Source organism: Cyprinodon tularosa, unplaced genomic scaffold (genome assembly GCF_016077235.1).
Source record: "Cyprinodon tularosa strain WSP-4 unplaced genomic scaffold, ASM1607723v1 ctg279, whole genome shotgun sequence".
NCBI classification, from domain to species: Eukaryota; Metazoa; Chordata; class Actinopteri; order Cyprinodontiformes; family Cyprinodontidae; genus Cyprinodon; species Cyprinodon tularosa.
This window is the reverse complement of record NW_024038984.1, coordinates 209,956-260,955: the sequence shown is the minus strand read 5'-3', so window position 1 is coordinate 260,955 and position 51,000 is coordinate 209,956. Positions and strand designations below refer to the sequence as shown.

General features: G+C 36.6%; 3 protein-coding genes across 4 annotated transcripts; all 3 read left to right on the top strand.

Annotated features, from left to right (window-relative positions):
* The first annotated feature begins 1,537 nt into the window (after nucleotides 1-1,537).
* On the top strand, nucleotides 1,538-12,715 carry hgsnat (heparan-alpha-glucosaminide N-acetyltransferase). 2 transcript variants are annotated; one of them, XM_038290319.1, is made up of 18 exons: nucleotides 1,538-1,761; nucleotides 2,186-2,298; nucleotides 3,698-3,834; nucleotides 4,819-4,937; nucleotides 5,066-5,135; nucleotides 5,252-5,321; nucleotides 5,408-5,508; nucleotides 6,186-6,262; nucleotides 6,372-6,402; nucleotides 6,769-6,929; nucleotides 7,097-7,212; nucleotides 7,623-7,744; nucleotides 8,030-8,156; nucleotides 8,743-8,829; nucleotides 8,949-9,026; nucleotides 10,699-10,769; nucleotides 11,544-11,656; nucleotides 11,816-12,715. In XM_038290319.1, the coding sequence occupies exons 1-18, from the start codon at nucleotides 1,587-1,589 to the stop codon at nucleotides 11,995-11,997; spliced, it is 1,950 nt and encodes a 649-aa protein (XP_038146247.1). In that variant the 5' UTR covers nucleotides 1,538-1,586; the 3' UTR covers nucleotides 11,998-12,715. The 2 variants fall into 2 exon arrangements, with proteins under 2 accessions (XP_038146247.1, XP_038146248.1); XM_038290320.1 differs by lacking the exon at nucleotides 1,538-1,761 and adding an exon at nucleotides 1,772-1,919.
* A 1,419-nt stretch (nucleotides 12,716-14,134) lies between these two features.
* LOC119786779 (recombining binding protein suppressor of hairless-like) lies at nucleotides 14,135-23,617 on the top strand. The gene is made up of 11 exons (XM_038290321.1): nucleotides 14,135-14,364; nucleotides 14,932-14,970; nucleotides 16,597-16,692; nucleotides 16,784-16,949; nucleotides 18,688-18,862; nucleotides 19,108-19,245; nucleotides 19,351-19,463; nucleotides 19,569-19,709; nucleotides 21,283-21,438; nucleotides 21,543-21,646; nucleotides 22,594-23,617. The coding sequence occupies exons 1-11, from the start codon at nucleotides 14,345-14,347 to the stop codon at nucleotides 22,913-22,915; spliced, it is 1,470 nt and encodes a 489-aa protein (XP_038146249.1). The 5' UTR covers nucleotides 14,135-14,344; the 3' UTR covers nucleotides 22,916-23,617.
* A 5,643-nt stretch (nucleotides 23,618-29,260) lies between these two features.
* On the top strand, nucleotides 29,261-42,261 carry LOC119786783 (stromal interaction molecule 2-like). Its single transcript, XM_038290325.1, has 12 exons — nucleotides 29,261-29,940; nucleotides 34,102-34,232; nucleotides 35,291-35,402; nucleotides 35,481-35,592; nucleotides 35,990-36,105; nucleotides 36,268-36,445; nucleotides 36,535-36,712; nucleotides 39,215-39,376; nucleotides 39,531-39,631; nucleotides 39,730-39,983; nucleotides 40,349-40,541; nucleotides 40,695-42,261. Exons 1-12 carry the CDS (start codon nucleotides 29,820-29,822, stop codon nucleotides 42,160-42,162), a joined length of 3,126 nt encoding a protein of 1,041 aa, XP_038146253.1. The 5' UTR covers nucleotides 29,261-29,819; the 3' UTR covers nucleotides 42,163-42,261.
* The last annotated feature ends 8,739 nt before the right edge of the window (nucleotides 42,262-51,000 follow it).

Here is a 51,000-nt window from a genome sequence, read left to right as displayed (position 1 = left end):
AGTTGAATGTGTTGTACGGGTGAACCTCAAATCATATTAAACAATTTCCATAAAGCTATTTATTTTATATAAAATGTCATCTATATTTTACGGTTTTACTTGTTTCATTAAATAAAAATAAATAAAAAAATCAGGCAGTTCAGATTGGTGGGAAATTGTTTTCCATATCTTAATTTTATTTAGAACAGAATTTTAAATCAGAGATGGTCCTTTGCACACCACAAAAAATGATTAGGACTATTTATGTTCACATTTTGTGTTTTTAGCCTATATCTTGTTTGTTTTTTTTTTTTTGTTTTTTTTAATGAATGTCTGTTTGTTTTCACTGTCTGTTGAATGGTTGCTTTAAAGTACAACTATGCATGCAGCGATATTTTTTTTTAACTGATATGGTGTCTTTAAATAGAAGTTTGCTTAAATGCATCCAGGTATTTCATGAAAGGTCTACATCGTGTAAAAATGTACTTGAAAGCACTGCCTTGAGGTGCATTGGCATTTGAATGCAATGTAAAAAAAAAAAAAAGAAATCCAAGTTAATTTCTCCTAAAATAAGAGAATTTTTCCTGAATAAAGCTGGTAATTGAGACACTTTGCAATTGGAATAAGATAATTTACATTTAAATTAATAAAAAAAAAACTGCAGTGTCTTATTTCAAGTTCATAATATCTAATGATCTTATTTTAATGGTTAAAAAAAAAAAACTAATTCCATTGGCATCTTATTTAGCTACTCCAAATAGGGATAAAAGTAAAGTTTTATGAATTTTTAGATTGTTATTTCTAGTGTGGTGTAGCTCAAATGGATAGTAAAGTAGATATTTAAGCGCAAAACAACAGTTTAAAATTCTAATCATAAAAAGAAATTGACAAACCAATCTAAAATTACATTTTCTGTATTTCCCTGAAAAATCACTCTCATGTCGTTAGTCTAATGTTCCAAATGTACAATAAGTATACACGTTTGTAATTAGAGGAGGTAGTGGTGATTGTTTGCCACTCCAAACATCCAATTAAGCCACTACTAAGGCACTGGGGCCAAGTTTCTATATGCAGGAAAAAATAAGTTCCAATGTTCAGTCTTAATGATGGTTTTGGATGGTTTATTTTCTATTTTTGCCAACAATTAAAGAGGACAAACTTTTTATTTTGTCCTACCTCTCTTGCACTGGTAAAAACCATAAGCCCCCAAACCAAAAAAACCCTGCTGGCCCTTTCCCAGGCCCCTACACTTATAGAAAGTGGACTGATCCACATAATTTCCTGTCATACCTCAGAACAAAAAATAAATAAGTAAAAAATATATACATTTAGGAATTAACAAAATTCAAACGGATAAAGAATGAACAGATCCAGTCTGCTGAACATCTTTTTCTATTTATTTTTTTTTAAATTGAAATAAAACATTATTTACATTTTTAAGTAGGAATCGCCACGTTTCTTTCTTACATAAAGAAAAAAGAAGACAACATATATTATCAGCGTGATGAACACCTGCAGAGGCCAGCTTTCTGAACAGCTCAACTAGTTTGTCCCTTCACGCGCCCACTACACAATGAAAACAAGAAGAGCAGGAAGTAGAATCTGTTATGGCAAAAAAGAAAGCAAAGGAAAATCCAAAACACAGATTTTCAGCTGAGGGAGTGAAGCCGGAAAAGACACCAGAAATGAAACCATCTGATCGAACTAGTCTGTTTTTGCCGGCCGCCATCGCTGTTGTGGTTGCAGTTTGCGCAGTGCCACTAACGGCGGAAATATCTGACAGTAAGTATTGAGCAGAAGGGGGGAGAAAAAGTGTGAGCTGCAGACATTTGAACTTCCCTCTTGAGGCAGTTTAGGGATTAATCTAGCATGTGACCAGTGAACTCAGCAGCCATATCCACAGCAGACATCTGACTAAACGCATTTCAGCGATCAAACCGGTAGGAGAAAACTCTCTTTTCTGTTACAGGATCTGAGATTCATCGCTGAGCTCTTTGTTTAATATATAGAAGTTTATTTAAAAGCAAATCTGACCGCTAGCTGCGCATTGAACTTTGATTTGGATTGGGTGAGCTTTAGAAAACTAGGCTGGGACATTTAGCACCAGAACGCTTAAATATAATATAATCTATAATTTATAAAGTAGGAGCGATCATCATCTGACTTTGATTTTTTGTGTTCTTTTGTTTGTTTGTTTTCCCATCAGAGGTCCATCATCCTAAACACATTGCCCTGAAGATGGATGAGGCGCTACTGACCGTCATCAATGACCTGGAGACAGATGTGCTGTTGTCATGGAGATCAGAGCGATGCTACCAGGTATGGGATTAAATTTACCAGTTTCTATGGCTCTGTGGGACACCTGCTTGGCCCCCTATGCAATTGTGGACTAGGAGGTCTCTTTGCAGATGTAACGGTGCAAACAAACCCACCTGATACTAGTTTGACTGACCGGACCTTATTTATACCCCAACAAATGCCAGATTTCAACAGGATGGTAAACCGTGGGTGTAGGTTTGCATAGGGACCATAGAGACATGTCCCTACCAACATTTTGGCCTCACCTACTTGTCCCTACCAATAATTCTATGTGAATAGCATGTTTAGAATTTACAATACAGCTTCCCACAACTTGTATATTGAAGTCAATATTTTAAATGCTGTCAGTTCCTCTTATAGTTCCATGTAAATAAAATAAATCTATTTGCAGTCCCTTGAATATGTTATTTTGCTTTGTTTTACAATACAGAGAATATCAGCATATCAAAAAAAAAAAATAAGAATGGGTTTTACCTCTGTTTACCTCTGCATATTACCTATGGAAAACAGCGGATAAATACAGATACAACAGACATATTTAGACTATATTTGCTTAAAAAGGCACGTATTTACCTTCCATCTTAGTCACTGGTAAGTTCAAATGTTACCCCTTTCAAAGTGTAAGGTTGTCCCAATTTTACATTATTCCGAGCCACTGATGCTTTAAACATTGATAAACAGCATCTAGTGTGTGTAGTCCTTATCAAATTTGTATAAATGTACCAAAGAATGCGATTTTCTCTTTAAGCGAAATGCGCCTTGATGCTTACGTCAAGCATAAAAAAAAATAGGAGCATGCATAATGCGTAGAACCAATGACATCAAACCAATTCAACTTAAGACCAATAGTGTCCCTACCAAAGTTGCGATCAAACCTACGCCCTTGTGGTGAGCTGTTTAAATACGACACCAATAGCAAAGCAGACAGTGGTACTTTTAATTACTATGTTCATAACTGTGTATATTCCATTAGACCGTTAAAAAAAATACACTCATAATATGTTTCAAACCGCAATAAAGATCTTAAAAGAACGATGTATTTGAGTATTTTATTTTTTACACTACTACTTGGAATTATGGGTAATCCATAATTTGTAGATTAAAGCGTAGATTAAACCCATAACCGTTACGTTCAATGTGTTAGCGACGATGGATACCAAAAAGAGATACTTAAGCGGATTCCAGAAAAAAAACTAAGAAAGAAGAGCTGCTGGAAGAACGGAAAAAACTACTCAAAATAAACACGTTCTTTCAGGGGGGATGGGGTTTTCTACTGCATATGGGGCCCACCCAGATAATGTTGCTTCCGGGCCTATTGTTGTGTTGTTACGCCATTGCTTGCATAATAAATAATCCAATCTTTTTTATTTGTGTGTGTTTTTTTTTCTATGTATGTCAGTGTTTGTACCAGAATCTTGGGTTAGTAAAGGCAGGCAGAAGCCCTGGCCAACCCAGTTCAGAAGACTTTAGTGTGAGCACCCAGCATGAAATAAGTTTACAGCTCAACAGCACACCTGAGGTCAAGGAGCTCTGCAAGTAGGTGTATAAAGTCCCTGTTTCCCTTTATGCTCTCGATAAAGGATGCATAATTGTATCTTTAAGATAAGACGTCTCCTGTAGAATTACCAGTTATGTTGCATTTTTAGTCTGATTTGTTTCTCCGATTAATGCTCTCCTTGTCCAGCCTGCCTCACTGTTTCCAATTCTTTCAGATGTTAGATCATACACTGCTCTGCAAATAATTTACAGCTTGTTGCACTTTTTTTAACCATATTCTGCTTTAAACTACCCCACATTATCCCTGACATGTCTACTGTGTTCTTTGGTTTTTATGATGCTGTTTGTTTTAGAATAAACAGCTGGAATATACTTAGATGTATTAGGGTAATGTAAGCGAAATGCAATTGCACTCCACACTTTTCAGTTCTTTATTTCTTTTAAACATTTGTGTTGGTTAATGTCAGAACAAATTTCAATACGATTCGTATCAATTTGTAATTGTAATTAGGGCTGCAACTAACAATTATTTTGCAAATCGATTAATCTGTCGATTTATTTTTTTGGATTTATAATCGGATAGCCAAAGATTCTTTAAAGAAGACTTTTTATGAAATGAAACCAGGTGAAACTAAAACTTGAGGAGATCTGGATAGATCATATAGACAGACAAATACTTCTTTTTTATCCTAAATGCAAAATGTTTTTATATATTTTTTCAAAATGTTGGTATAATTACTGCTCTAAATAGGTTTCTCTGTCAGCTAAAGGCATGTTTTACAGTCTCTATACTCCTGTTAACCATTAATCAATTATTAAATTAGTTGTTGATTATTTGAATAATCAATTAATCACAATTAACCCAATTAATTGTTTCAGCCCTAATTGTAATATCATCAAATGAAAAAGAGGTAAAATTAAGTTTTTAGGCAGAGTATTTACAGAAGCATTGATAAACAACAGTTTAAATCAAAGAATCTGCTTGTTGATTGAATATTATTTGGTTTATTTTTATTTTCCTAGTCTCCAGTTCCACTTTGGGGAGCATGGAAACTACTCTCTGTGGCTGAAGAATCTCAACAACGTCTCTCACACTAACTGCTCCATAATGGTGAATTCCAACCCTGTAAACAGTTATATCCGTGAGTGTCACACACATAAATGCTTAATTATGCTTTGTTCATACAGTCAAAGGTTAACTATTTTTAACCTCTTAATGAGGCGTGTTGAAGTGAATGTATTACGCTAATGTCACACTTTTTCCTTACAGCGATCTTGGTTACTTTTTTCATCTTTGTTGGATTGGCCTTGATGTTTGCAGTTGGAACTAGACTTTTAAGGTAGGGCGGGTCTGTGAAATGTTTCTATTTGTTAAAAGGTTTCTTTAAGACATCTAGTTTTAGGTATTTTCACGTACAATACCTGCAGAATAAACAGGCTGTAATTTCTTGACCAGAATCGGGGCGGTGAGAGGACTTGTCCTCAGGATCAGTGGGTCAATGGAGGCTGAAAGGCTAATTAATTCTGTAAGTGTTTCTAAAAGTCTATTGTGATTTAAGCGCTTTATATAGGTTTGAAAAGTTCACATGTAAATTTTCTCCTGCCGATCCAGGAACTGGGGTCCCCTCGGATGGATGCTCTAGTTACTGACAACATCCTCCCTTCCCCGGCCAGCAGCAGCAGGAGGCTTCGCTCCCTGGACACGTTCAGAGGGTGAGGCCCCGCCCCATATTTTAATCCAGCTCGGCTGAAGGAGAATTAAGTGATTTACAACTTTTGCATGACTTGTCAGCTTTTCTTCGCGTGATTCTCACAGCACATAAATGTCATAGTAGCTGATTTGAACTTATAACGGATGATAGTTTTCCACCACATCAATCATGCTCAGTCTCTTTGTGCTGCGTTATTGTGAAAAAACATGGATGTTAATTGGTCATAATCTATGATGCATAAACAATGAAACTTTAGGGTACAATTTAATGTAGCTCTTAGTGAAGCTCTACTTTCTTTCATATCTAAAAGACCCTTAACCCTGCACTGCTCCCCAGGTGCCGCACGAAGGCAGCCCTCTGCTCCACACGGTGATGGGTTACATGCAGAGAGTTGCTCTGTACTTGTGACAGTGTAATGACAATAAAAGCTGGGGAAAAAACAATACAAATGTGCACATGACATCTCAGGTTTCATTTTTAAAGAATAAAACCATACGTCTTCATTCTCTTTGATGCTTATCTGATTCAAATGACATATGTTGATGTTTTTGGTTAAGCCATTGGTTGTGGGAGTACTTGCTAGTATGCTTACCTGTTGGGTATCTTAAGTTTACCTCTCTGCTCAAGTCAGCTTCCTTCAGTTGATCAAAGTTTCTCCATCCTTGGCATCTCTTTCAGTATATCCTTGGTTATTATGGTGTTTGTGAACTATGGAGGAGGGCGATACTGGTTCTTCAAACATTCAAGCTGGAATGGTGAGCCTAACCTAGATTTGTTCCTTTTTTAGCCTTTTATAATCTTGTCAATTTATCTTTATAAAGACATTTTTTTTTATCCGGATTTCTTTTGCACTTCACGTTACAGGTCTAACAGTTGCAGATCTTGTTTTCCCTTGGTAAGAAAAATCGAATTTTTATTTTACTACAATTATTATGTGCACAATGAGAGATATAAGTTGGTGCATTGTGAAATAAAAAAAAATAAATAAAATCACGGAATTATTATTTCCTGTTTTTCATCCACAATTTCTCCATTGGATTCAAGGGATTTTCTACTCTATTCTATTACTTTAATTACAGCCGGAAGTTCTTAGAATTGAGTAAAAGTTCAAAATGTCCTAAAATTAAATGAAATGATCCGCATCATATAAAATGAATTAAATTAAACGGGAGGATTTCAGCCCACACTTCCTGCCTTTTTTGAGACGCTGGTTCTTCCAGTTTTTTCTCACCCTTGACTGTATGTCTCTGCCCACCACCAGGTTTGTGTTCATTATGGGCACATCTATTGCACTCTCCATCAACTCCATGCTGCGGGGGGGCAAGAGTCGCTCCTCCCTACTCAGGAAAGTCTTATGGAGGAGCATTCAGCTGTTTCTCATTGGCCTCTTCATTGTTAACCCAAACTACTGCCTTGGACCATGTAAGCATAAACCTCCCCTGAATGTCTTTTTGATTTTCAATAAAAAAACACTCACTATTGATGGTTTTCTATGAATTAGTTCTACAAAATGTGCTTCTATACCTTTAGATCAGTTTTTTTGTTTAAGCATGAATCTTTTCTTACAGTTTTGTTCATTTACTCCACAGTATCGTTTAACAACTTAAGGATCCCTGGTGTGCTGCAGCGCCTCGCCTGGTCATACTTGGTGGTTGCTAGTTTGGACTTACTGGTGGCGAGAGGTCATCTGGACATCCTCACAACAGTCAGCCTAAAGCTTTACTCTATCATTAATCTTTTTTTTTTTTTTTTTTTTTTACAAATGTATTTATGATTTTTGACAACATATGACACTGATAAATACAATATGTATTCTTGGCTGTACATTTTATCAAAACCCCAATAAACAAAACAATACCTACATAGATAGACCAAACACATTGCATAAAAAAAAAAAAAAAAAAAGAATTAAACAAAAGTATATAACTAGAATAACATTAGTTAAATAATTACATTAGAGTCGTGGCCGGCATATCTAACTATGTCATGGTGCACATTTGAAAAGTTTCCATATATTTCAAGAATGGCTGCCATGATTTGTTAAATTTAGTCAATAATCATCAATCTTTAATGCTTTATTTTTAAATCTGTGTTGCCTTGTTCCATCCTTTCCAGGATGCTTGGTGGTCTCCTGGCCTTGATGTATTACTGTACTGGCCAGCCTGGCTTTGTGTTGTTGTTCTGGAAATCATTTGGCTCTGCCTCACTTTTCTTCTTCCTGTACCAGACTGCCCAACGTGAGTCAGCTTGTGCTGTTTTGTGAGATGTATCAATTAGATTGATGGGCTTCTTTGTGTGTAATGATAAAAGAAGGACTATATATGTTTTCCCTATATATCCCTATGTTTTACAGTGTTAAATTCCAAAGTATTAAAATTTTGTAAATTATTTATTATCTGTATAAAACACTGAATTACTCAATTCACCCACTGATTCCGGATCATGACACTCCTCTGGCTTTACTCTCTGTAACATTGATATATGTGTCTTTTGCTCTTGTTGTTTCCCTTCTGTTGGTGCAGAGGATACCTGGGTCCAGGTGGGATTGGTGACATGGGTCTTCATGTGAATTGTACTGGTGGAGCAGCTGGTTACATTGACCGTTGGCTTCTGGGAGAGAACCACATTTATCAATCTCCCTCATCAAAGGTATTTTTTATCAACCTAATTAAATATGCATCAATAAATCAGGTGTCAACCAGAATCAGAAGCTCAAAAATCCAAACTTTTCAAACTAGTGAATACACCATACCTAAGCTCTACTACCCCGCACTGACATCAGCACTCTTTGAGGAGGATGCTGTTATTGTGAGAAGACTGAATTTCTTTTTAAATATCAAAGAAGTGTAGGCGAAAAAGCCGTTTTAAAGAAAACTGTATATTTTATGTCATCTGTTGTTTTTCTATATGAAGCAATTCTTTTAACCATTAACTCTATAGTTATGTTACCTTGCTTTATATTTATAGTATGTTTATAAGGTCTTCTTATTTAGATAACCTCCATTGAGGTATGTCTGGGGAATAAATAGTTTGAATGCCATTTTATATATTATATATATTGGCCTTTTTGGGAACTGATGGGAACAGCATTCCGATTGATGCATCTCTATTAAATGTTTCTAACCAAAGGGGTCTGCCTCAGAAGCAATTATAGATTGCTATTGAGATAGGTACAGATTGCAGTTTTAGTATATATTTAACATAAAAACTTTGATTCTGTCTTTGTAATAAACAGGTGATTTATGCAACTCATATGCCATATGATCCAGAAGGTGTTTTGGGAAGCATCAACTCTGTCCTTATGGCTTTTCTTGGATTACAGGTTAGTATTTTTATTTTCTTTCCTGGTGCAGTAATGGTACATTTGATTGAGGATTATAACATTGAGTAATTTGTTATAACTTGCATTTCATTTTTTATTTATTTTTTTTTTTTGCTTAGGCTGGAAAGATACTGTTACACTACAGAGATGTTCCTACACGGGTGATTTCAAGATTTCTAATATGGGGTCTTTTTCTGGTAAGTTAATTTCCTGCAGCAATGCTGGCTAAGATAAGACTAGCAGCTCTGAGAATCTCTAAGCCAAGCTTGGTCATTTTAAAATGAACGTACACCCTCTGTAATTCCCTCTCATGTCGAAATCATGAAACCAAGTCGTTCTTTTAGTTACTGGCTTTAATCACACAAGAAGCATGATAGTGTGCAGTGAGAACTCCTTGGCCGCTTTCCCTTGAGGGAAAAGTAGAACCTTCAGTCCTTTATTGCACTATGCACTTTATCCAATTTCCTTATCGCTGGTGGCTTAGGCAGAGGAATCAGCAAGGTGTCTGCCAGATACTTTGGTCCAGAACCACAGGTGCCGACCCTCAAAGGTAACATTCTGTCAACCTTTTGGTCGCCCCCTTAATTAAGACTCGTTCCCCCATATCAAACAAGCAATATACATGAAATGATGCTTTTTATATTTTACTTTGTTACTAGAATTGTATGTATTTATGAACTCTATATTTTTAACCTTAATATTTATTAATGTATTATTTATTTATTTATTCTGACTTCAATGGCAGCTACACCCTCTGTCAGGTATTGCATTTTGCATATGTGGCCATTTAGTGTAAATCAAAATAGTTAATAGTCAAAATAGTTAATCATATATATATATATATATATATATATATATATATATATATATATATATATATATATATATATATATATATATATGAATATATGTGTGTGTGTGTGTGTGTGTGTGTGTGTGTGTGTGTGTGTGTGTGTGTGTGTGTGTGTGTGTGTGTGTGTGAATAAGAGCTTCTAAATTAGATTTAATTACACATGACCTCCCTTTTTTCATTAGAATATTTGGGTTTGCAGGCAAGCTAGGACTGACTTGGTTAATGAGGTACTGTGGCTGCAGAGCATGTCCGTATCATCACCCCTCCAGCACAGTCCTGATGACACATTAGATTAGTTGGTTTTTGCCATACCTCATAAGCTAACAAGCCTTTAGTTTTAATTAGATTCAAGTTTTATAACCCATAAATAGTCTGAATTATACACAGTTTTTCCCCCACAATTTCTCTGTGAATGTCACAATCTAACCTTAAATCAGTTTTATAGGAAGATCCAAACTATAGAATAGTATTCACCAATAATTGTGTGTTAAATATTACTCTTAAATACGGTAATCTTTCTTTACGCTTCATAGCAGCCCCTTTTCCTTATCTAAGATCTATGCTGATCCCTTCATTCATGGCACTGTTAATGCATCTATATGTTACAGACCTGGAAAACTGTCAAAGATTCTAATTCTATAGATATGGTCCCACTGAATTGCATCACTTGGTTGCAATTAAATACTGTGAAGGCAGCAAGGTCTCATCTAAATTTCCCTCATTTACAATTTTGCTTCTTGGTAAGGAAAGTGGAATTTGTTCATTATTTTCTAAGCTGGAAGTTAGATTTAATTTGTTTAATTAATGATTCTAGTTTAGATTTTTACAGTTATTAAAAACTTATTTCAAACCATTATACATCCTTGCATCAATGTATGAACTCATCTGTCTGGGTGAATAAAAGACGTTTTCACTGTTTCAGTTTCTGAAATGACTTTTTTTTCTGAAAGGAATGTTTTAGGTTAATGTTTTTTCTTCTTTTCTGACTGGATGATGAAATGTTATTCATCCCACAGGGAATCATATCAGCAGTGCTGACTGAGTGCTCCACAGACAAAGGCTTCATCCCCGTTAACAAGAACTTATGGTAAGATTTGTCACAAAATATTTAAGGAGGGAAACTTATATGAGTAGTTAATTTTTGGTATTAATTGAAATACTTGAGGAGATTTTTACAAACAGCTTTCAATATTGAATATTTAACAGTTTTTAAAAGTCTTGATTATTAGTTTTGTTTTTGCTTTATTTATTTTTTTACTGTAAATAAATCTCGTTACTCATTTAGTATTTCCTTTTTTTTTAATAACTCTTATTAAAAGTCCACCTAATATCAGAGTGTGTTATTTCCCACATATTTTTATTCTATTAAAACCATGGAAAATTAGTTTCTGTCTAACTTCTGTCTTAATTTGATCCATAAATGGATTAATGTTGTAATTCCTTTGATTTTACATTGGATTCAAACCTACTGCCTCTATTCAGAAAACAGTTTTAACCCTTGTAAAAATTAATGGAATTGCAGGCCAAACTTTTCAATAAAAGCTGGAAATAGGTTTTAATAAAAAAAAAGTTTGGTTGAAGAATATCAAATTTTATTAGTTTAACTACATTTTATGTACATGCATGAAAATAATGAATAACAGTGCCAAAATGAAGGAGCCGCTGCTTTATTTTAGCTAAATGTTTTAAACCCTTAAGCAATCAGTTAAATTAGTGTAATACTGATAAAGTACTTGACAGTTGGCAGATTGTTGGTGTGAGAACACCTAACCACATTAGAAAAGCAAACAAACAAGGGTGTATGATTTTATCTAGATATGATTTTACATGTTTATGCTGAATGTGTTTTTATCACTCTTAGGTCACTGTCATATGTGACAACATTGGCTTGTTTTGCCTTTGTGTTGCTCTTGCTGGTCTACTACACAATTGATGTTAAGAAATGGTGGTCTGGGGCACCTTTCTACTACCCAGGTGAGCATTTCTGTCAGAAATACAAAGCTAGATCACTAGACTGCTTTCATGTTTTCTTTTATTTTATTTTTATACCTGGTTGAACCTCTGTAACTTTTTGAATTAAGGGGAAGGTTTTTGTGAGAGTTTCCTCAATCTTATCAGATTAACTAATTACAGGTATGAACTCCATCCTGGTGTACGTGGGCCACGAAGTCTTCGAGGGCTACTTCCCCTTCCGCTGGCGCATGGTTAACAGCCAGTCCCACACTGAGCACCTCATCCAGAACGTTTTTGCCACATCTTTGTGGGTTTTTATTTCTTACATCCTTTACAGAAAGAGGATTTTTTGGAAAATCTAGAGGGCAAATAGCTAAATCGCTAATGGTGCATAATATATGCAAACATTGTTTACATCTTTTTTGTTGAAAATAAAATTTATAATCATTTGAAATGGGAGAGCAGGTATTAATTGAGGTTATTAATGTTATGATTGTTTCAAACAGCACCTCACCATTTTTGTCTTTATCTTGCATCTTTTGTTAATGAACATGAGACTGCAGGGACATGAAATATAACATTTTTGGTTAGTGATGAAGTACCAAGTAGTTTTGTTTCTCTTTAAATGGGGTTTTCAGTCTTACAATTACATTTTTTAAATCATCATTATTAGGGTTAATTGAGTGGGGTTGGACTATATAATACTTTTTTGTTTTGTTAGCTCATCATTGCTTACCCATTTTTTTGCTTAAGGAAAAAAAATCATTGTGTACATGGATTTATGTAGAAATTTGATTCCTCCTCAAATGTTTGCAAAGTGCATTTGTTGATTTGTGCCCACATATTTTTTAAAGCGCTTTACTGTTTATTTGTATAAACAGTAGATGATCGCTATGTTTTAGAGCACATTTATGAGGAGTTATATGTAAAACCCATTGATTATTCAAATGCTGTCACATTTGGTATGACTTCTAATCTTGTACTGTCTGAAGTGATTTTGCTGTCCAATTTTAATACATGGTATTTTTATATTTTGTTCATTATTCAAAGATTATTTAATAAAGCTAATTAAGAATTAAACTCATCTTGAGTTTTATTACAGTTTGTCGTACATTGTATGTACTCTTGAGAAAACAAATGGTTATTTTTTTCCTGAAATATTTTTTATAATTTTTTTTTTTATATATATAACATAATAATTTAGATGATGTTTTCATTGCAGCAGTTCTCTTACTCATATTCTTCTAACTTCTATGGCCAATGAATAGCCTGTAATTCTGTCTTAATCCCAGTCCCAAAGTTTATGTACTTCAATTTAATCTGTACACAGATGGTTCAAGTGCATAGGGTGACCCCTCCCTCAGTGCGATCTTTTGCCACCGCCCCCACGTGTCCATGATCCCTGCTTAAGTTAAACATGCATCAAAGCAGATTTCAATGAAGTAAATTTCCCACAATTCATTGCTGCATATCATGTATATAATATATTTATGTATATATCATAAATATAAAATTGGAAATGGGGTAACTGTTAAGCTTCTATCCTTTGTGTTTGATTTTGATAAACATTAAAGACCCTCTGAATCATACACAAATCACAGATAGTTTTTGTGCTCTAAACTGAATTTCAGTCAGTTTCCCCCACAAGTTCCGGTTTAATTGATCGTTGAGAGGATAATTTGCAACAAAATGTGACTTTTCACTAAAGATTGGTGTGTAAGCGAACAGCTTATTTTATTAGATTTTTTTTAGATTACATCTATTTTATTAGATGTAATAAAAAATGCAGTGCCATACCTCAGCCCTTAAATTCAAATAATGAAGACCACTCTGTTTAAAAACATCACATTTTAAATTTTTATTTGATTCTAGCATTTAGATCCAGTTTGTCTTAATACTTCTGTAGAAGCTCTTGTATATCCCAATGTGTTTTTGTATCCTTTCCTAATTTAAGAGTTGTTTTACACATCCAATATTTTGTTTGAATTTTACTAATTTGTTGTGAAAATAAGGTTAAAATGAGTGAACTTGAGCTGAAGAAAACACTTACCAAAAGATAATCCATATTACACTCTATATATGTGAATGCAAAAGTGCTTCTGGTTAAACACATTTTTCAGCAGTAACATGGCAAAGACAGGTGTCGGTCCTGTCACTTTCGATGACCCGTTATGATGCAAGTATTGTTCCAATTCTCCAGATATTTTATTCGCCTGTGACCTGCGCACTCGAACCATAAAGTGCATTCTATGTGCGCACTTTATAGAGGTGCTTAGGTATGGGAGTGTTTAAACGCCACACTTACGGCTCAGTGTGAGTATTGGGACTGTCGTGGGAATCCTGTAACTACATGAAGGCAAAAAAAAATAAAAAATCAACGACGGCTAATTAAGGTGCTTCTCAATCTCGCGATACCAAGTAGGTTCCTAATTTGTGTCAACGGTGAGAGTTTTCCCATTCTCGCGCGGTTTAGGAATTTTCCCACGGTTGTTGTTTTGGCTAATGCTTTCTGTTAGTCACCCCATTTCCACCCTTCCCTTTTACCCCTCCCACCTATCTCACCCTTTTCTTCCATCACACCTCCCTCTGTCACTCTTCTTTCTCAGTATGTTTTTATGAAGCGGATTGGCTATGCACAGAGTTTAGGGGTGGGATCTCGCGATCGTTGGATTTTGTTTCCAAGGGGGAGGGAGGAGGGGAGATTCGAAGATGGCGCCCGTCGTGACGGGGTAAGTAGAAATTTGGTCATAATGTGGTTGAAAATGTCAATTTAACATTTATATGAATAGCCCCGGATTACAGAAATGCTTCTGTTCTGTTCTCTGACGTAAGATTTCCTAAAATGTTAGTTTAGATAAATTAATAATGTCGCCCGGTACAGCTTGTGGTTGCTGTGTCAGTTTTGCAAAACTACTTTTCGTAGCATGCTGCTTCTCTGTTCCTCGTGACATTTTTAAAGATTATTTGAAATTATTGCACACTTCTTATGAGGTAACTTTTATTTTTTTCATTTCAAGACCTTCTTTTCCAGCGCTATTTCCATATCTCTGGCTTTCTTTCGTTGTTTTAGGTTCATTACTTTCACTTTTCTATTCAATCACAACAACATCTAGCTCCATCATCACATGTACATCTCTGCAATATTTTAGTATTTCAGGTAAAATAATCGTGAACGGACGGTTTTGCTATAAATGTGAACTGTTTTGGAATAGTTTCAGGGGCATTAAGTCTGTTTTGTTTCTGCTGTACACTAAAACCTCATGTACAATGCATCAGATCATGTTATTGTCTTGCAGGAAGTTTAGTGAGCCACATCTGCCCCGACGTTTAACGAGGTAAGGATAGAACTTCAGCTGAGTCCTACTTTACATATTTTTCACTACAATTTTTAACAGGTCTGCAGATCTTTATATGCAAGTGCAACTACGTAAACAGACATGACATTGTACTAAATGACCTTAGTGCTGGAATTCTAGAGAGAGACTTATTTCAATCTGAAAAACTCACACAAAGAGAAAAGACAATTAGAAGAAATTTATTGATACAATTACTTTGTCTTTGGTGCTCAGACCTCGGCAGGAAACATAGCACTGAATTTTGATAGATATGCATGGACAGGAGCAAAGAAAAGGGCTGTTTCCCCCCAGGCCTGAAACTGGTGGTTGAGTGGAGATAGATGAAGTTGGTCAGTCTGTAGACTGCTGGTTAGTGAGACGGTATGCTGAGCTTTATGGGGAGATCCAGTGGACTGCGTGAGCCGATGCTAGAGCTTCACTCAGATGGAAGTCCAGTTTGAATAACACAGGTTTAGAGAACCTATTCATGATGAGCAAGCATGAAGTGACAGAGGAGAGGAAAAACTCCGCGTTGGGAAGAAACCTCGGGCAGAACCAGGCTCAACATGGCGGTCTTCTGCCGGACCGGTTGAGATGAGACACGGAATGTAGTAAGAGTCCGGAAGGAATGACATTTTAATGAAGTTTTAACTACGATGGTGGAGGAGATGGGTTGAAACGGGGTCATCTGAATGAAGTCACACGGCGCACCCAGCGGCAGACAGGATGGGATCGGATGCCTTTTAAGAAGAGCTTTGGATGCCAATTGGCTTTTGTGGAGGTGTGGTTCAAAGCTGATGTGTCGTAGGTGGATGTAGGAGAGCAGTTTCTTCAGTTAATCTTCTGCCAAGGCTCCATTTCTGAGAGTGATGTCTTATTATTCTCTCCCCTCTTCAATTGGTAATGTTTTAATCGATAAATTCATTGTATTTAAATAGACTATCTTAGTTGGAGCAGGTTTTGCATTTATTCAATTTTTGGTGCAGCATCCGCTTGCAGATTCAGAAGGAAAGGTCCCGCTAATAGAGGGCTTGGATTCATTCTTATGACTCTCCTCTTCTCTCTGACAATTCTTATTTTCTTCATGGTTTAAGTCAGCATAACCTCCTGGCATGGTACAGTGATACAATAGTCATTAAAGCAGGTGTTCCCACTGGAAAATTGAATTGCTATATCCATAAAGCGTGTCATTGGAATGATGCATTAAATTTCCTGGTAAATGGCAGCTGAACTTGGACTTGATAAAACACATTGGATCCGTAACGGCAACTTTTTATCCAACTTTCCTTTAATATGCTTTTATACTAACCTCTGCAAACAGGCAGCTTTTTGGAAATGCATACAGTTTGAGCTGTAGTTTCTGTAGCTCCTCTACAGGGGGCCAAAAGCATTTGGCCAAACACGTCTCAAGTCAGTATAATTGTGTGCATTTTACTGTACAAAATACAATTTCTGTGTTCAAAAGTAACTGATTAATCTCATGTAAGATTTAGAACTTGTACAGAGCATGGAGTTCATATTTTGAAAAGAATTAAGAAAAAAAAATGACATTCTAGTTCACTAAGGTGGAGTTGTGTAATGCAATTTGCCTATTGTCATTTAACAGATACCCATCTTTTATTTCAGAGAGGCAATGAGGACCTACTTAAAAGAGAAACAGGATCAAACAGTGCTCATACTGCATGCTAAAGTGGCACAAAAGTCTTACGGAAATGAGAAAAGGTCTGCGTGAACCTAACTATTTCAAATAGAGATATTTCCTGATCAAAATGGATATAAGGACCTTTTTTCACTAAAAGTTTGTACCCATTAGGTTTTTCTGTCCTCCGCCATGTGTGTATCTGATGGGAACGGGTTGGCAGAAGAAGGTGAAGGAGTTGGTGAAAGATGGCTGCTCTGAGCAGGAGGCCCAGCCTTATGTCTTTATTGGGATAGGCAGCAGTGAGCAGGACATGCAACAACTTTTTCTGGAAGGAAAGGTGAGTCACAAATTATAATATACGATTCACTAAGAGCTCAAGTGCCTTAGGCAGATACTTTGCTACATTGGTATCCAGAAATTTCTGTTTATTCTATTTGGATTAATATGATAGATAAGAGGTATTTGATATATTTTCCATTCTCTGAACTAGAATAAATAAAAAAAAGATGGATACTTGCATTAAAGAAGGGCACTTGATGGGGAAGCTGTTGTCGACTGACTTTCTCCGGAATGTTGTACTGTTGAGCAGTTGCATTCTGTAGTCGTAAAGACATTGGGGACTTTCTAAAAGCTACAGGCAGTTGGATTTTCCTTCATGTCAGTAATATTTATGGTTGACCTAAAGAAAGTTGTTAGGATCACTGTGGAGAAAGCTAATATAATTTAGAGCCGGGGAAAAATGTTGACATGGAGTTTTGTTCAGCCTATTATCTCTTTTTCACTTTAGCTGACAGGAACTTTTTAATGGGTCCTGTTGGCTTTGTTTTGGTATTGGCATTTATGAAGAGCATTATAGACATAAACCTTCTGCCTTAATACATGTTGAGAACAGCTAGTAGGTAAATGTACAAGCTGAGTGGAAAAGCCTGTATTTAAAGAGATTCACAAAGAATACATGTACTTTTCTAGGCATAGACCTGAATACTAAATAATGTATATTAAGAGATTAGAATTACATGATTAGTTTTTTTCTACACAAAAACAAAATCATAGTTATTCTCATAAACTAACAGGCCAGGCAAGCAGAGCTTTAAACAGATAAGCCAGTAGGCATTTTGTAGCTGGGAAAGCTGCAGAGATCCTCGCTTTAGGTTGGAACATTACTAGGCAGGATCGATTACAAAAGAAATTGAGAAAGTTCGGTTTTTAAGAATAGTGACAAGAAAAGATATTAAGAATGGTTTGGATCAAAACTGTGTTCATACATATAAGAACTGTCCCAGGCATTTTTTTAGATTTAAATAGAAATGAGAGTCCTGGTGAGACTCGGTAGTTTTTGCTTAGACTCTTTACTACCAACCTGTCTGAGCTATTTTACTAAGCATGGGCGGAACTGTTTAACCACCCCCCCCAGTTAGTATTTGTTTAAATCAGATGGACTTAATACAAATTAATTCATGGCCCATTTTCCTGAGTTTTATTTGCTCTTGATTCTTTCCTTTTTCCTACCCCTGACAATCATGCATAACTTTTTTGTTTTACTACCAATACTTAATTAAATAACTACATTGAAGTTAATGAAATTAATTTCACAGCTTGTAGGGAAGCTAATGGAGGATTAACAATTGTTATATTCCCAATAAAAGTTTTTAATCTCTGTTATAGTACCGAAATTTAAGAATTTACCTATAACGACCCGAAATGTATCATGAATCATATGCACTTTTATTACTTATTTTGTAATGTAGAATGTAAGAAAAGCTTGTTCGAGTGGTATTAGTAGAGAATAATAGTCAACAAAAATAGGTATGAGAAAAACTGACCCATGTATTATTAATCAACAGGTTACAGAAACTTTAAACAGAGACAAGAGTATTCCTATCAGAATGCCAACATCAGAGATTGTAGAGATAATCCCATATTAGTTTTTTTGGCTACATTCAGACTGATATCTGATGATAATATTGGATCGGAACACCCCTAACTACACCTATGTTTGCTTTTAAATAACTTGTTCTTTTAAATACACGAAAGATAAAAAGAATCAAATTAATTTTATCCTTTCTCTTCTTCAGAACTTCTGCACAGCTAAAACATTGTATATCAGTGATACAGACAAAAGAAAGCACTTCATGCTGTCGGTGAAGATGTTACATGGAAACAGTGCGGATATTGGAGTTTTTCCAAGCAAGAGGATCAAAGTCATTTCCAAACCCTCCAAGAAGAAGCAGTCCCTTAAAAATGCAGATTGTGAGTGTCACACAACAGAGGTGGGAGATCTGAAGCCATCTGTCATGTATTTGTTCTACCCAACCACTGATCCAGGCAAGTCTGTTTTGCAGATTGGCCTTACCTGGTTGAGTGTCTGGGTAGAACAAATACATGACAGAGATTACTTGATGGCTTCACACCTCTTAGACACAACCACCCTGGCCTGTATTGATGTGATCATGGGGAGAACCTTTGGTTTAAGTCTCCTCTTTGTTTTTCACCAGTGTGCATAGCTTCTGGGACTAAAGTAGCCTTGTTCAACCGCCTGCGTTCCCAAACAGTCAGCACCAGGTATCTTCATGTGGAGGGGGGTAACTTTCATGCCAGCTCCCAGCAGTGGGGGGCCTTTTACATTCACCTGTGTAAGTCACACTTTTTTTTTTGTGGGGAGTTTATCCACTTCTTTTTAAAGGGTGAATAAATGAATGAATGTCTATTCATTCAAAATTCTATCTTAAATTTTTTAGTGGATGACGATGAATCTGAAGGAGAAGAATTCACCGTTAAAGATGGCTACATTCACTACGGTCAGACGGTGAAATTGGTCTGCTCTGTTACTGGCCTGGCTCTGCCCAGACTGGTATGCTTGGCTATTACGAATGTGTCCTGAAACACAACCCTTATTCTTAGTTCGTGTCACTGTTTGCATCACCTATTTTCATGATGGATGTTTTTGCCGCGTCAGATCATTCGCAAAGTGGACAAGCAAGCAGCTCTGTTGGATGCAGATGACCCTGTATCTCAGCTTCACAAGTGTGCCTTCTACCTAAAAGATACAGAGAAGATGTATCTCTGTCTTTCACAGGAGAGGATCATCCAGTACCAGGTGAGGAGATGCATACCTGTGCATACATACAAATGTGTTTTAGAACATGTGTCTGTTTACATATTTATTCAGCTTTAACAACTCCAAGAAATCCATGTGATATAGATGAATTAAAGGGAAGAAAGTACCATCCATCCATCTTCTTGTGCTTATCCTGGGTCTGGTTGCAGGGGTAGCAGCCTGAGTTGGGCATCCCAGACTTCCTTCTCCCCCAGCTACTTGGGCTAGCTCATTCCTGGAAATCCCAAGGCGTTCCCAGGCAAACTAAACAACATAGTCCCTCCAGCTTGTCCTGGGTCTTCCACTGGACAGGAGACATCCTGACCAGTTGCCCAATTTACCTCATCTGACTTTTCTCGATGTGGAGAAGCAAAGGATCTACTCTTGAGTCCTTCCTAGATGACTCTGCTTCTTCTGATTGAGTTCTTTCTTCATCATGACTGACCGATATTCTAGGTCTTGTTCATTGATCAATAAAGACCTGGAAATACTGACACTCCTTCACTTGAAGCAGGACATCCTCCCCATCCAGGAGATGGGGAGGTGTATAAGGGAGATGTCTACCCTTTTCCCGCTCGAGACAACGGAGGCACTGATCCTCATCCTGTCCACTTCACATTCGGCTGTGAACCGCTCCAGTTAGAGTTGTATATCATAGCCTAATGAAGCCTGCTGTACCACATCATCTACAAAAGGTAGAGACGCAATTTCTGGGTTGCTTTTAAAAAAGCCATTTTAATTTAGCCCTAGAAGAACCGTTTCACCATCCTATCTCCAGTATAGACACAGACTAGCAGTCACCCTTACTCCGTGCTCGGCCAAGCTGTCGGACCACAGGCTCCTCTGATTCCCCTCTGTTATTCTTCCACCTACAGCAGTTAGCCTCTAGAGGTTAGCCTTGGCTAGCCTTAGCCTCTCGCTGCTCATTCTCCCTGGCGGGCTGAGCTCAGAATGCTGTCTCACCTTACCTCTGTCTTGGTGATTCGTCCCTGTTTTGGGCACTCTTGACTTAAGCCGGGCATACACTGTACATTATTTTCAATTGTTGCATGCAGCTACAGCTCAAACTGTACAACGAAACTGCAGGGTTTAAAAGTCCAGAGCTCAAGATGCATTTTCTCACACTGTGAGGCCTGATGCTCTGATTCGACCTTACAACGGCCGACTGAATTTTAAACATGTTAGATTTTCTCCCGACCTTACGATTCCTGATCAGGAGGTGGTCATGAGAAGCTGGTCGCCCCTCCCTAGCCCCTATACACCACGCGACGCAGGATCAGGCTAAAAGCCGGCCCAAACTATTCTCGAGTCGTGTGAGAATTGGCCCTAAAAGGGAAAAAAATCGTACAATATATGCCCGGCCTAAAAAAAACCTGGACCTAGCACAAGACAACAATGCGTGTCTGTTCAGAGAAAAACGCATCCACAACACGATAATAATCCACCAATAACAAAAAAAAAACACCTGTCAGAGCAGCTAACAAATGTAACAAACAACTGAATAAATAAGTGCAGATCTTTTTTCTCGCAACTTTAAAAGTGTGCTTTATTAACAATTTCTAATCTGTTCCAGGGTACTACCTGCCCCAAAGATTCTCGCAAGGAAAATATTAACGACGGTGCAGCGTGGACTATCATTAGCACCGACAAAGCAGAGTACACATTTTATGAAGGCATGGGTCCTGTCCCAACACCGGTTAGCCCTGTCCCTGTTGTGGAAAGTCTGCAGGTAAACACAGATCAGACTTTGATTGGCACAGAATTCCAACCTGTAGATTTTGTTCATCATCCAGAGTGTGTGTTTTTTTTTGTTTTTTTTTTTTATCCATTTAGTTAAATGGTGGAGGAGATGTTGCCATGTTGGAAGTGACAGGACAGAACTTCACCCCTAACCTCCGAGTATGGTTTGGAGATGTGGAGGCAGAAACCATGTACAGGTAAAAGTGTTCGCCAGTGTGTAGCAAAGGCTACGTTCACAAATCTTTTTGCCCACATGCGACCTGGATCTGATTTTTTTTTTTTTTTTTTTTTCATGGCAGTCTGAACAACACAGGTCCGATTTTTTTTCCAATCCGACCCAGGCCACTTGGCTATGTGGTCCTGAATCTGATACGCATCTGATCTTTTCAAATGCAACCTGTGTCTGAACGGCCAGGTCGCTTTCATCCTACCTGAACACCATTATTAACTGACATAGCTCACTATTCTGCTTCTTGCTACACAGAAGCGGCAAGAAAAACAAACATGTGGCAGACGAAGATGCGGAGAGCAATATTTTTTTTAACAATCTTGAAAAGTTTGAGGTTTTAAGGTTTGGAAAGATCGCTAGATGCGCTCCAGCACTACATCCATGTTTACTTAAGTAAACACGAAGCACGCTGGCTTGTGACGTCATTGCGTTCTCTACTGTGCATGCAGGACACTGAAGCTGTATGAATGCAGTTTACACAGGAGATCTCATACAAGTCGCATATATTTGGAAATGTGAACGGCAGTGCAAAAAAAATCGGATTTCACAAAAAAACGGAATTGAGCATTTAGACCTGCAGTGTGAATGTAGCCCTAGTATGTGTGTGGCCAAGTATTTGTTACCTTGTGTGGACAGTTTCCCAGTAATACCCTAATATTAATAGTAATAGTCAAATGTTCCCCATGAGGAAAAGTTGTATTATTGGTTGAGTGTTAGGATTAGGTATGAGTTGGTATTTTCAATTCAAAATGTCAGTTAACAAAGCCTTGTTTTGGCTTAGAAAACATGAAAATGTTTACATGCTTTAGTCCCGTTCTTCCGGTTTAATTAGCAAATTAAGGATACATAAATCCTTAATTACACGTGTGCACACCTTTGTTTTTTAATGCAGACTCATTGTGTCTACTCATTCAGGTGTGGGGAAAGCATCCTCTGTGTGGTTCCAGATATCTCTGCCTTCAGGGAAGGTTGGCGCTGGGTTCTGCAGCCAGTTCAGGTTCCCGTCACTCTGGTCCGCAACGATGGGATAATCTATCCCACCGGCCTGACCTTTACCTACACCCCCGAGCCAGGGCCTCGCCCTCACTGCAGTGCCACCGGGATCATTCTTCGATCCAACGGCAATGCTTCCTCATCACCAGCATCTTCCTCTTCACCGTCATCCTCAGTGGGTGGACATGGGGATGGCCACGGAGCGAGCAACAGCAGTGATTCAGGCATATTGGCACTGACGTAGTCAGCAATTGTTTGTGGTTCTGCTCTGAATGACTGTCAGGAAAGGATGTGTAGATTTTCCAAAGAGGTTTTCTTGGAACTGTTAATCTGCACTGAATTCCAGAAGCTCTATATTTTCAGGGCCACTGTGAAAACAAGGAGTACTTAAGAGCTGGAAAAGGACGCGTTCATAGTAAAAGCTCTTAACTGACTTTGGCTTCAGCACCCTCTGGTGGAGAGTTATGGACATGAGCCCCACAGACTGCTATTCCAGATCATCGTCTAAAAGACAGGGATTGTGCCTTCTAACGCTAACAGCTGGATTTGTTAAAATGTGTTTTTTACTCATTTGGGTTTCAAAGATGTCTTCCTTCTGCTTTTTACCATTCAAATCTCACTTTTACTGAACAATCTTTTTAACTATTCTTAGAAAAGAAAGATATGTAAAGGTAACATAGTTGTTACAGTCTATAAAGACTTATGTTATTCAGATTCTATTTTATAAACTCTTAAGGTACATTTGACGTGTTTTTTGTATGATACAATGTTTTTAATTTTGTTACCAAATAATGTGCTGTCTGTTATAATTCCTTCTTCCTGTTTTCTCTCAATGTGTCTGTTTCTTGTATTTCTTTAACCATCTTACTACAACTGAAGTCTCTTTACCTCACTGCTTATTGCATGTTTGCTGTCAATAATAAATATAACAATTTTATCTGGTAAATAATGAGCCTTTTGTGATGTAGTAGACCTGATGCCAGTATAGTGTTGAAGATATTTTCTTAAAATCAGCCCACAGCAGCCAACAGTAGCTTTAACTTTAAAACTGATCATAACTTGTCAGAATTTTAAGTATATTTTTTATAATGCTTCCAGTAAATATGTAGGTATAGTATGTTTATAGTTTTGTGTGCTATGTGAAGCAATATACCAGGCTTAAATATCTTGAATTCCACTGAGCGGTGCATTTACATTTCAGGTTAATTGCGAAATGATGCCATCTCTTATTAAAGTTACATGTGGAGTTAAAGCTACAGTGTGTAATAATTACAGGGATATACAGTCAGAAATGTAATATATTATACATAACTATGTTATTTATCATCATCTACGAGCTCAGCCTCTTAACCTTAATATTTGCGTTGCCTTAGAATTCGTTATTTATAATTACATAGAAGCGGGTCTCGCAGCCATGGAGGCTGACATCTTTGCGCTACGGCAGCGCAGAGCCAACAAACTAGCGATTGCGAGATCGCCCATTACGCTCAAAAGTAACTACGGCAAGTTGAGAGAGATGAACTGAGACGGCACTGAACACACAGACTAATGAAATACTATCTGTAAAAGTATCTATGTAAACAAACCTCATCACTTGAGAAGGTAGGTGATGCGGACGTCGTGGAAGACATTTTGTCCCGTAACGCTCGCCGTACTGTTGGGGGGGAGAAGCTGTGTGGGGGAGATGTTCATGTTGCTGCAGTCTGACCGCTAGATGTCGCTAAAAGTTACACACTGTAGCTTTAAGGTACTAAATTTTTATTTATCCATCGGCATCTTTGTCACTTTCCCTTTTAAACATTCATTCCATTGGAATGAAAAAAAATCAAATTTAACTAACACAAATCTAAAACTTTTTTTTCTCCTTCAGGCAAATGTGTTTTGTTAAGGGGTGTGGTGTGTTTTTTTTTGTTTTTTTTTTTTTCAGACGGCAGAATTCAATGCAAGTCTTTTGCACCAAGAAGCAGCAACACACATGCAGATAATAACAGCATCCTTGTCACATTTAGGCAGTAGGTATGATGCTCTATTTCTAAAATGTCACTATTAAGTCTGGTAGAGAAAAGTTCCACCTCTGTTTTGTTTAGGGTATATTTGGGAAAAAAATATGCTCTTTTCTTACATCAGTTGTTTTTTGGAACTCTTATTTTCCCTGGTATGTTGCTAGGAAGGCTATGCTCCTTTGTAAAGGCTTTCTAGAAACCCAAAGTCTTAAGAGACGGCTTTGTAAACCTTTATAGGTGTCATGACTTTACCAGCATAACATTTTGTTTGGTAAATGATCGGTAATAATTTTTAGCTCTTATATATTATTTTATGTTGACCGACAGATTGAGTTTAACTGGTCTGTTTCCCTGCTTTAGCAGTGATCAGGCGGAATGTGTTGCAGCTGAAATTTAACTTAATTTTCAAAACAACTGGAGTTAATATTTGACACCATTTGTTTACTGTGGTTACTTTTTAAAGTATTAGATTCGATGTAAGTTTTTTTTCTTAAATATCGATTCTTCCTATGAAACTCCGTTTTTATATTAATTTCATATAGCTTTTACATATTTTTAAGAAATATTTTAGAGGACAGAGAAGGCAGAATAATTAATAAAAAAATAATAATAGAAAGCCAGTGGGCATTGAGATGCAGTGTTAGAATAAATAATGATGGCTGATTTTTATTTTGACAATCTGTGTGGAGAAGGATCCTGCTCAGGTTATAATTTTCCACTAAATCCAGTGACAACTGAAACAAGTGAACAATGAAATCATTGGTAATGTAGAAAGCAGCTATTCCAAAGTTGCATTTCTTAGTGAAATGATCAAAGTTAATTGTAGTAATTTGTCAGGATGATAACTATATTTTAGGAAAAAGGGGCAAAAAAATTGTCCTAGTAAATTGGTAATGATAAACAACTAATTAAAAATAAAACACTGTAGATTTATAGAAGAAAATGTTTTATGTGAATGTCATCAATGAATGAATTGAAGAGTACAGAAAACCCACAAATGGGCTATGTGCCTTTTTGCTGAGACTGTTAATTTTTCCAATTCTGAGATATTTTACAGGTTTCTCTATTTAATTGGAAAAATATTTTCAATTTTTTTGTGCCAATTTGAAAAGTAAAAATATTTTCTGTATAACAATTTCTGCTGTTTTACCAACAATCTCTTAAAACCGGATTTCAAGAGAGGCATGTTTAGATCATATATCCATGCTTTCTCTTAAAACATTAATTTTACATTATTTTTAGACAATCCTGTGTGCAGCATGTTTGATTATTTGCACTCCTTATAAAACATTTTTTCAATCAGTTAATTTATGTTTATTGTCAACTACAATTTGCATTGTAATTGAGAAATCAGTTTCAGTACAAACCGTTTATCACATACATGGAGGGGGGGGTTTACTGAGGCCATGCGTGCCAAAGAACGCTCAGTGAAATGGTCACATTTCCTGCTGATTCGTGTCTCATCCATTATTGTGTCCCAGCCATGTTAGGCTAGGATGTTCTGCATGGTTCTGAATACAGCATCGTTCTGGTTTAAAGTATGATAAGTCATGAGATTTAAGCTGAAACAGCCTCACCGTGTCACCAAGCCGGCAGATTTATCCCTCTGGGGTTTATGGAAGAAGAGCCTTCTTCTCGTGTTATGTAGTTTGTGTTCTTTCCCTAAATAGTACCAGAAAACATGTCCTCTGGTTTCTGTGTGGAGCGGTTAGGTTTCCCAGGCAGAGCAATTAACAGATAAGTTATTCTTTGTGCAAGTTTATGTTTATGCATTTAGCAGACGCTTTTATCCAAAGCAACTTACAAAGTAGACACAATGTTACAGTTTTCATCAATATGACAATAAGAAGAAAGGCTAAAGGTTCAATAAGCTAATTCTTTTCAATGTGCTCATGATTGTTCCTACACAAACTAAAGGATTAGATCAAAATTAGTGTTCATTTACTACAATGCAGATTAGCTGATCACCGAGGCTGATAACTAGCCCAAGACTGAGAACTGTAATCTAAAAGAAAAAAATGCAACACCATATTATGAAGCTTAGAAATACATAAAAGGGAATTGCAGGTGTTGCACTAACCTTCCCGTGTTAAATGCCTTCTGTGAAAGAAACGGTTGAATCGTTCCCACCCAGAGTCATTTTCTTATATAAAAGCAAAGTACTGTAAACAGCCGAATTTCTACAGTGATTGCTGTTTAGTGGAATTTCACCTCGCCTTTCTGGAAATTGTTTATGTACAGGATGGATCAGAGGTGTTGCACTTCCTCCAACTTTTTTTCTTGTTTTCTCTGTCAAAGAATATCATCCAGTAAAAACAAAATTTAGGTTAAAAGCTGAATGAAATGGTGCTTGCATTTAACTGCTGTGAGATTTTAGAATAATTGAGTAATGCTTTAGTCTTGGGTATTGCAGGAGTAGCAATGAGCTTCAGCCATCATATAAGCTATAATTATATAAATATATACACACAGTTATACAGAAGATGATTTTTGATATACAGTGATTGCCAGACTTTGGGGACTCTTTGGGACTAAAAACAAATTGAGTCAGAAAACGCAGCATTATGCCTACTTATTTCTTTATTCTACAAGACTTTTAGCAACTTATAAAATCTATCTGAACTCAAGTGCATTAATTTATACACAAAACTCTTGTTAAACGCCTCATGGGCCACTCATAACTTGGACATGCTCCACAGGGTAGAGGTCATATTTGCCTGACTATTTTTAAACTGGGACCTAGATTACTGGAGGTAATGTGACACCTGGTAACTGTGTTGTGTTTGTGTGCTTGTGAAGGCTGCTCTTGTCGTTCACCTTTTTTAATTTTTTTTTATGAAACATCTTATTTGAAATCGACAAATCACATAAATCTGGCTGATCAGACCGATCAAGTTACATTTAAGTGTGATTGGAAATTGCAAGTGACGCATATGAACATCATTAATAGCTCAGTGAACAGCTGTACAAGCGCTTGCTAAGCCTCTAAACATAGGTCGACAGGCTGCAAACAGTACACTGTAAATACTGCTGGGTTATATCTAGAAACTTAAATGATGAGTTAATGCTGTTTGGGAGATTTAATCAAATTGATAAAAAACTGAGAAGAACAACATTTTTATAGAAATGATCAGATCACACAGAACCTTTTGTACAATACGACACAAGAGGATGGAAAAATGATTTACTGTCTAATGATTTTATCAGTTATTTGTGTTAATTTTCTTAGTTAACAAAAGTAGTCACAAGCTATGATAGCTCTGTTCAAACATCAGTGTTGGAATATAGAACAGTAAATAATCAATATATTTTCTTTATTCTTGATTTTTTAACATTTACCATAGGTATCATTTCAAGCATTTCTGATTTTAATCCATAGATGAACTGATATTATCCATTGAAATTCTTTAGTTGGATTCCATTACTGCGTCATAATCCAACCATGTTATAAGGCCAGGTTTAGTCTGTGCACAAAACAAGGGAAAGAATTTGAAATTTGAATGAAATTCGTTCTTTGGACATTTCATCAAAAACACTTTTCAAGAATGAAGAATGAGACGCAAATGATAACTTTATTGCTGTATTTTCTTCTAAGGAAATGTCTGAACACCTCTGCCTTTCCAAATGGAAAACAGCCTCAAACAGCCTTTGTGTTAATCCAGTTATTAGTTGTTAAGAAACAGGTTATATATATATATATACAAATTAGGCTGCAGACCTACCTCATAGGTCAAAACAAACCCTGCTGAGCTAAATAAACACAACTTTAGACTGGTCCATATTTGACCCAGACACAGGTGTAACTTTTTGAAGGACTGGTGTGGACATGTCCCCACCAATGATTTCAATAGACTTTGGCACACAGCAATATTTGGGACAAATTTCTAAATTAGATTTTGCTGCTTTTGAAGGAGGATAATCACTGATGTAGCTAAAAGGGAAAACATCCAATCAATAAAAACCCAATTTTTCTGGATGAACTGATGGATGAATGAATGAAACTGTGTACATACTAGGGAGGCATGATACATTGCTGTTGGCATCAGAATCTGTTATTCATCTTTTTTTATATAAATTAATGTCGCACTACCCATAAATATAAATATCAATGTATTTGAGTTCTTTAGTGTTCTCAACAATAGGAAAGCATTCAATAAATATATGTTTTGGAAAATACAAACCCTATTGAAAGCGTTTGTGTCGAGTAACTCTAGGTCCATCAGCTACCACTCTTAGAGTGACCCCACTAACTTTCATCACAAAGTTACACCCTTGGACCCAGAACTGGATTAAATAACCAAAATCGGGTAGTTATTTCATACGTTTACTTAGCAGGTTTTACAGTTTACATCATTTAGTTGCAGGCCCAGACAGACTATTTCTGGCATGACAGAGCTATTTTGGATATATACTTCCTATACTGGGGTGTTAAAGGGTCTGATTAATCCTACCATTATTGCAGTAAGATGATCAATAATAGATAACCACACATTATGGATGGCAATTGGGATTGGATATTTATCCCAGGATGCTCTGTTGCTGACTGCCAACTCCCTGGAACAACGTCACTGACAGGGTGGTAAGGAAGATTACAGCTTGAACTGGACCCCATTAGTTATAGGACACTGAAACCCAATACAGACTGGACAGGAATCTCAGAGAACCTTGCAGCGTCCTTCAGCTTAACTTATTTTATTTAAATGAGGCGTTTTTTATTTTATTTTATTTTTTAAAATGTTTTGGTGTTTTTTTTTATCCTGTGTTTCTTGAGATGGATTACTTGTCAGGAATGTCTATTCTGAAAGAAAGCAGAATTTTATGAACATCATTTACTTTTTGTTTTGTTTTTTTCTCATAACCTTCCTTTTACTTTTCAACATTGTATGTTATCTTTGTGCAAACCTTCCCATCTATTTTGGATAAGTATTATCCAGCTTGGCTTATTTCTCAAGTGAGCATCAGTATCACATCTCTCCTCTGGCTCTGCACCCGTAATAGAAACACGGATCGCTTTCGCAGACTTGACACTGTTGACTGCTGGGCGCTCGTTTCTCCTGCGTTGTTGCGCCAACTTTTTGCATAACTTTCTTAACTTTCCACGATAATCTAAAAGAAAAAAAAAGAGAGAGGGAAGAACGGGCTGAAATGCTTGCCGTCTCCATGGCTTTTCTTATATTCCCCGCTGCGCTCCTCGTAGCCGCGCAAAGCGTCGGGGAGCTTCAAGGCCTCCACTCCCACGGAGGAAGCGCAGACTTCGAGCAACCAGGTAAGAAGAAGATGTTACTATTGAAGACAATGAAAAATGATAACTGACATTGTTGGAGGTTTAGGCAAAGATGGCTATTGATCGATCCACTCAGCCATCTCTTCATAATAAAGGTAGGTCTATACACTAACATAACTTGGATGAAGTAGAATAGAATAGAATAGAATGAAATAGAATAGAATAGAATAGAGTAGAATAAAAAAAAAATAGAATAGAGCAGAACAGAGTAGAATATAATATAATAGAATAGAATGGAGTAGAATGAAATAGAATGGAGTAGAATAGAATAGAACAGAAAAGAGTAGAACAGAATAGAGTAGAATAGAATAGGGGAGTTTTTCCTCTCCACTGTCGCTACAAGCATGCTTAGTGTGAGGGATTGCATTCGAGTCAATGAGTCAATGCAAGCAACTGGTTTTCCTTGGATAGAAAACTTTGAATCAATTTGATTGGATGATCTGGTGAACTGTAAAGTGCCTTGATATGACATGTATTGTGAATTGGCGCTATAGAAATAAACTGAATTGAATTGAATAGAATAGAATAGTGGTAAATAAAACACAATATATAAAAAAGGTTTTAAGAATGAAAAAACTCCATATTCTTAATAACTGGAAACAACTAAAGTAAATACCCACGTCATGTTTAAAAAGGGCTTGGGCGCATTCAGAATAGATTAAATGAAGAGTGTAACATGTTAAAACAATGTAATAACTGAATGATTTTGATAGCTATGAGGACTTGAATATTAAAAACATGCTGCCCATATTTCTTGTTTCATAGCTGATTAATCAACTTCGTTAGTCGCCACTCACAGAGTGGTGACTAACGAACAATAACAAACAAAAACTGATTTTGTTGTAAAGCTTAAGATGTTGTAAAAAAAAATATTTGAGTTGTCCATTGAAACAATTTACAATACAGTGGTTGTGCCACATCATTCTTTACAAGAATTAATTTCAGCCAGGTTAAAACATTTTTCCATTTTCATAGTCCACAAGTCATTTATTATCAGTCTTAATTAAGGCTAGGTTAAAACTATTTAGGTAATACCTTTATTCACAATTAAAAATATGGATTATCAACTCAACGACCCGTAATGTTATTCTCTCATGTCTTTTATCCTGCATATATTTAAATTTATCTTGACTTAATAAGAAAGAAATTGGCTCAATCGCACATATTGATGGAAGAGAACTTTTTTTTTTTTTTTAGAAAATTTCTAAATTTTAACTTTATTTGTCAATTTTAACCCTCTTACTGCCACTGAGGCAGCACAAACCAGATATTGCAGTAGTTTTTTTCTCCCTTCAAACTCTTAAGAACTCAGTAGAAAACTGAGTCATCCAGAATACCTGCCAAATATTTTAAAATATGATGTTGGGTTGGACAAAAGGACGTATTTCCATTTTTTAAACATTCTAAAATCATAAAGTTCAGGTTATTAGGTAATGTATATACATATATAATGTGCACGAAGACTGAACTAAAGAAACAAAGAAAAAAAAAAATTACCAATGACTCCAAAATCGATCTGTCTTTGCTTTATTTTCATACACATTTGGGAGGCACTGAGTATTGTGCTGTGGCTCTTCTATGTGAAATGTTTCCTATAAAAACTGTTTAAATTTGTTGTTCGGCACCAAAAAACTGCAGTTAAAGTGAGCAGTATTGAGTTTAGTTCAGTTCAAAGCTTTGAATGTGAGCTTTTACTCATAAACATAACACTGTAATAATTTGAACCTAATTCCGCATTAATATTAGGCCCCCTAACCTTAGAGCATGCAATGTGTCACTAAGTTAGGCCAAAATGCTCAACTCATAGCTTTGTCTGGAAGAGAAGCGGGACTAAGCCTTTAAACACAGGCCCAACTCTATCATCTATAAATGAAAGTGTTGATGGTAGCAGCCCACCTGATTTTTACCCTTAGAAATGGTGCCAAAGCCAAACAGGATAAAGCTAATATGATGAGAAAAAGTAGAGAGGACTCAATGTAAGGGGGTCAACTAACACATACTGCAGAAAGATAGAGTAGAGATAGATTTAAGCAAAACTATGAAAGTAGTCCCCATGTCCTCCAGCAGTCTAAGCCTATAACAGCATAACTTCAGAGATAGCCCATGATAACCTGAACCACTCTAACAACAAGCTTTACCAAAAGGGGAGGTTTCAAGCCTAGTCATAAAAGTATAGGTTACTTGGTATTCCATTTTGAATACTGCGCACACTTTAAAATAAAATCTAGTTGTTAAAAAGAAAATCATGTTTGAAATAAATCATTTTAAACATTATTTTTGACAAACTGATTTTAACCTATTTTGCATGAACCATATTCAATACAGACGCAGAAATGTTATATAAAGTTTATGCCTGTATTCAAGTTTATCAGATTGTATGGTGACTGATATGTAGTAATAAGTAAACTTACTATTTACCTGTTGAATGATAATAGCATGAAACAGATGATTTGTCCCCTGCTATTTTTTTCAATATAAGTCATCGTGTTCAAAAAAAAAAAAAAAAATAGCAACAGGTAAAAAATAGCTGCTAGGAACTAGCATTTTTTTTCCAAGTAGCTTTTTTTAATGAATTTTAAAAAACTGTGATGAACAAAGCTGGGCAAGTCTGTGTTCTCAAGGAAAAGAAACACATGACAGATAATGGGATTATTTAATCATTTTAAGAAATCTTTACCAGAATTAAAAACAAATGAGGTGGATAGTTAACAAGAGCAGCCCTTAACAATGTAAACATCTGTTAAATGGGGTGAAGTTCAGTAATGTAATTTTAAATAATATTCCCTTATTTTTCAGAAACAACTTTTTAATGTAAATTTAACTGGTTTTGATTAATACATTTTTATTGGAAATTAAACGTGCTGCATTACTGTTCATATCAATATGTATTTTAAAGCATTCTGAATGTGAACATATAGCGTAGAGAGACAGTTCCAAGAGGTTTGTTGGGGCCAGCAGATGGTGGACTTCGCTGGCAGACCTTAGACTTTCCACCCTGAGGTTCTGTGACAGAAGAATGTGTCACAGAAACAAAGCTCTGAATCAGTAGAATGATTGATATGCATCAGGAAAACGTGTGTCATGGACCCCATATGTTTCCATCTAAAACTGACCTGGAACAAGCTGTACAATTTAAAGCTTAATTACACCAGATTAATAAGCCATACAACTCAGATGGGAATTATCACAATGCGCTCAAGTACACTCCACATTTTTCTAAAGTTTGTCTTTTATTCATAGTGGTTTTATCTGTAAATGTAAGCTATTTTGTCCTTGGTTTTAGTACAAATGTTCTAAAGTTAATCACAATAGCAGCCTTCCTTATTTTGGAAGACGTGCGTTAGCATAAAAAAAACATTAGGTTTTACATATAGGATAGCAAAATTTTGAATTTTGAATTCTCTATTAACTGACTGTAAACAGATTGTATTGATGATAGAGTTTGAGATAGAGATTGAGATAGATTTTACAGTTTCAAATAGCACCAACTGTGCTTCTTTTAAACATTTGCTTTTTTTCTGTCAGAAAAAAAACCCTTAAAAGACAAGAAAACAAAGTTGAGTCAGGGCTTGAGCTGGTTCAGTGCAAAGATAAAACTAATCTTGATAATAAAAACTTCAAGTTCCAGTAGTGAAATTATATTTTCTAAAACAAAGCACTAAGTATGATAAAACAACAGTTAAAAAAACTGTTGACTTATGTGGATACCATGCCCATAGTGAAACATGTTGGTATCATCATGCTCTGGGTGATGCTATTCCTTTAGGGAATCAGGGAACATAGTGAGAGCTGACTTGAATATAGATACAACTAAATAGAGGGCAATTCTAGAACAGCACCTCCTAAAGCTTATGAAGTGCTTGAGATAGATTATACATTTGCAGTTCATAAATATTCTCTATTTGATCTGACTGAGCTTAAGTTATTGTGCAAAATGAGACAGCATGATGTAAAGTATACATTTGCTAAATTTGGAACAGGTCGCAAAATTTTTTTTCCTTCTTTTCTGCATTAAATAAAGAAAAATGGCAAGCTGCTGTCAATATGTTCTCTTACATCCATGTTTGGAGGGAACTGTTCACTGAAATGATGGGATTAATTAACAATAATATTAAGAATAATATGTCTTTTTTATTTATTTAGACCCATGTCTGACTATATATCCACCATGTTTGAGTGAGGCTGATCTTTACAGCCTGGAGGCTCTGCGTAGCATCCACCAGATGATGGATGATGACCAAGATGGTGGGATCGAAGTGGAGGAGAGCATGGAGGTAAACACTGAGCTTTTTACAATATATTTAATCTTTGTTTATGTTTGTTTAAATTCTCTTTTTTCATACGCCTTTGCGTGTAAGAAAGCAGTAGAGTGAATCAGTACAACAACAGGTGTTGGCTGGTTGGCTGGAGGAGTCAAGTCCTCCTTCAAGGATAGCAACTGTCAACTTTGCTTTTGGCACAGTGACAAAATCGGTTTGCACTAATAGAATACTCCATTTCACTGACCTTTATCAGCAAATTGTAAAGAGTATAACTGTGCAGTTCATAAGCGTAGGTCATACTCCCGGTGAGTAAATGCACCGTGAGTAAAAGCAAAGGGCTCTTCTTTCCCATTGCTTTTTGAAAATGCAATGAGACCTTGTTTTGTGCTTTTCATCATATCAGTTATTCCAAGAGGAGAAAAATTGTTAATGTGGCTAAAAGAAGTATTACATGTGTTAATAATGAAACTGCATTAATGTATAATCACTTTAAGATTGCTGAGATTTATGAGCTGTTTTCAAAAGGAAAGCCTACGTGTTTCATAAGGACAATACATTCCATATGTGCATTTACCCCCTGTACTGTAATAAGCATTTTAAATATCCAATAAATAGTAAAATATCTGAAAGTCTTTTTCTTTAGTGGTAAACCATGGACTTCTAAAATAATACAGTTGCCTGCCAGAGTGTAGCTTTTGGATACATAATCCCAGGGCTCAGGTTGCAGTTGGTATGGGAACATCAGTAGACAAGACACCGCCTGAAGTCCCAAAATTCTGTTAGCCGACATATAAAGAATGGATTTATGGTCAGAAACACATTCCAGCTGGTATGTGTGCTTCAACACACATACCAGCTGTAAACTTTTGCAACACACATTGATGCTTGTCAAGCTACAATATCTGGAAAAAAACTGTTCAAAAGACTTCCTTAGACTAAAACCTGAGCACATGTGAAATTTCTTTATATACTGTTTTTTAGTTTATCAGATAATTCCCAAATTGCCTTAAAGATGCCTTTGCTTTTATTACTAAAAGTCTGTTTCGGCCATCTTCTTTCTGTTCTTACAGTTTATCATTGAAGACATGAAGCAGCAGCAGACCCACAAACATAGCAACCTGCACAGAGAAGACCAGCACATTACAGTGGAGGAACTGTGGAGGGGCTGGAAGTCATCTGAAGGTGTGGTAACATTGCATGTGAATTCATCCGAAAGCTTCAAACATGTCTTTTAATTAACTCCTATCACTGATTTGGCAGTGCACAACTGGACACTAGATGATGTTCTGCGCTGGCTGAAAGACTTTGTCGAGCTGCCGCAGTATGAACGAAATTTTAAGGATTTTAAGGTTAACGGCAACACCCTTCCCAGGTAAGAAGAATAATGAATTACTTTGTGGTGAAACAAATGCGATTTTGTTTAAGATGAAACTGTCAGTAGTGTAAAATCTTTGTGTTTCTTTGACAGACAAGGATAGTTAGCAAGCGTCTTAGCAGGAAATGTCACCCATGAAAACATGTTGGTTTATGTCATGTTTTCATTTTTTTGGGATAAAAAACTAAACATGCCCAATGCACCATACACCTGTTTGTTTTGTGTTTTTGATAAGTGTTCAGCAGCTTTTGATCAGCTGATTGATCAAACTAAGAATAGGTTTTCTTAGACATTTGACACAATTCAAGAAACAGGAACTTGTACTCATAAAGAAAATACCATTTTTTATTTTGCTCTTTACCATAATTTAGTCTGACCTGAATAATATTTGTAGGATTGCAGCAAATGAGCCTTCGTTCCTGAGTACCCAGTTAAAGGTTCTGGACCAGAGAGACAAACAGAAGCTCAACATCAAAGCTTTAGATGTTGTGCTGTTTGGACCACCTACACGTATGAAATATTCTTTACTCTTCCTACAGTTACCATTTGGGGTGTTCATTTGGTTTGGATTTTCTATTATTATACCCTATTATCTATACCCTTTGGTGATGGATCAAATAATTTTAGAATTAAATTCAGAACTTACTATCATTGTTTTCTATTCTATCATAGGCCCCCCTCATAACTATATGAAGGACCTGCTGCTGATTGTGTCAGTGGTGATGGGAATAGGCGGCTGCTGGTTTGCTCAGGCCCAAAATAAAGCCAGCAAGTTTCACGTCGCCAAAATGATGAAAGATTTAGAAAGTCTTCAGAGGGCAGAACAGAGCCTCATGGACCTACAGGAACAGTAACTATTTAATATTATTCTTTCCTATGCTACTTATATTTTAATAATTTTGATCGTGTTAATCGAGGTAAAATCTTTGCTTTCTTCAGACTGGAGAGGGCTCAGGAAGAAAAACGAAATGTGGCGGTGGAAAAACAATACCTGGAGGAGAAGATGAGAGATGAGATTATTGGAGCTCAGGAAGAAGCTCATCGTCTTCATGAACTGAGACAGGGAGCCGTTAGTGAGCTCAGCCGCCTACGGTATGCAGAGGAAGAGCTGGAACAGGTAGATACATCACAAACAGGAGGAGAAACGTCATCTGCACTTTTTGAAAGTTGAATATTGCATGCTTTGTAGAACTTAAAGGAAAAAGAACGTGCAGTTAAAGATTAAATTATGCATGGCATCCTGAACCTGCTAATCACAATACTACTATTAGGGAGCTCGGTTCAATAATCACTAAAGATGTCAAACAGAAGTAGTTTAATTAAGGCTGGGTGAGCTGACAAGCATGTGTGCGGATAAGGATAAATTGTAAATTAACAGAAATCTTTTTCTTTTTTTTTTTCTGATACACTTCAACACAGTGTAATTACTGTATAAAATAATCTCAACTGTCAAACTGCCAAATTATTTGCTTCTGTCTATATGCTGCCGTTTGTTAATTTTTTATTGGCTGTAGTTATTTTTATTTTATTCCACCTAACCTGCTTCTACTGATGAACTAAAGACATTGCTTTTTTTTAGCTTGAATACTTTTTGCATCAATCACCAACACCTGGCTGTTTCCCTAGAATGATATGTGCTAGTTTGCTCCACCTTTTAGCCTAACTATAAAAATAACTGTTCCATCAATGGAGGTTTCAAATAACGACCGACCAACAATTAAAATGTGGTTGTTTTTAGCTTTCTTAATTTAGGAAGAATAACATTTGTTGCACAATTTAACCAGCAGATTACGAATCTAGTATTAACCAGTAAAGTGAGACCCAGAGCAGCTGTGGCTACAATGTAGCTCACCACCATCAATGTTTGAGTGTTTGTGTGAATGGGTGAATGACTTAATGTAGTGTAAAGCACTTTTGTCAAGTGTTCTGGCTTGAAAAAATATTATTTATTATTATTGGCCATTTACCATTTGACCCTTTAACACATTAGTTACAGCATTGGTTACACATAACATATCTTTGAAGAAACAACCAGGAGAAAACTGGAGGCAATTTAGATAGATAATATTTGAGCAGTTGAAGAATTGACTGGAATACAAATTTTAAAAGGAGCAATGATGTGGCACTGAGGCTGTTGTGTTTATGGAAAATAAAGAAGTTCTTTGCTAAGAACTAAATAACCAACTCAAGCACAAACCCTTGTCCAGCAATGGAACTGATTTGGTGCTATACTTCTCTCAACCACAAAACTGGTTCTTAAATTGGAAGGCATCATAAGTCTGCTTCCCTTCTGTTTTGTAGTTGTCATGACCCGGATGACTGAAAATTTACACAGGCATGTTCTCTCTCAAGCTTAGAATGCTCCTGTCTTTTATTTCCTTCAGTCAGTTAAAAATAACCTTGGTAGTCATCCTGCTGTTTTCACCTAGCGGCATAAATATTGGCATAAAAAGAAAATACATTTTTAAGTCATTTAATTTTTATTTTGTTGCTTAATACATGCTCATCTTCAGTAGAGCAGCTGTCTCAGCCATGCCATAGAATATTTATAACATTCTTTTTTTAGTGCGGTTGGCAGTAAGTTTAAATGCAAAACTGTATAACAGTGTCCATCAATGAAATTACCAGTGATTTCTTCAGTTTCGCTCTCTTAAAAAGAAAGCTGAATGCATTGATATATACAGAATGAAGCACTACAGCAATTTATATATATGTGTAGTTTGCTGAAGTGTGACTAAGTACAGAATAGAAACCTGTCACCTAATATGTTGTTGATTAATTCCTATGATGAAGTGAATAAAGTCTTGGACGATTGGGTTGCATCAGGAAAGGCATACCAAGTCATGACTTTTTGAGGCGAACCCTGCAGCCAGTGTGACAAAAACAACCCAATATTTTGTTGAACCGTGATTGCTTATACATATCTTTAAGGGGAGTTCTTAGTGAGAAAGAACCCGAAAAAAATTAGTTTATTTTTTTAAAGATGGTGTAAGACCTTAATATACCTTTTCTGGACAAAAGTCATGCTATTTATGCTTTCCCTATGGCAACATTTGACAGAACTTTTGTCAGGGAGATTCCCTCATGATTTGATGCTAAGTCCCATATTCAACATAATATTGGCAAAATAGGATTTTTATTTTTTCCTTTGAGCACTGATGAGTTTTTTTTTTTTTTTTTTAACAGACAGAAAATGATTTTTCTCCAGATCTGCTTGATACACAATTTAGACGTTGTCTACCGCTCATCAAATACAGTGATGTAGGATGCAGGAGTTTACCCTGCAACCAGAGGGTCGTTAATTTGACCCTCAGCACTTTCCGTTTAGGTTGTTATGTCCATGGATGAGACACTTTACCCACGTTGCCTACTGATGGTACACAGATGGCCTGGTGGTGCCTGTTTAGGGAAGCCTCTATTTTTTGCCTGTGTAGGAAGGGCAGCTGTACCTGCAATGTAGCTTTCCATTTAATTATTAGGGTAGAGTTGGCTCCAAAATTATTAAGTCTTAATAAGCTGCAAAAAAAAAAAAAAATGCAGTTCAAAAATCATTAGCATGGAACAAATTTCTTTTAGAATGGGTTTTTTGATCACATTCTGATATCAAACATTCTTTTAGGTTCGTGGAGCACTAAAGCAGGCTGAGAAGGAGATGATAGCCAGCTGGACTGTCTCAGGCGCCCTTCAGCAATGGCTTCAGCTTACACATGAGGTGGAGGTTAAGTACTACAATGTTAAAAAGCACAGCGCAGAGCTACAATTAGCAGCTGCCAAGGAAGAGGTAAGGCATAAAAAAATGCATGTATGTTGAGTAAAATACTTAAGAATAAATACATTGTTTAATTAATAACTGATTACTTAACAACCAAACACAAATTTGCAAACTGTACCAGCACAGAGTACCGTCACTTTCCTTGAACCTATCTTTTCCGCAGGCAGAGAGAATCAAGAGGAAGAGGAATTCTATTCTGGGCACTTTCCAAATGGCCCACAGCTCTTCTCTTGACCACGTTGATCACAAGATCATGGAAGCAAAGTAAGGCAGACAGCTACATGAACAGCCTCTGCTTTTGAGCGTCAAAAATAATTTAAAAAATGTACTTTTGATAACCAAATACTTTGCGCTCCCCACAGGCAGGCATTGTCTGAAGTAACAGCTTGTCTGCGAGAGCGCCTTCACCGCTGGCAGCAGATTGAGCTCCTCTGTGGATTTCCCATTATGAGAAATCCTGGACTAACAAACCTCACAGCTCAACTCTACTCCGACACAACCGCAGTGGGGTTCCCGCGAGTATCACAGTCTTCCTGTTCATGTCACAGCTCTGTTCAAGGCTCAATAGAAGATCTTTTAGATGAGCCTGCTGCTTCTATTATACCCCAGATGCCTGGTAAGTTACAACACTGATCACTAAACATTTGGACTTACTACAGTGAAATCTTTCTGATAGTATGAGTCGCCTCCTAATCCTTTTTTAATGACACCCGTTAACACTATTAATCAGTAACTCTGTGTATTCAGGGATCTAGACTTTGTGAAACTGCCAAACCCACAATTGAAATGGAGAAGAAAGGGAATTTAAAACACTTTGATTGTTGCATAGTATAATGTTTTTTTTTTAGATAAGTTAAAAGATAAGTGAATTCTTATCATTTTCAACTCTAAGGAGACTAAAACAGTTGCTACCTGTGTAATAATATCTGAGTAAGTGGAAGATATGAACTGCATTAGTTGCATTTGGCCTCTTTCCCACAGTTCAAATTCCACCTATTAAGCGCTCTCCTCGTCTTCGTGGATCCACCATCTGTAGGGCACGTCGTCCTGGAGTCATCCCTCCACAACAGCCTTCCATGATTTCCTCAGATCCTGACATCCTGATCCCTATCAGAGCCCCTTACTCTTCCTATGATGAAGGAGATGAGCTTCACCATAAAACCCTTAAAAAACAGTAAGTCTCTATGCAACACAGTCTGTAAACATTTTTGGAGTTTACCTTAAACATTACCCACTATATATATATATAATATATATATATATTTTTAGTGTCACTTTCCTTAAATCCGTTCTTTGCTTTCTCCTTTTTTCTTTCTGTCATCAATAGAGATTCACAAGAGAAATTCTTAGACGCAGAGTTTATAACATCCTCAACTCACAGCAAAATGTTTTCTAGTCCTACGTCTCTTGATGCCTCATCTAGAAGATTCTATCATGATGAAGCTGAGCTCCTAGCAGACAGCCAAATGACTAGGCCTCTGTGTGAACAAGTAGAAGCTCTTTCTGAGTTTGCACTTCCCAAAATGTCTGAGGGAGAGCTTGATACTCCTGTAGATGTGAATGTTCCTTGCAAGAAGATGACGAAAGACAAAACCGGTGGTTCTACTTTGGAAACCGCTTCTTGTAAGATCTCTAACCAGGACTCTCATGGAAATACTGCACCTAAGAAGATATCCAGACAGAAGAGTGAAGTTTCAATGGGTGCCGCATTAAAGCAGGGCATTTCTCATGATTTAGAGATCACACCTATAAAAACCGAGAAAGGTACTGCTGAGGATTTGATGGAGGTTCCTTTCAGGAGTCTTTACAAGGAAAGACATGACTTAGAGCCACTGGAGATGATAAAGATTCTCCGGCCAGAGTTAGAAGCATCATCAGAAACACATAGGATAATGTCAAGGGATGTAGTTGAGACTTCCATAAATAGAAAGAAAATTAGAGAAGATGCTGAACGCCTGTTTGAATCTAGAAGAATTACAAGGAATTCAATGGGAATGTCCTTAGACACAGCCTCTAGGAAGCTTCAGCTGAATACAGGAGACCATCACTATGAACCGTCTCCAATGGCTGTACCAAAGGATAAAGTAGCTGAGACAGCTATAAAACCACAGAGGAAGATTTCTCGAGATGAACTGGAATATTTTTCAGACCCCAGAGAGACCATAGATGCCTTTAGGGATCCACAAGAGTTTAGTCTAGAGTCTTCAAAAGGCCAAGGAATAAAGAGAGATGAAGCTGAGATGTCTGCTGGTTCCTTAAGAAGGAGAATAGCTGGAATACCAAGAAGTGATACCAGTTCAACAGATGCCTTCACTGAAAACATCTCCTGGGATCGAGTTAATACTCCAGCTGATATGCAAAAACATCTAACCCTGAGGGAGGACTTTGGAGGATATGAATCAAGCTCTTTACCATGTCGTATTGGACAGCCAGATCTCATGCTAACATCCCAAGGTCCATGGCAGTCCTCCTCAGACCTCTATACTGCTGGTCCTCTGAGCCAACTTGTGTACGATGGAATCCTTGAGAAATCATGCAGCTCCATGGCCTCTCTGCATACGTCTCTCTCAGCCTCTACTCCAAACCTTCCACAAGGCAGGCTGCCAGCTGACTTGGAGTCACCGCTTCCTCCTCCAAAAGCTGTTCACCCATCTCTTTTATCACTCCCTGATAGCGGAGATGAAAAGAACAAAGATAAGGATAAAAACAAGAAAACTCTAAAGCTGAAAAACCTTTTTAAAAAGAAAAATGAGTCAAACCCAGAAAAGTCTCACAGCGGTCTTCAGAAACTCTGACAACCTACAGTCATTTTCCCCTAGCCTGAGGTTTATTTTCAGATATTAAAGCTTCGGCGTATGTTTGAGTTGATTTTCTGCCTAAGTAAGGTTATAAAATCCAGCCAACAATTGGTCCAGCTAAGGAACTATACAACCAACAGTACAGCAGTAGCAAACCAGTGAATTTCCATGTGGAACATCAGCACCAATCACAGATTCAACAAGGTTTTGTACTATTCTAGGAAAAAGGTTACCTTTAATGTCACCTTCACATGACTGATTTCCTTTAGTAAAAAGCTAATCACATCCCGGAATTCAGGGACTTTGAGGATGGTTTAATCGTATTTGCAAATATGATGAATTTTGTTTAGAATTTTTAGGCTATTTTTTATTTCAAAGGAGTATACCACTGCATTGAAATGCTAGAAAAAAAACAGAGTGGTTGCTGAGATTTTAATTTTGAAATTTATATTTGACATCAGTTTTTTTCGCTTAACAAGTCTTACAGGCACATGATTACTAAAGGGCTCTAGATGTGTGACTTTTAAATGCTTTTGCTAATGTTTAAGTAATATATGACGCTTCTGCTTCTCTGTAAAACAGAGTAAATGGTAGAATTCAAAACAAATTTTAAATTATTTATTAAAGTGAATAGAAATTGTAATGATGCATTTGTTTAAAATTAGCAGTTTATATTGTGAATAATGCTATTTTAACCAAAGCAGTGAAGTTTTTAATGCAAAGAAAAAAAACAAATTCAAGTATTCAGTTTTAACTTGAACAGACACTAAGCACTTAGAATGAATGTATTCTGAATTACAAAATCAACAGGAACACGCACTCAAAGTGGAATTTTGACTTTTCAAGTGAGGTGTTTTATCATGCATCTCACTAGGAATCCAATAAGTCTGACTTGCATATTAAAGGAGGCAGAACTGTAGTAATAAAATGCTTTTTTTTGTATTTCTCTAAATCAATGGCCCATATGGTAGTGTGCAGTGCTTATCTGTGAACATGTTTCTCTAGAACTAAAATACATATGATGTATATAAACCCTTTGGTTGGCTTATATTGCCAGTAACTGTAAGCGGTCAGTGAGCAAATGAGTTACAGATCCTACAGACTTTCCAACTTAAAGTCTTTCAGGGGAGTACGACATCATTCCTTATTCTGGTCTGAATCTTTCTACCACAAACTTATCTTATATCCAAAATGGCTGCTACATTTAAAATCCCGAGAAAACTACAGTAGTAGAAACTTATTTTTTTATGTCTGGAAGGGAGACTTCTAATAAATCTGTAGCACAAATAGAAATGCACAATGTTTCTACCATGCTTGAATACATAAAACTCAAAAGATTACCGTATTTTCACGACCATAAGGCGCACCGTACTAAAAGGCGCAGTCTCAGTTATGTGTCCCATTTCTGTATTTAACACACACATAAGGCGCACCGGACTATAGGGCGAGTTTTTTATATACAGGTACATGTCCTCTACTACCTTTAAATACCTCTACTGCGTATTTAAAAATACAGCGGGGGCAAAACTGAGTATGACTGTGCTTTATTCATGTATTTATTACAAAGTATTAATCAAACCTGGGTGCTGGCCGTGAGACAGACACATCGCAGATGACACAGCGCTGTGATCACTCCTAAATTAACTTAAAATCCTGAAACCTGCCGACGGAATATGTTCGCTTTTATGGGTGCCTGCAGTTTAAATTATTTAGATGAAAAACACCTGCCATCCACCGCGTGAACCCGGAGGCTACCCAGCCTAGAGGCTGCTGATGAAAGGATTTCTCCTGTCGGCGCACCGCTGGTATGTGGGGGTCTGAGCGCCTCCGACAGAAATAGATAATCTGGATGAACTGACTGCAATTATGAAGTTTTCAGGTGGACTTTCTCACTTAAAAACATATTAAAACTACTTTATTCCCACTGATCACAGCAAATATAGCTGCAAGATTTAGATTATTTAGATGAAAAAACACCTGCCAGCCACCGCGGTGAAGAGGAGGAGACCCGCCCAGAGGCTGCTGTTGAATTAAGTTTTCAGGTAGAAAAATATAGCGGGAGCAAAACTGAGTATGATTGTGCTTTATTCATGTATTTATTACAAAGTATTAATCAAACCCATCAAAGTCATCATCCTCTGTTTCTGAATAAAACAGCTGCGCTAAATCAGACATGCCAATTTCCCCTTCTTCGCTGTCAGAGTCACTTTCCTTGCAGCGCAGCTCCTCAGAAATAATGCCGGCTTTTGCAAAAGCTTGTACAACAGAGCCAGCAGACACGTTAGTCCATCTACAATCCATCCGCTAAAGGTGGCGTAACTTGCCCGGCGCTGCCTTCCACTTATCCTGAAACTGTGGTCTCCGTCTGTCATCCATCGCTCCCACGCCGCTCGCAGCCTTACTTTGAACGGCCGCTTCACACTGATGTCGAGCGGTTGAAGCTCTTTGTCAGACCCCCGGGATAACGGCGAGCACAGCGTTCATTTGATTCACCTTTTTTTTCACATCGGCTGTGAGATGGGCACGCAGCGATGGTGATGCGTGGAAAAAACCACCTGTTCTCCTCACATACACCTGCCTCAGCCACGCTTTCATCATCTCCTCATCCATCCAGCCTTTTCCATTTGCGTTAATATCATATGTCATCAGAGCTCTGTGTCTGTCTCGCTGTCAGCTCCCAGATCAGCTTCTCTGATTGGTTGATGCGGCGCGTCCAGGAGCAAAACTTCAATTTTTCCATCTCGAGCAGCAGCAGCGCGTTGGCAGATGCTTAAACGCTCCTGCTGCTCAAAACGCGCTGCAGGACCTTTTGCTGCACCTATACGCGCGTCAACCATTTACTTTGCATGTAAACTCGCTGCTTCTGCTGCACCTGCTGGGTCCGGTTCACACCAATGTCAAGCGGTTGAACAGCGAGCACAGGGTTAATTTGTTTCCCCATGTTTTTCACATCAGCTGTGAGATGGGCACGCATGGAGTTACAGATTAACAGCGATGGTGATGAGTGAAAAAAAAAAACACCTGGTCTCCTTACATTCAGCCACTCTTTCATCATCTCCTCAATGAGGTGGTCTCAAAAGTCGCAGTTACAACACACAAAGGGCGCACCGCACCATAGGGCACACCGCACATTTTGAGGGAAAAAAAAGACGTTTAAGTGCGCCTTATAGTCGTGAAAATACGGTAAGTGGAAAAGTTACAGAAACTGAGTCCCAATTTGGCAAACATGTAGCATTTTATTCTTTTATCCTTTATTTATACAGTGTAGTCCCTTGAGACTCAATGTCTCATTTACAAGAAAGACCTTTTCAAACACATAAAGTTACAACTGTTTTCAACAGCAATTGCAGTTTTTCCAAAAAATCAAAATGGTCTTCTCTCTTTTTAAGGCAACTTTATTTAAAGGTTTCTAATAGTATTTTATCTGAAACAAAAAATATATATATATATATATCTTTATTTTTTTATGTGGTTGAAGGTTTTCCTCTAACCAAGTTTAATGTGAGAAATATTTATATAAAATATGCTATTTGAAATTTTCCATTCAGATGTGATATCTCATCTAAACCACAATATGTTACAGGAATAATAGGAAAAATGGTTTTCTATAGAGAAACTAGCACTGACATCTATAACATTAAAAGAAGGCAATCGTTGATTATAAAAGTTTTTACCTTAATCTGTTTGAAAACAAAGTCTGCAACTTTAAGATCGCTCATTGTTTGAGGGGTTCTTGTTCACTTTCATTTTGTGGGTGGGTAGACTTTACTCTGTTAAAAAAAAGTTTGATTATAATAGAAATAGACATATCACTTAGAATAAACAAGAGGAATGATTTAGCAATTGAGATTTGGTCAACTTGGGTCAAAATCTCTTCAACGAATATCTTGTTTTACCTGTTATCTCCACTAGAGGGCAGTCATGTTCATAGAAAACCAGACCAGGAACATTCTGTTGAGTACTCAGTGTTATTTAATCCTAAAGAGTCAAACTATGTTAAAAACGGTCAAAGGAAACAATTTGTGGATTTATGCACACAGAATAAAAGTACATACCAAAAAATATTTACTGACCTGTGATAGTAAACAATTACTTTGAACAAAGTCTTAACAGATTGAATGTATAAGGAAAGCAGTAGCAGAATAGTTATCCTGCAGCTCACTCTTGTGTTTCTAAAACATTCTCTTACATTTAGATTAACTTTTTAGGCCACACTTAGCAGAGCTATGCAGCAACTCACTGTAAGAATTAAGTGCATTTTATAGTTCGAAGAAAATAGAACACATTAAATATTTACATATCAATGTACAGATTTTTATTTATCTTTAGGAAGAAGAATTATTGAAACAGAGAAAAAAACTAGAAATCAACAATGTTGCATCGATCAAACAACATTTTTAAATACAAATATGTTTACTGGTGAAGGAAAAAGGCCATTCTACCCTACTTTTTTCTATGCTTACCACCTGGTTTTACCAGCCTTAGGTGATAAGACTTCAGGGAGAATAGTTTTCTTATTTCAATCTTTGAAAATTTGTCCCACTTCTCGCTTTCACCTGTGTTCACCATTTTTTCAGCCCTATTATACGCATAGAATTCAGAGTCCATTCTGTCTAGATGAGCAAATAAAGTCCCATTGCTGCAAGGAAGTCCTAAACCATGATACTTCCACCTTCATGCTTCGCAGCTAATATAAGGTTATTTTTCTGAAATTTTTTGCAAAGCACATCACCAGTTCTGGTCTCCTAATGGCTCAGTTTTAGACTCATTTGTCGATATAACAGTATTCCTGAAGTGCTGTTCTTCGTTCTCTCTCTGACACACGTCAAGGTGGCTTTATGTTGATCTTAGAGAGAACAGAGTTCCTCTTTTGCACATGAAAGTTAAGCTTGCACAGCCTTGTTCTAATTGTAAAACCATGCACTTTCACATAAACTTAAGTATTTAGTGATTTCTTTTAGCATCCTGCTGCTTTCAGAATGAACTTGGCTTAGAAGGTCATACCTGAGCTTGTCAACATTTGTTTGTAATAAACTTCACTTTTAGACTATTTTCTATTTGTTCAATGGCTTATTTACAAATTTGTTTGACACCATTTTAAAACTCTAATAAGGACAATGCTTTTTTAGTCTTCTCTATAAAAGGCACTCTGAGCTAAAAGTTGATAAAAGAGTTCTTCTCACTTGGTCCTGCTGTGTTAGCATCTTAAAAAGTGAATAATTGTGGGTGTGTGCCTATTTATGCCTCAATAGAAATTATTTTAGTAATTTCTTCAGTTTTGTAGGTTTATCCATATTAGAGTAATTGTTTTTTTTAAAGATCTTTGAAAATGATATGAAATATCAATAAGACAAAATATACTATATGGATATTAATTAATAGTTAATATAAACTTTTTTTTTTCTTTTGAAATACTTATGGAATTCTTTGATGCCATTTTAAAAGCTTTTCTTTCCCTAATAATTTGTAAAATATTTTGCAATCTATAATTTTATTTCATCAGTTGTTCTATTGAAATAAAAATTACACATTAAATGACTAATTTGAGTTGTCTTTATTTTTGAAGATACTTATAACTTCCAAGGTTTTATCTTTGATTTTTCTTTGTTTTTCACTGTTTCAGCTTTTTATTCTCTAGAATGATCTTTAGGATATTGATGTTGTATAGGGCAGCCATTTTAAACCTTGGGGTTCAGACCCCAGTTGGAGTCTCGAGATGATTTCGGAGGGTCGCCAAATATTTTTGGAAAAATATAATGTTCACAATAATGTATATTCTGACAGGACAATAGAGGGATGATGAGTGGTTGGTCTCACACGGACATTTTATTACTCAAAACCAGTTACTGTTGGCTGCAACTAAATGTTTGTTTTAGTGAACAACAACAGCGACCCTGCCCACTAAGGTCACAATATTAAGAGAAGGCTTGAGCGGAGGGCTGTGTGAGTGGATGGGGGAAGTGTTAAAAAGGTTCTGGAGCTTGAAGACTTAATGGAAAATTACGACTTATCCGTTCAAACTATGAAACTAAATATTGAATCTCACCTCAGGAGCCTGCTTGAACGTTTCCATACATACTTTCCGAATAATAACTCACCTGAAAAGAACAACTGGATACGCCTTTCACCAACTTTGCTTTGTACCACCTGTCATGCAGGACGCCCTGTTTGATCTCTCCTCTGATCCCATATTACACACTTTTTTCACACAATCTTTTCTCTGCATGCTTGCTGGAAGAATTATGGTTGTCAGTAGCAACAAAGCAGGCAGCACTATTAAAAGCTGCATCTTATCTATTGTTTCCATTTGCATCCACATATCCGTCCCAAAAGCCATTTTCTGTGCTGACATACATGAAAAACAAATACAGATCGTGACTCCTAAATGTTGAGAGGGATTTCTGCGTGGCTGTATCTATCATAAAAACAAGAATAAAGCTGCTGTGTTAAAACAAGCAGATCTAGCTGTAATGTTAAATAGTTGCTGGAAAACGTAAAAAAAAAGTATTTTTTATGATTAAGCTCTCAGAAACATGGACTCTTTTCTCTTTTTGTTAAAGTTTAGCTGTTTTATTTCATTGAAAATAAAATACTGTTTGTATTTTAACAGCAAAATGATGGGATGTAGGGACCATTGTTGGTCTATTTTAGAAGTGTGGTCATGGACAACAGTAGATGTTACATTGGGATTTGTGACTCAAAAAGGTTTAGAACCACTGGTACAGAGGACCATTTGCCATAAGGTCAGGTGTAGACAATTACTAACACATGCTTTTCTAGGGTAATCAGTTGCAAAACAATACACATATGTTTACAGATTACTATTGCCAGAAGACACCTTGTAATGTGCTCAGACAAAACTCAAATGGCAAAATCAACAAAACATGGCAAGACTTGTTAGAACATAAAATACAAGAAACCAAACAGAAAACCAAAAACTTGCATCTCAACGTCATGACAGAAACAGTTTAAGAGAAATGCATATTCTGTTTTTGCAAGGCACCACATCTAATGATCCTCTGTCGTCTCACTTAACACTTTCTGTCTTACAGCATGAGTTTGCTTAGTTAAAGGTATGTTTATTCGTATGGTTTTCCTGTGGGTCTGATCTCATGATAAACAATACGTAGACCTTCGAGTGCCAGTTGGCGCTGTGTTGTAACTGTCCGGAAAACGTTTCACAATCATAACGCTCTATTTTCTTCTTTTCAGGGACTTGTTGCAGTTGTGCTTTCACCCTGCAATGACCTTTTACTTTTTCTTCTTCTCAGTTAAAATGATACATAAGGCTCAAATGGTTAAACCTCCGAGCTCCTGTTTTTTTGTTATTGTTTTATTTGCAGCAAGTTTATTCTGCCTGTAGAGTGGTGGCATTTCCATGTAATAACTTTTTTTAGGACAGAGAAGAAGATAGATTTGGGAAGGTTCTTTTCCTTAGACTTAGACAACTTTTGTTGTCATTTTGTATACACAGAATGTATACAAAGCTTCCACAGCTTTCAGACAGTGAATAAGCAGCAGTTTAGCAGTGAAATGAACATTTCCATTCCATAAAGTGCAGCAGTGATCAAATGTAAACAGTGTGGGAGAAAAATAAACAAGTTCAGAGCATTTCAAGACAAATATATATTATGTGTATCTATCTATCTATCTATCTATCTATCTATCTATCTATCTATCTATCTATCTATCTATCTATCTATCTATCTATCTATCTATCTATCTATCTATCTATCTATCTATCTATCTATCTATCTATCTATCTATCTATCTATCTATCTATCTATCTATCTATCTATCTATCTATCTATCTATCTATCTATCTATTAAAAAGGTAATAGATAGATGGAAAGGTTAAAAAGGTAAAGAATTTATAGCCGTAGACCATAAAATGCAATGTATTTATGTGATAGACCAACAAAACATAGTGTATAAATGAAAAAATGATGTATGTTTTATGAAAATCTGGAAAGTGTGGTAGGCATCAAGCTCCCTGGATTATATTTCTAACAGCTTTGCACATCTACATAGAGACATTGTTGCACATTCTTCTTGCAAAATAGCTCAAGCTCAGGCAGCTTGACTTAGCTTGACTTTGTATTGGCCCCTCCAACACAGGTTCTGAGCCATTACACCATAGCTCTAGCATTATAGCTAGTAAAACGTGTATACTTATTTTTTTATTTATTTTGTTTATATTTTACTTTTTAAGTTTTCACAGCTTTATATAAACATCAAAAAAAAAAAAAAAAAAAAAAAAAAAAAAAAAAACCCACCCCAAATCAACAAGGAGCACTGCGGTGTTCACATAAAAGAGAGAGAAAAAAAAAAAAAAAAAAAACATACATACATACAGCCCACATACACAAAATACAAACAGACATGGTTCAAAGTAGTCCACACTGTCGGACAGCCAAATGTGTGATATATTGAATAAGAGAAATAGAAGAGAGAAAAAAAACTAAAAAAAACTAAATTTACAGTTTCTGTAAAAAGGTTGCACCGGGTCCCATATCCTCCGGAATTTGTCCGACTTTTGATGAAGGTCACAAGTCAGTTTTTCAACTGCGACAATAGCAGACATTTGTGATAACCACATATCGACTTTAGGGGCTAGTAATGCTGACCACCTCAGTAATATAAATTTCTTAGCCAGAAATAAGAGAATTACAAGCAAATGTTTGGTATCTGCATTAAAGAGAATCCCTGAAGTGTGATTAAAAAGACAGAAGGAGGAAGTTAGTGAGAACTGTTTACCAATAATCTCTTGTATCACCAGATGAACTGCCTTCCAGAAGATTTGAATATAGTCGCAAGACCAAAATAAATGAATAA

What these genes read in the sequence shown, in the direction of transcription:
- hgsnat (XM_038290319.1), top strand. Translation starts at nt 1,587, where the DNA reads ATGGCAAAAAAGAAAGCAAAGGAAAATCCAAAACACAGATTTTCAGCT. An exon ending in CTGAAAGGCTAATTAATTCT is followed by an intron (nt 5,322 to 5,407) that starts GTAAGTGTTTCT and finishes CTGCCGATCCAG; the next exon opens with GAACTGGGGTCCCCTCGGAT. An exon ending in CCCGTTAACAAGAACTTATG is followed by an intron (nt 10,770 to 11,543) that starts GTAAGATTTGTC and finishes TATCACTCTTAG; the next exon opens with GTCACTGTCATATGTGACAA.
- LOC119786779 (XM_038290321.1), top strand. Translation starts at nt 14,345, where the DNA reads ATGGCGCCCGTCGTGACGGG. An exon ending in AGAGGATCATCCAGTACCAG is followed by an intron (nt 19,710 to 21,282) that starts GTGAGGAGATGC and finishes AATCTGTTCCAG; the next exon opens with GGTACTACCTGCCCCAAAGA. An exon ending in CTGTTGTGGAAAGTCTGCAG is followed by an intron (nt 21,439 to 21,542) that starts GTAAACACAGAT and finishes TTATCCATTTAG; the next exon opens with TTAAATGGTGGAGGAGATGT.
- LOC119786783 (XM_038290325.1), top strand. Translation starts at nt 29,820, where the DNA reads ATGCTTGCCGTCTCCATGGCTTTTCTTATATTCCCCGCTGCGCTCCTC. An exon ending in CGCAGACTTCGAGCAACCAG is followed by an intron (nt 29,941 to 34,101) that starts GTAAGAAGAAGA and finishes TTATTTATTTAG; the next exon opens with ACCCATGTCTGACTATATAT. An exon ending in TATTATACCCCAGATGCCTG is followed by an intron (nt 39,984 to 40,348) that starts GTAAGTTACAAC and finishes TCTTTCCCACAG; the next exon opens with TTCAAATTCCACCTATTAAG.